This window comes from Hyperolius riggenbachi, chromosome 1, assembly GCF_040937935.1.
Source record: "Hyperolius riggenbachi isolate aHypRig1 chromosome 1, aHypRig1.pri, whole genome shotgun sequence".
Classification (NCBI taxonomy): domain Eukaryota; kingdom Metazoa; phylum Chordata; class Amphibia; order Anura; family Hyperoliidae; genus Hyperolius; species Hyperolius riggenbachi.
The window spans coordinates 443,547,345-443,619,433 of NC_090646.1; the positions used below are offsets into that span (position 1 = coordinate 443,547,345).

The 72,089-nt window shown below is 45.7% G+C and overlaps 1 protein-coding gene across 1 annotated transcript; it reads right to left on the reverse strand.

The window, feature by feature from the left end:
* Positions 1-426: 426 nt before the first annotated feature.
* Positions 427-38,962, reverse strand: UPB1 (beta-ureidopropionase 1). Its single transcript, XM_068238318.1, has 10 exons — positions 38,817-38,962; positions 26,680-26,851; positions 22,787-22,874; positions 11,476-11,570; positions 9,502-9,663; positions 6,972-7,141; positions 4,158-4,239; positions 4,008-4,050; positions 2,960-3,114; positions 427-658 (listed from the first exon to the last, which is right to left on the reverse strand). The coding sequence occupies exons 1-10, from the start codon at positions 38,915-38,917 to the stop codon at positions 575-577; spliced, it is 1,152 nt and encodes a 383-aa protein (XP_068094419.1). The 5' UTR covers positions 38,918-38,962; the 3' UTR covers positions 427-574.
* Positions 38,963-72,089: the final 33,127 nt, after the last annotated feature.

Below are 72,089 nucleotides of genomic sequence, written 5' to 3' on the forward strand. Positions count from 1 at the left end.
TCTTCCTGCCCCTGGAAGCCTATTTGTCCCTTTCCGCAGCTCTGCTCCAAGCCGGTCTCCCAGGGTCCCCTCCATAGCAGCCCTACAGCCAGCCAGGTCGCCGGGAGTGTTCTGTGCAGGCACAGTACTTCTGAGAGTTGTTGCTGAGAATTTGTTTTTATTGACAGAGCTGAATAGAATAAACCTTTTGATTTCTCATGTCTTTACTAGCATTTTGAAGACATTTGTTAGTGACAGCTGGAGATACACTAGAATCATTGCCTGTTCTTTCAGACACCCCCAAAGTAAACAGCTTTGCTTTTGAATAGCCGGTTTTCAACCCAGAAGTACCAACTGAGAATACTCTCTACTGATTGGACAGTATTTCTGCCCCATCACTAAAGGGGATTCCCATTAATTAATCCATATACAGTATAATTAACACGATTTACAAAATAAATGTTTAATTTATTCTTGTGAGATAATGAATAGAGAGCTGTGTAACTGACTACATGCATAGCACATTCCTGGTGACACACACGGTAGTATGCACAGGTCACTGTTTTAGCAGCAGCAGCAGCAGCATCTCGTACTTTTACTCTCTCACAATATCAGGTTTGAAATCTGGTCTCACAACTTGTTTTAGCTCCTCCGCATACATTTCATAGCGTCCAGTCATCTAGAAATGGAAAAAAATGCATTCATCTATAAATGGAAAAAAATATATGCTGAAATTCATTTTTAACTCTACATTCATATTTTCTTCAATACATTTGAATAAACAAAGTTCTAAACAGATCACTGCAGCACACACCAGAGAGTTATTACCCGAATGTGCACCTGGAAGTCCCCTTAAACAGAACATATAGGTATATGGTGGCTGCCATAATTATTTCCTTTTATATAAAAAATAAACTAAGGAAAAAAAAAATAGACCCTGGGGGGTACTTACCTCAGGAGGGAGAAACCTCTGGATCCTAATGAGGCTGCCTGTCCTCCTCAGTCCCTCCGTTCCAGTGCTGTCAGCTGCCAAAATCTGCAGACAAGCTGGGCTCCAGGATCGTAACAATCCTGTGAGAGCCTTATGCAGGTGCAGTAGTGGCTTTACAATAATAGAAGCATGCCTGACTCAACCAATTCTCATTATAGCCACTTCAACCTATATTCCAGGGAACGGCACCACAATATATAATTGCATCAGGATAATTAAATTAAGGAGCTTTGCCATTCAGGTATTGCAAAAGTATAAACGTCATTTATTTATTTTAGTAGTGGCTTTTGTTCGGCCCCGGTGGAAATAGCCGAGCCCGATCGGATCCGCTCTACTGAGCAGGCGCATGGTGTCGTGCTCGGCCATTTCCACCAGGGCCCGAACGAAGGTCACTACTGCGCCTGCACAAGGCTCTCACAGGATTGTTATGATCTTGGGGCCTGGCAGGATTTTGGCGGCTGATGGTGCTGGGACGGAGGAGAACAGGGGAAGCCACATTACGATCCAGAGGCTTCCCCCTCCTGAGGTAAGTACCCACCAGAGTCTCTTTTTTTTCTCTTATAGATTGACTTTAAACAATACCATTTGCCTGGCCATCCTACTGGTCTCTTTGGCTCCAGTAGCGTCTGAATCGATCTGTGTATGAGAGGACCTGGATGCTAAATGTAAATCACTGCATGCCATGACTCGGCTCAAGTAGAGCAAGAGCCGCTGTAGTGTCTGAATCAGACATGTGAATCAAGCATTTGGCTAATCCACTCAGATCTACATGCTTGTTCAGGGTCTTTGGCTAAATGTATAAAAGGCAGATGATCAATAGGACAGCCAGGCAATTTGCACTGTTTTAAAGAAAATAAATACTGTATTTGCCACCATATAAGACACACCTAGAGTGCAAAAACCAGGGGAAAAAAAATATACTAAACCTGGTGCGTCCATATTCCAAGAGCGTCTTGTACAGAGCGTCCTGTACATGTTATCCCCCAAATGGTGTCCTCCTGTGTCTTCCTATGTGTCCCATCTCCCCATGTCTCCTCCTGTGTCTCCCTACCCCCTGAATGCCTCTACTATCCCCCTTGTATCTCCTTGCCCCCCTCCGTGTGTGCAGCGGTTTACCCAATACATGTTGCCGCAAGGACTGCAGACACCAGTCTTCTTCATGCCGCTTCCTCTAGTGCATGGCTACTGATGACGCAATCAGTATGAGTCATATTGGGTAAGCTGCTGCACACACGGAGGGGAGCCAGGAGATACAAAGGGAATAGCAGGGGCAAATAGGGGGAGCGGAGGCACAGGCAGGGAATCCCCGACATGGCGGCGGTTCGTATCGGTGGCCGTTCATAAGTCGGTGATTCCCTGCCTTTGCTGTATAAGGTGCAGGGACTTTTTCTCCCCATTTTTTGGGGAGAAAAAGTGCGTCTTATATGGCGGGAAATATGTTATGTTAGTCTCCACATCCCGCCCACTTCAGGTGTAATTAATGACACTCCTGCCAGGTGTTTTTGTTTATATAATTCAACACTTAAGAAGCACATAGATTACTCAAATTGGTGTCCGATCGACCATCTGATTAGATAATTATAATCGAATGGGATGAAAGTCGGAACACCAAGTGCATGCCCAATCAAAGTTGCTCAATCGGGTGCATGCTGGTAACGGTGAGCAATAATCTCGGATGAACGCAATGGAAATCCCTGGCCATTGTCCCACCCTAATGTTTTATGTCCCCTTCGGCGGCACAATAGTTATATTTTACCTGTCAGGCCGCCCGCTAGTGTCCGCCGTACTTCCACATTCTGGCCCCGACTACCGGGCATATAGCACATTCACGTGTGCTCTGTGGGTCAATTCAGTAATGTGGACAAAGCAGTGAAACAACATTTCATTTCAACCAATGAAAATTTAAACATCTCTTTTCTTCCCTCCAATATAACATTCTTCAACAGAAAAGAAAGCCGGAGTACATTGTTCCCATTTGTTGCTACCCACCTTGAAATTCCACTTGTCATTGGTCTGGCGGCACAGATTAAGGTCCAGCTCTGTTATCATAAGTCCATCACCAACCCTGCTGAGGCCAGGAGTCCGGCTCCCATCTGGAGCAGCAACATAACTGGATCCATAGAAATGTCCAAAATCATTATGGGCTGCCAAAAGAAAACATGTCTGGATCAGACCCAATAGGGCAAATACTATGTACACAGTAGTAAGCATCTTGCCACACAGAATGCACTGCATTATACTGCAACAACATAATCATCATATTGCTTACACCAAGTTATAGAAAGCACAGTGGCAAAGCATAAATGAGTTTTGAATGGGTGATGCACAGAAAGAAAAGGTGTGTTAGGTAAAACACTGGCTGCTTGGTTATGGCAGAAAAAATAGCACCAAGTTAACCTGTGACAAGTCACTCTTTATTGACCAACTAGGAGGCTTCCAGCCATGAGTAATAAAGACTATTAACAAAAACATACGTTAAATAGCACAAGCAATCAGAGAAAGTATTTAAAGGGAACCTTAAATGAACGGGGGTAAAGAGTTTCACTTACCTGGGGCTATTACCAGCCCCCTGCAGCAGTCCTGTGCCCTCGGAGCCGCTCTGGAATCCTCCGGTCCCCCACTGTCACTTAGCTTCGTTTTTGACGACTCACCAGTCGGCCGGCCGCCATGTGTATTGTGGACATGTTGGAATAATCTTTATATTCGATCTAATCAGACTAATCGAACAAAATTATCTCATCGAAAAAAATGGTACCATGTATGGGCACCATAAGGGTGAGCTCTGCTATAATTCTCCAGCCAAGGAATATTCACCCACAAAATCACCAACAGACCTCGTATCTACCACTTTCCTTTCACCATGAAACTAGGGAACAGACCCCTCCATACATATGTGGTGCAACTGTTAGCTTTAAGAAATGCATACAAAATGTGCACAGTCATCTGCTGTATGAAGGAGCAAGACAAAGGGTGAACAATATGTGTTTAGCTTTACAATCACAGCATTGTTTTTTTTTCATGTTTCCATAAAAATTACCTTTCTTGCCATCTCCAGATGTAAACTCATGCTCAAAGTGCTCCTAAAATAAAAAGCAATCAAATAAATAAATACATAATGAAATATGGTCACTGTGATAACACAGAGCAGACATTTCATAGAAGGCAAGTATTGCCAGATCCAACTTACAGTTCCCACGCGGTTGATGGCACATGTGAAGCAATGATTTGCAATGGCTGCATTTCTTGCCTCTATTGGCCATAGAGACTCACTGAGAAGGAAATCAAAAAAATCAAGCGTTATGCAAGCGAACTGGGTTACATTGCAGAAACAATACATTTATTTTCCTACCTTATACCATATTCAGATTCAATTTGTGACCACAACACACAACTAATCGTGAGCAAAGACGAACATGCACATTTCCACAGACTGTTTTGATTCCCGTTTGGACCAGAAAAGCAGCAGCATTTGAGTGTGGGAATGAATGGATGGTTTTTAAAACATTAAAACAACTGTCTTAGATTGTTTTGAAACTGTTTAAAATTGATAATATAAAAAAAAAAAATGCAATGAAATCTATATATTTGACAAGCATAAATGGTTTCACTGGGTATCCTAACAAATATCCATAGGGCAAAATACAAGGTGTGGTCCAAAAGTCCATAGTCCAGCGCAGGAGTACACTAAGGGCCTGTACACACTGCTGCGCTTTTTGAATCGCATGCGCTTTTTAATCGCAAGGTGTTTTGAAAAATAATGAAAATCGTGGAGACCTGTACACACTGCTGCAATGCGCTTTTCCTATTCTCATGAAGGCTTGCGATTTAAAAATCGCATGCGATTTTAAAAGCGCAGCAGTGTGTACAGGCCCTTAGGTTGTTGGTTATAGATGGTTTAAAAGGTTTCTGCACAATTCAATTCCATTCAGTTTGGTCCTGAGCCTTCTGTGTGGTTCTATGAAATAAAAAATAATTATTTCCAATGAAAGAGCTTTACAGATTTAAAAGCGGTCAACAGAATAGATTTCGGAATGGGAGATCTACCTAAAAATTCCTGCTTTAGGGACAAATGCAAAAGTATAGAGTTCTGCCCCAGTCAGGAGCAGGACCATCCACCAGGAAAACTAGGCAGGTGCCTGGGGCCTAGTGGGTGTCCAGGGGCCCACCTTTCACCTTCTCTAACATCTCTCCACTTCAGCATACCAAAAAGACCACAAGGGGACCCAAAATCTACTACCTTGCCTAGGGTGCTATTACATCTTAATCAATTTCTGGTCCCAGTGTTATCAGTAAAACTGAGGGAACAGGTTCCAGGCTGGCCCAAGACTCTGTAGTACTCCAGCAACTGAGAAGGAAATACAAGGAAAGAAAAGTAGGAGCCTGTACAGTGTAGTATACTGCGAATAATAAAGCCTTTGTGTGTTGGGGGGGGGGGGGGGGGGGTATGTTAATCCATGGACCAAGACGACACAAAAAGGGAGACAAAATCCCAGGAGCCATTCGAGCAATATATTGGAATAACAGGAGAACAACTGCATCCACCAATAAGGCTTGCAGAGGAGTTCCCGCTCCTGTTCGGGCTTGCAAGGGTCCTCTGCGATTGTACTCCTGGTAGTTAGGTAGGTCCTGGGGACAAGAGCTACCTTAAAGATACAACCTCCCAACAGAGGTGTTATCAGTTACAACTGATAGATAGAGGCTCGCAAAAATATTTCAAATAATTAAAAATTGTTTAAAAAAAAAAAAAAGAGGTATAGTTGGCTCACCTCTACTGTGTTTTTCAAAACACCCAATATAACTCATTTGAGTGTATTGCACAAAGTAGGGTCAGGCAATGTATTTTGCGGGCATTTCCCACTTCATCGGGTCAATAATAACCACAAAAAGTGCCTTTGAAAAAAGAGAAAGTTAGACTTGAGCACAGTCGGTGAGTAATAAAGAATTTCTGTAAAAATAGGTAAAATACAAAACTGGGTTGCCACCAGAGCAAACCCCACCCCTTAAGGCTTCCAGGGAAATACCTGGGAGATAACCAGTCCAGGTCACTTGGAGACTGAGGGTGATTGTTGCTCTCCTAATAAAAAAAAGGTTATGTGAACATAAAAACACAACTTTCCTTTTAAAAGACACGGACACCCGATAGCCTTGGTCATCTGGCACTTTATAGATTTACCTGAAGAAGCAGGGCAATAGCACGAAACGCATTGTATAACCTTATGTGCTAATAAAATTGTTGCTCAACACAACACCTATTTTATACAACTGGAGAGATCAGCCAACCACTTTCCTCTCTTTTTCACCGAATTTTAAATTATTTTATACTTTTTTAGGCAACCACAACTCTTTCTTTTCTCATCTATAAAACTGTCCAATCACGTTGCTGTAATAAATCAGATGTCATTCAAGGACAATAATACCCTTACACTGAAATACCACCTGAAGAGACACAATCACTGCACTGCTTAACTACATCACCAAAGTTGTGTTGATTTTCCTGTGAAATCCACAGTTCACTGCAGCATATGCATCAGTTAGGGGGTTGGTCACAAGTTGCAGCAACCACTGTCAACCATGCCACTCCCTAACCACTATGTGTATGGCACATAGCCTTACGCAGTGCAAAAAAGTGCCACAGTTTACCACTCTCTAACCTCAAATTAAGACTCAGAATGGAAGAGAAGAAGGGGAAGGTGCATGAGAAAAACTTAAACTGGTCAATGATGATGGCTCTAAATGTGTCACATGCTCTGCTATGTCATGCGGATAAGTAATGCTGCACTTTATTCCACATTTTTTGTAATACTAGTTTAAACATTATTTCTTTGCACATAACTGGAAGCACAATACCTCTCAAATATTCTTGCTTAATTTCTGAGTGAAAAATATAAACAAGCATGTACAGAAACAGACACATGCCACTATATTACTTTATAGTAAACTATAGTTAACATTTTACAGATTCTGGTCATACTGTCTGCTCTCATACTGCTATACTACCTACCTAAGTTCACCAATGGTTGCTGAAGGATTGAAAATAATTTCAGCGCCATTTATGCTGTACATGAGCCAGTTTAGTGGGTGGTGTCTCCCATAGCAGATGTTCACCGCAATCCTCCCGAATGCAGTTTGGAAGACTTTGTGTCCTGTATTGCCTTCCATGTAATAGGTAGACTGAAACATACAATCAGATGATACTCAGGATGCCAGGAAAATCAGAAGCTAAAATCATGATTAGTATTATTTACAGTACTTGAGATAAAACAGGGCTATAGTTAATGAAAATACTCAGGCATTAACAAGAAGACAGCTGTAAACAGACTGATTGCTATGAGAAGATTCTCAAAGTATTAAAACATTGTAAAAACAAAAAGTTACAGCCAAAATGTCATCTGTCCCACAGCACAGCATACTTTTTCATGGTTTCCCTTCTAGCCTACCTAAAGTCATGAGTGAAAACCTATCAATCCAAGAATACCCAGAAGCAAGGTGGAATAGATAGATCCATCCAGGGGCATAACTAGGGGGGAGCAGCCCCTGTGACTGCAGTGGGCCCCAACTACTAGCCCACCTTTCTCTGATACTTCAGATCAGGTGGTTTTGTGGCTACACATGTTAGGAGTGTGACTATTCTGATAGCCACACTTGTTTTATGACCCTTGTATGATGAACCCCCCATGTTGTGAGGGTCACCAAGGATAGGCAAGGGAAGGGTTGTGAACATTAAGGGGTCCCATCAAAGGTTTGCTGGGGGCCCTATGCTTTGTAGTTACACCCCTGGATACATCCATAGTTCCATCCACCCATGATCTAGGGTTCACACAGTGAAAGGACTGAGCATGTCACACCAGGCTTCTATTGGCCCAGTCACAGACTCACACTCTTCAAGGGGGATTCCAAGTCTGACTGAAGTGCAGCATGTTCTGGATCTGTATCGGGGCCTCCAAAAGTTGGATGTGTTGTATAGTACAGCTGCTGTTCAATAAATTAGTTATACAATGCCCAGGCCACATTCAAATGCACTACACCTGGATTCATTACCCATACTGTAGAAGTAGATATGTGCTGACATGAAATATAGATATATTTTTTGGTATAGCCAAAATATAAACCCCCAAAACCTTAAAGGGACACAGTAGGGGGGTCAGGGGAAAATGAGTTGAAGTTACCTGGGGCTTCTAATGGTCCCCCACAGACATCATGTGCCTGCGCAGCCACTCCCCAATGCTCTGGCCCCGCCTCTGGTTCACTTCTGGAATTTCAGACTTTAAAGTCTGAAAACCACTGCGCCTGCGTTGCCGTGTCCTCGCTCCCGCTGATGGCACCAGGAGCGTACTGCGCAGGCGCAGTATGGTCTGTGCCTGCGCTGTGCGCTCCTGGTGACATCAGGGGAAGCGAGGACACGGCAATGCAGGCGCAGTGGTTTTCTGACTTTAAAGTCTGAAATTCCAGAAGTGAACCGGAGGCGGGGCCAGAGCATCGGTGAGTGACTGCGCTGGCACAGGATGTCTGCGGGGGACCATTAGAAGCCCCGGGTAACTTCAACTCATTTTCCCCTGACCCCCTACAGTATTCCTTTAAAGGGACACTGTAGGGGGGTCAGGGAAAAATGAGTTGAAGTTACCCGGGGCTTCTAATGGTCCCCCGCAGACATCCTGTGCCCACGCAGCCACTCCCCAATGCTCCGGCCCTGCCTCTGGTTCACTTCTGGAATTTCAGACTTTAAAGTCTGAAAACCACTGCGCTGCGTTGCCGTGTCCTCGCTTCCGCTGATGGCACCAGGAGCATACTGCACAGGCCCAGTATGGCCTGTGCCTGCACCATGCGCTCCTGGTGACATCAGGGGAAGCGAGGACACGGCAATGCAGGCGCAGTGGTTTTCTGACTTTAAAGTCTGAAATTCCAGAAGTGAACCGGAGGCGGGGCCAGAGCATCGGTGAGTGACTGCGCTGGCACAGGATGTCTGCGGGGGACCATTAGAAGCCCCGGGTAACTTCAACTCATTTTCCCCTGACCCCCTACAGTATTCCTTTAAAGGGACACTGTAGGGGGGTCAGGGAAAAATGAGTTGAAGTTACCCGGGGCTTCTAATGGTCCCCCGCAGACATCCTGTGCCCACGCAGCCACTCCCCAATGCTCCGGCCCTGCCTCTGGTTCACTTCTGGAATTTCAGACTTTAAAGTCTGAAAACCACTGCGCTGCGTTGCCGTGTCCTCGCTTCCGCTGATGGCACCAGGAGCATACTGCACAGGCCCAGTATGGCCTGTGCCTGCACCATGCGCTCCTGGTGACATCAGGGGAAGCGAGGACATGGCAACGCAGGCGCAGTGGTTTTCAGACTTTAAAGTCTGAAATTCCAGAAGTGAACCAGAGGCGGGGCCGGAGCATTGGGGAGTGGCTGAACGGGCACAGGATGCCTGCGGGGGACCATTAGAAGCCCCGGGTAACTTCAACTCATTTTCCCCCAACCCCCCTACAGTATCCCTTTAAGTACAATATAGAGAGAAAGTTGCAATTGAGTATGACAAGCTCACCTCATTGAAGTCGCCTACTCTTGGGATGTGATTTTTCCGGCTCTTTCCCAGGACTGTACCTGTATTGGATATGACAACGGCAGTGTTCCACAGCGTGTCTCCATGTGCTTCATCCCTCTCTAGGATGGGGGAAACAATCACCATGTTGTATTTCTTTGCAAGCTGAAAAGGAACAGAGGTTGGTATAGCAGACAATACCTTTAATTTATACTGTATATACAGATGCAAGTTTCCTCAGGGGAGATGTTATATGAAAAAGCATGATCTTACAGTATATACACACAAGCATAGCACAGGAATTGCCAGTAGCATCTACGTGCTGAATGGTCAAGTAATGAATGTGATGTATTTAAAAGGAGGCTGATAGCCTTGCTTGCTATTTGTTCAGCTACACAGCTTAAAGGAGGGCATTGCACTCAAAACAGCAGGCCGGCTGCTACTGCTTCCACATTACAACAGAGTCCCAGTTATCCAGAACTCAACTAACCAGAAGTCTCAACCAACCAGAACAAATCTTTAGTGGTACTCAGAGTGGTGAAGGCCAACTTCTTAGGCTTTTTGTAGGCTCTGCTGTGCTTAAAGATTGGATTCCATGGCAATCACAAGTTTAATATACTTTCAATTACTGTATTTCAACATTTAATACAGAGTTCATGATATGTATACAAAGTCGGGGATTGTTCTGTATTGACTAGGCCTATTTTTAAACATTCAGTCTTAAGCAACCAGAAAGCACACTTATCCGAGGGCAGTTCAGAGTTCAGGTCCACTTTAATAAGTGCATCAGCCAATTCCCGTGGGTGCTGGATAACAGGGACTTTGCTTATGTTTTTTTTTTAATGCATGGATAATAAAGCGCTTTTAATTACACGGTGGTGCCAATCTTGTTTATGGACTTTTGTCTTACAGTACTGGTGGTGCCCTGACTGTAGGCACACTGGTTCTCCTGTTCATGGGTGCTGTCCCATTCTTGATTATTTCTTGTTGTTATAGAAGAGACATCATGTCAGCTCTTATTATATGTAGGACATGGTGGAGTGGCTTGTTAAACAGAGAGAACGGGATGGCTGGACTTGTTATACAGGATAGATTATGGCAGGAAATGCACATCGCCAGGGCCCAGGAAAGGAGCATTACAACTGGAACTCAAAAGAATAGCAAGTAGTGCGACACTCCCTTAATATAACATCAATTGTAGCGAATAAAAGTAAATGAAAATAATATTCTCACTGCTGCTGCAACTCTGGTATCTGATAAGAGGACGTGTGCTCCGTAATCCAAATGTGTAGGTAGTGGAAGGAAGCTTGATCAAGCATTCGGTAGGACGTGAAACGTCCGTCGCTTGCCCACATACAGTGCCCGCCACCCACCTCCACTCCCGCAGCTGCCTGTGATGTTCACAGCCAAGGCTTAATTACACAGTGATCTGGATACATGTACAGTGTATGTGCGCTAACAACATGAACCACACTTTGCAACTGAGGGATGGTGCACATGCTTTTTCCCTTTATGGACAGAGAGCATTACAACACCCAAGACATCATAGGAAGGGGAAAATTACTACACCTGAGGAAGAGACAGTCAATGAGACAGTCAATGAGAAACAGATAATTTTGGCTTGCATGGAAATCTAACGCACATTGTTTGCAGATTGGAGCTTGGCAATTAAAATGAACTTCCTGCCAAATTTGGTCCGCTCAGTTCTAAGCTGCATACAATCTGCATGACATTTACATTAAAAATCTGATTTACATCTCATTGACCATATGAAAGATACTTTCATATGGGGACCAGGAATGGGCATGGGGGGGGTCTCACTTGGGGCACTAGAGTGGTCAGCATAACCCTAGTGTCCCAATAGTATACACATCATCTTCATTAAGACTTCAAAAATAGAACAAGAATAGAAATGTTACGAACATATCAAAAGAAATGTTACGAACATATCAAATCTGTGATCTGCACTGTATTTACCTCCTGGCAGAATTTGGTAGTTGCGCCATTCTCAGCTGATTCAGCAAACTCTGTCCAAGGCAGCCTCTCTCTTGTGCAGAAAGCAAATGGCATTGCTGTGAGAGAAATAGTGATGCTTAGGAGACTGGCAAGTTATATTATAAACAGTTAAAATGAGCTTGTTCAGATTGCAAAATAACTATTGCTTAACTTTGCTGACTAGTTGAAGATGCTCCAGTGGAGTTAAACATAAAAAGGCTAAAACTACAATGCTGTCATGGGTTCCCTTCCTAGTGAGTGAATCACTGGCAGGAGAAAATATGTTTAAGCATCTTGCATACGTGCTAACTTAAAGCAATCCCGAGCCCAAGTATAAAGGTAAAAAAAACATACAACCTGATCCAGGGGGCTAGCTGGATCAGGTAGAGCCTCTTATCACCGCTCCTTGCCACTCCTGTAGCCAGCAATCAGTCAGTTTCATTTTTAGTGATGTTGCAGATCGCCTCTCTGCTTCTCCTCACAGAGCAGAGAGGCTGGGGAGAGCTGCAGAGGGGTGGGAAAGAGGCTCTAGAAGGAGGGGAAGGGGTGTTTTGCAGAAGTGCCTCTCCTGCTAGGGACGCCTCTTCTCCTAGTGATCTAGCGACAATCCTGTTTGTCAGCATTTTCAGGAGTCCGCTGCGGAGAGAAGGGGGGACAGAGAGTGCCACACAGCGGCATGCCCTTAAAGAGTACCCAAGACGAAACTCTGGTAAAAAAATTTGATAACTTAAGAGAGGGAAGCCTCAGGATCTTATTGAGGCTTCCCTCGCTATTCTGTTGTCCCCCCCGTCGTTGATCATGGCCCCGGAAAGATTAGCGACAAGGCATTGTCGCTGAGCATTGGGGCCGCGCAGCTTGTCTTCCTGTATCATGACCATGCAATAGCCGACTGTGCGCATGCGCAGTAAGCCAGAGCCGTGGGCTTGCGCAGCCCTGATGTGGAGGGGGCTGCGCTCTGCAACAGGGGGCTTCAGACGAGTGAGGGAAGCCTCAAGAGGATCCTGAGGCTTCCCTCTCTTCAGGGTAAGTATCTGATTTTGACCTGGTTATACACTATTAGATATATGCCCAACAAAAAGCACGACCAGGAAATAGATAGATTTAACACTGTGCACCAGTAGTTATCAAACACATTTTAAATCTCATTGAATATCATTCAGAATCCTAGCATATCTGACATCCAGGAAGATGCAGCAAAGCTGAAGGCAATTTAATGCTTGCTTTGCTTCACATACAATGGAGGAAGCTACGTAGTTCTGCAAGATCTAGGAGCAAATGTAATGGCAACAGGCTGTCTCCATAACTGTAGCCCAAGTGCCAGATCCCGACGGAGTCACCTTCTTTGCTAGCAGGTAGATTTAGTCCTGAAGAGTCCGGGAGATGGTGTCCTGCCTGGATACTGGAAACATCAGCACTAAAGGTTGGAGTAAAGGTCTGTTCTTTTTACATTGGGAGTTACTGATGTTTTCTGCATTTGAGGAGAGGAAAAGCCAGTCTCCTAGTATTTGTCCTTGAAGATTACTGGGATAACAAGGCCTATTGCTGACATTCGTCAGTTGGCAGCGTGCCAGCATGGATTGCCATGGTTATGGGCTGCATGATCCTCTGCTGAAAAGAATCCATCTCAGCAGATTGGGTTTTAAAGCCATAAACAGTTGGTTATCTGGCAGTACAGGTGAACCAATTATCCCTAAGATGATCAGACAACCAAAGATCTGACAGGCCTAATCCCCAGTACACCTGCATAAACCTGGGTTATTATAAAGAGGTTGTGTAATGCTAAGAAAATGGCTACTCGCCTGTGTAAATTAAAACCATACAAAATGAGTCAGTCATGTCTCACTTTATCTCTCTATATATTTTTATTAAAGTGAACTGAGTAAATTGAGCCCCCCGTTTTTCTTGAGAAAAATGTTTGACTTTTATAGACCAAGAGTACCTAAATGATAGAGACCTGGCAACAGAGGAGCCCACAGGGGACAAAAACTGAATAAAGGCGATATGAAGTTAGAAGTATATGTAGCTATATGAAACTTTCCCTGATGCACTTTTTTATGGGCATTGTATGTAGCAAGCCAATAAGGCAATCTTACTGTATATACAATGTAATTTCTGCAAACGTAGACCCACACAGACACTGTGCACCCATTTCTGTACAACTGTTCTAGCGCCCTTTAATGTGTCTATACAATACTGTAACATGCAGTGGCGGCTCCATCTTCAATCTTGGGGGGGGGGGGGGGGGGGGGGCAAAGGGGCCACAATGGCTGGCGGGGCCTATTTGGGTGATCAAAATGGATGTTTGTATGGCGAGCTTTAGATATTTTTTGCCTAACTTAGGTGCCTAACTAGTTCAGCAATGATAACAACCAAATGTAAACATCACAAACAGAACTCAGAGGCTTTTGAGTAGAGTTGATTATCCAAGTGATGGTGCCATTATTGAAGGGACGTTACCTACAGATGTACTTGGCTAGTTTGCAGGCATGCTTTTTGAACCTAGGTTCCCCCTACACACTGATATGAGACCTGTATCGGAGTATATGCCCTCATAAACAAGTATGTCACACTGTTCAATGAATCTGTCATGAAAGAGATAGAAACCTGGCAAACACAAGATCTTATCCCAAATAATTTATCGCCTTGTGAACACAAATCCTTACAAAAACTAAAGAATTTGCAGAATATTGTCATCAAAAAAAGTGACAAAGGCGGAAATATAGTATTGATGCCAGAAGAAATGTATTTAAAAGAAATCAAATCGACAGTTGGCAGACACTGATTGTTATGAACGGGTCATGACCAATCCTTTTGAAAAGGTGAGAGATCAGTTAAATACTCGCTTGGAGTGGGGATATTTGGATAATGTCCTTACCGAAAAGGAGTTTAAGGCATTACAGGTCGACCAATATGTGGTCCCGACTATTTTCATTCAACAAAAAAATCCACAAAAATCCTCTATGCCAGGGGTCTCAAACTCAATTTATCTGGGGGGCCGCAGGAGGCAAAGTCAGAATGAGGCTGGGCCGCATAAGGAATTTCACAATCGCGGCGCATCGCCGCCTCTGCCCGCCCCTCTCACTCTTCCTTCACAGAGAGGGGCGGGGAGAGGCAGCGATCCGTGTGGCGATTGACGTCAGGAGGGGCAGAGCTGAAGCTGAAAGCTCTGCCCCTTCCAGGAAATGCCAGCGGATTGCCCCCCGGCGATTTGGGGGCTCTGCAGCCCTTGTTTAGCGGCGGGGATGCGGCGGATTAATTGGGAGCACTGAAGCGAACTATAAGGCCTCGTGCACACTGCATGCGATTTTGATTCAGATTCCGCTTTTTAATCGGTTTTTACATCCGATTCCGATTTGCAGTTTGCTCCCTGCACACTGCAAATCGGAATCTGAATCGGATGTAAAAAACGATTAAAAAGCGGAATCAGAATCGGAATCGCTTGCAGTGTGCATGAGGCCTAAGGAAGCTTTTGCCGGCGAGGGCCACAAAATATTGTGTCGAGGGCCGCAAATGGCCCGCGGGCCGCGAGTTTGAGACCCCTGCTCTATGCCCTCCAGGCTGTCCAATTATAGCTGCTATTAATTCTCCAACAGAAAAAAATAGGGCAGTATGTAGACAAGAAACTACAACCAATGGTTGAGATGCTACCGTCTTATGTTCTTGACACTATGCAACTGTTACAAAAGCTTAAAAATGTGACAATCCCCGAAAATGCGATTCTCGTGGGGCTGGATGTTGAATCTCTGTTCACATCCATCCCCAACAATGTGGGTAGACGTGCGGTAAACACATTTTTTAATCGTTTTTACCCTGATCAAGATTGCCATAACGATTTTGTGGCTATGCTTTTGCAGTTTATTCTTGCTAACAACTTTTTCACATTTAACAATCGATATTATCGGCAGCGGCGGGGTGTGGCCATGGGGCGGCCTGCTCTCCCTCATATGCCTGTCTCCACCTGGAAGCATGGAAGGAGGAGGCGGTATATGTGGACCAAGCATATTGGGAGCATGCCTCCCTTTGGCTGCACTATGTGGACAATGTCTTTTTACTTTGGACGGGGTCTACGGATGATTTACATAATTTTGTGTCCCGTTTAAATGCAAACAGTTATAATATTTTTGTGACTTACAAGCATAGTGAAAATGAGCTTGAATTTCTAGGCATTAAGATTAAACGAGATAGTTTTGGTATCTCAACTTCCACTTTTAGGAAACCTATGGCTGGAAATACTTTGTTACACTATCAAAGCGCTCACCTAGTCACACAGAAGACTGCTGTCCCTATAGGCCAATTTTTACGCCTTAGAAGGAATTGCAGTGACACTGATACCTTTAAAAAGGAAGCTCTTGACTTGAAATTGAGACTAAAAGCTCGAGGCTATCCAAATAAACTTTCAGGCCTGGAACCCACTGAAATCCGCAAACGCAAAACGCAACCGCTAGCGTTTTGCATGAGCGGTTTGCAAGGGGATTCATGCGAGTTTTCGGTCGCGTTTTGCAACAGTGTATTTTTTTCCTCAGCGGTTGTGTAGCGTTTTGCGTTTCGCGTTTTTATCCTGATTTGTCCTGTGAATTATTTTTCATTTTGTTACAGTGTGCTGAACCGCAAAACGCTAGCAAAACCGCTTAGTTTAGGTTTTGCTGAGCGTTTCCGCTAGCGTTTCAATACTTTACATTGAAGCGCTAACGCTCCCAAAATGCTGCAGGTCCTGCGTTTGCGTTTCTGGGAAACGCAAACGCTCCTGTGGAAGTTGCCCCATCCATTAACATTAGCCCAGCGTTTTGGCAAAGCGCTAGCGTATCGCAGCGCTGCCAAAACGCTGCCAAAAGCGCTCCTGTGGGTTCCAGCCCTCAAAGTCAGTGTATTATAGAGCCCTAAAGTCTAATCGAGATGACCTACTAACAAAAAAACAACGAACAAACTTACAGTTCTGTCCTAGACTTGTTTCCACATATGGACCTCATTGGAACCGACTAAGGAACACTTTACAGCGGTTTTGGCCTATTCGCTAGAATGACGGTAAAAAAGCTGAAATAATAGGCCCTAGACCCTTACAGCCAGACGGAACAAAAATATATTTTAACCAAATCAGAATATAAGAGCAGCAAACAGCCATATTTTAGAAAAAGGAATGGTATGACCCCGTGCAAAAAATGTTCAGTTTGCCAATATGTAGAAAAAACAGATACATTTACTAATTCAGCAGGGGATACAACATATAAATTAAGATGTCATTTGGATTGTCTAAGTACATATGTTGTGTACTAAATGACTTGCCCCTGTGGAAAATATTATGTCGGTAAAACAGAAAGAGAATTACGTACAAGAATTCAAGAACATGTAAGGGCCATTGTGGATTCTGCAAAGGAGGAAAAGAGAGACAAAACCCCTATTGCCTCCCACTTTGCAGAAAATAACAATTCCAATCCAGCTGGTTTGAAATTTAAAGCTATATATCGTTTAGATCCAGGGATTAGATATTGCAATATGCGATTAAATTGAACTGGTTGTGATGCTGCTTGCAAAGAGAGTCTTTGACCTTTAGGGCTGGTTCAGACGGATGTTTGGAGGCGTCGCGTTCATCGGCGTCGTGGCGGCAATGCGTTCGGGCTTTCAGCAGCGTTCGCGTTGCGTTCGGATGCGGTTGCGTTTTTTCTTCCCCTAGGGGGACATTACCCATCGCGGTTAACCGCCCCTGGAAGATACATGTAGCTTCCAGGGGCTCCTTGAACGCCAGGGAAAATCGGGACCCAAACGCCGTGTTCGTGCAAATGCGCGTGAAAGCTTGGTACAAACGCTCCCATTCACTTGAATGGGAGCGTTTAACGCCAAGCCCCGAACGCTGGCGGTAAACGCTCTGCAAGCGTCCGTCTGAACCAGCCCTTAGGCTGGATGCTGAGTACCTTATGGGTCCTATGTGATAATGAAAATGGTGCTGACAGTGTACAATATCCACAGTACTGACTACAATCATCTGATGCTTATTTGAAAATTTAGGTCTTTTCTGGGACTTTATTTATCCTAAGGACTTTGCCACGCCCCATTTGAGTCTATGGAGGCAACGTTCAACAACGTTGTGACAATGTACATACTACAGGATAACAGTATCACTGGATGCTGATAGACTCTATGCTGGAATACAGATTGCTATCTCTGTCTGTGATTAATTCTCAGCGGCTTTCAAAAACTGTACTATGAGTACAAGTTTCAATAATTGAGCAGGAATCAACGGCAGTTATCAATTGCAATAATTTATTTATGTTTAGCAGCAGTGGCAATACCAAATGGTTATATATCATATTTTGCGGCTCTAGCATACTATATACTTTATTGGTGGCTCCCTATGTATGTTATAATTAGTAGTAAATCGATCATATTGGTCACACCTATCTATCCTCTGTGAGTGATTATAACCCTATGCAAAATTGGTCAATACTGGTTTCTTCACAGTAACTGGATAAGGTGTCTCTGATATCTCTGATTATATTCAGACTGGTATGTGCATAAATAGTTAATAGGAATATGGATTCCAGTCTGAATACATACAGTGGGATGCAAAAGTTTAGGCAACCTTGTTAATAGTCGTGATTTTCCTGTATAAATCGTTGGTTATTACGATACAAAAAATGTCAGTTAACTATATCATATAGGAGACACACACAGTGATATTTGAGAAGTAAAATTAAGTTTATTGGATTTACAGAAAGTGCACAATAATTGTTTAAATAAAATTAGGCAGGTGCATAACTGTTGCCATCTTATTGATTCCAAAACCTTTAGAACTAATTATTGGAACTCAAATAGGCTTGGTAAGCTCAGTGACCCCTGACCTACATACACAGGTGAATCCATTTATGAGAAAGAGTATTTAAGGGGGGGGGGGGGGGGTCAATTGTAAGTTTCCCTCCTCTTAATTTTCTCTGAAGAGTAGCAACATAGTGGTCTCAAAACAACTCTCAAATGACCTGAAGACAAAGATTGTTCACCATCATGGTTTAGGGGAAGGTTACAGAAAGCTGTCTCAGAGACATCAGCTGTCTGTTACCACAGTTAGGAACATATTGAGGAAATGGAAGACCACAGGCTCAGTTCAAGTTAAAGCTTGAAGTGGCAGACCAAGAAAAATCTCGCATAGACAGAAGCGATGAATGGTGAGAATAGTCAGAGTCAACCCGGAGACCAGCACCAAAGACCTACAACATCATCTTTCTGCAGATGGAGTCACTGTGCATCGTTCAACCATTCGGCGCACTTTACACAAGGAGATGCTGTATGCGAGAGTGATGCAGAGGAAGCCCACAGCACAAACAGAGCCGCTTGAAGTATTCTAAAGCACATTTGGACAAGCCAGCTTCATTTTGCAATAAGGTGCTGTGGACTGATGAGTTATTTGGCCATAACAAGGGGTGTTATGCATGGAGGAAAAAACACAGCATTCCAAGAAAAACACCTGCTACCTACAGTAAAATATGGTGGTGGTTCCATCATTCTGTGGCGCTGTGTGGCCATTGCAGGGACTGGGAATCTTGTCAAAGTTGAGGGACGCATAGATTCCACTCAGTATCAGCAGATTCTGAAGACCAATATCCAAGAATCAGTGACAAAGCTAAAGCTGCACCAGGGCTGGATCTTTCAACAAGACAACAACCCTAAACACTGCTCAAAATCTACTAAGGCATTCATGCAGAGGAACAAGTACAATGTTCTGGAATGGCCATCTCAGTCCCCAGACCTGAATATAATTGAAAATCTGTGGTGTGAGTTAAAGAGAGCTGTCCATGCTCGGAAGCTATCAAACCTGAATGAACTAGAGATGTTTTGTAAAGAGGAATGGTCCAAAATACCTTCAACCAGAATCCAGACTCTCAATGGAACCTACAGAAAGCGTTTAGAGTCTGTAATTTCTACTAAAGTAGGATCTACTAAATATTGATTTCATTTCTTTTTTGTGGTGCCCAAATTTATGCACCTGCCTAATTTTGTTTAAACAATTATTGCACACTTTCTGTAAATCCAATAAACTTCATTTCACTTCTCAAATATCACTGAGTGTGTCTCCTATATGATATATTTAACTGACATATTTTATCAAAACAACCAATTATTTATACAGGAAAATCATGACGATTAACAAGGTTGCCCAAACTTTCGCATCCCACTGTATGTTGTTCCTTATGGTCAATCTTACGTTCTGTACCTAATTGATCATATTGTTCACACCTATTACCCTCTGTGAGTGGTTATAACCCAATAACTTCTATTATAATTTATCTTGGGCTTCCTCACAGGGATTTCTTATAGGCGTCTGCCAAGACACAGTTTCAATTGATCATATTGGTCACGCCTATTACCCTCTGTGAGTGGTTATAACCTATTACCAATTACCAATTTGGGTTTCCTCACGGGGATGTATTATAGGCGTTTGCCAAGATACAGATTCAACATAGGTTTACAGCAGTTAGAGAAGTGGTTTTGATTCCATTTTCCACTTAATTGATTTACACTATTCTTAGTGGTTCTTTCACCGTTCGAAGAAGCTACAGCACATTATATTGCATTTGCAATATTTTCAAGTGTCAGTAATTTCTGACACTTTCTCTTACAATAGTGGGTGTATGGTTTTAAATAATTTTCAATAAAACATGCAGTTTTGAGCAGCATATACTGGTTTTTGTCCTTTTTGTGTGTATGCTTTAATCCCTTCTAGTAAGCTGCTCCTGTGTAATCAGATCACAGACCAATCATTCCAGCCCCACCCTGTGTCTCTACAAGCAAAGGGAGGGGGAATTTCTGGAGACTATAGCTTGCTAGTTTATTGGCTAATTTAAAAGGAAAACCGTATGCTCCCAATGTCTAAGCCTTCTTCAGACTCTATTCCTATTGACTGACAATGTTAGTACATACAATCAAAAGGAGGTAGAGAGATTTGTTTTTTTGCAAATATAATAGTCATCCAAATACATTAACTACAAGGGATTTTGCAAGGACTGCAAAATAAGTAATAAACAGTATTGTATATATTGTACATGAAGCAAACTTTGTACCTTTGAAACATAACTATATATATATATCGTATTATTTTTTTTTCTCTTTTACCATACAACTTTTCTTTTAGCCATGGCAAGTTTGCTTTATATGGTGAGAAAACAGATGTCTCTGATTGTCCTTGAACCTCAGCTGTAATCGAGGGAAGGTCATTTTGTTACAACAGACCAGCATGTTACACATTGACTTGTCTAACACAAGGCTGCCTCTAAACAGGGGAATACAGACACTCTGCATTCCGAGTTCTTTTCATGGAGTGATTTTACAAGACAATAGTAATCTTTTCCCTAGTTTTATACACAATAGTGGTGCTAGGACAGGGTAAAGCAAAAGAAAGGCCACATCTTGCATGTCAAGGTTTTGTATCTAGTAATGTTTTTTTTTACAGATAGAGTATTCCTACAGCAAGAGATACACATAAGCATTACATAGTACTGTCTAAACGTTTTGGGATAATACATGCTCAGAAGCCTGCAGAAGTAAGTTTTTAGAAATGTGTTTATTTAACTGACATGTCAAACTACAATGCTAATCTTTGGCATGGAAAGCAACACATCACAGTTGCAAAATGGCCAAAGTCTCAAACAGGTGTCTGAGGAGATACTGCCAGGTTATAAGTGGCCCAGTGATCACAACCATGTCACAATCACAGTAACAGGACTGACAGTATGCCAGTAATTATAAGGCCTAGGTCAAATTGAGCAATTCTAAAAATAAGTTTCTTTCTGGCCTTCCTGTGATGGCACCATACCGGAGATTTGGGGTCACACACGTTGTATGTAGACAGCAACAGATGTCTGCCTTGCATGTACATATCTCCCCAACACAATCAATTTATTGATCGTGTATCAGAAATTCACTTACAATGCGACGAGTTGTCATTTGCTGATAGATAGCTAGTCACCTCTATCTATCTATCTATCTATCTATCTATCTATCTATCTATCTATCTATCTATCTATCCTTTCAGACAGTATCCCTAAGAAACTGAAAAGGTTATACATCCTGCCCAATATTACCATCCAAGTATAATATTCCACCTACCAAAAGAGCCTTCATGTTTTTACATAATAACAATTGTCCCAGGGGGTATTGATTACGCTTTACTGTGAAGAATCTGCTGAAGATCAATAAAATATAAATCATTTAGAAAGATGAAAATAAATAAGTAAAAGTCAGTGGCAAAAGAATACACTTTGCAGGGGCTCCTCTGGATCTACATCATATATGTACACTGCAGCTTGATTCTATAAGCATATGCAATTGCTTTTACAGTAGCCTTGTTTCGAGAACCCGGTGGGGACAGTCTACATCTCCAGTCCCCCTCCCCCAAAATGCATGAACTAACACTGGTGGACTTGGTCTAGTGAGGAGATTGTTATCGCTTGCTTCCACACTAGACTGGGATACTCATTTTTTTTCTTTGTTTCTTTGCGCAGATTCTGCCAAAGATTTGTGCCAAAGTTTGTGACATTGCAACCCAAGTATTTGCAAGCAACTGTGATGGTTCGGGGTACATTTGCAATTCACTAGTGCCATAAATGCTCATTAAAGCTAGAGCAAAAATAAAAAGTAATTACAATTTCATTTTAAAAAGATGTACGTGTGCAATGCTCATGTTAAAGGTGCCTTCTATTGCTGACAGTAAATAGTGTGTTAACAGGAGCACTATAGTGGCTGGATGGTGTAATGGTTAAGGGCTCTGCCTCTGACACAAGAGACCAGGGTTCGAATCTCGGCTCTGCCTGTTCAGTAAGCCAGCACCTATTCAGTAGGAGACCTTAGGCAAGTTTCCCTAACACTGCTACTGCCTATAGAGCGCGCCCTAGTGGCTGCAGCTCTGGCACTTTGAGTCCGCCAGGAGAAAAGCGCAATATAAATGTTATTTGTCTTGTCTTATACAAATCAGTTATTTAATATACTGAACCCATCAGTGCTGCTCCGATGTCCAACTCTGTGTCTTTTTATTTTTGGCACTGGCAGACAAAGAAGTGCAATCGATTGGTACCAGCAATGTCTGTAATGCTCTATTTGCAGTGCATTTGCAGATATGTATTTTTCCATGCGTAATGTCACCAATAGAACATTTTTTGTCTTTACACTTGAAAAAAAAATGCATTAGTGTCGAACCAGCCCACTAAATAACATGGTTTGTTAGATCTAATGCTTCTTTGAATGTGGAAGAAACATAAAAAAATGCATGTAGGGAAAATGAGGCCCAAGGGTGATGGACATAAATACTTACTCCATGCTTCCTGGAAGCAGACTATATTCACACCACACTTGGCTGCCACCTCCACAATCTCAGCAATGCGCCTGTGAAGGGCATGGACCTGTAGGAATAAATATTAGTACAGGTCATGTAATATATTGCTTTACCAGGGTTACATGTTTGTCATTGTAGAAAAGTGTGGAACGTTTTACCCATTAATAATTATTTATTTATATAGCATCAACATATTTCATAGCGCAATACATAGAGCTAGTTGAAAGGTTACACAAATCTAAAAAAACAAAACCAGTTTGACATACCTGTGCCTTCATCCTGTAGTCATCCTGTGCCCGCACTGTCCTTCTGCAACCTTCCACCAAGTAGGCAACCCCCTCAAAGCTGGCCAGTCACAGGCTACTGCACATGAACAGCTCCAAGTCGCGCGCACTCTGATCGCACTCCCATGGCCAAAATGTTCTGCACATGTGCAGTAGCGATTTTCCTGTACTGCGCATGCGCAGAATGCTGCGGTGCACGGGGACACAATGGTGAGGCGCATGGCCAGCCAGCTTTAAGGGGGTTGCTGCAGTTGGTTGGAGGGTCGTAAAAGGACAGCGCGGGAACAGGATGACTGCGGGGGGCCTGCAAGAAGCCACAGGCAAGTTAAACTGCTTTTATGCAGTATGGATGATGGGGTCATAATTATTTACACTTTCTGCAGAGTATTATAAATTAGATAGTTTATCTCACCTCAAGCTCATCTCCCATTCACAGTCCAAGCAAGTAATCATGGTGCTAATTAGTAAAACACAGGAAACCTAAGGAAAATATATATACCTGCTTTACTGAATAGATTTTCTGCTGTGGTTCCTCTCCCAAGTCCAGAATGCTGGTGCACCAAAAACTGCTGAGCTCAAGTGCCGCACTAACCACACCTTTTCCCCATGAAAGCACTTTCAGCCCACCCTTCATCCCCATATGAAGCCACTTTCATTTATTACAACTGTGATCTACTTTTCTGGGAGCATGTGGCACGCAACGACATGATCACACTTGTGCAGTGAAAAGTGACAGTAAGGCTGCTCTGACACAGACTGGCAATACAGGTACACTTTAACCTACTTGTATGTATTGGAATATGGGAGGAAATTAAAATAATAAAGAACCACAAGACTGAGAAGAATGTACAAATTCCATGCAGATAATGTGCTTTCAGGGATTCAATCCCACAACTATAGCCCTACAAAGTATGAATTTTAATGTTTTAAGTCAAGTATCCAGAGACCTGGGGCCATATGCAATTATTTTATTTCTTCTCATAGGAGATCATTTTTCATCTTCTCTTTAAAATTATTTGTCACCACTTTGTAATTAAAAAAGAACCTAAAAGTAGCTGAAAATATCTTACAGAAATTATTTTGAGTATTTTCTTGCTTGCTGATGGTAGAGTTATGAAAATATCCCCTAGGAGAAAAATCAGGAGAAAAAGTTAATTGCATACGGGCCTTAGGGTGCATACACACATCAGACCATAGTCTTTGGAAAATGAAAGATCACAGACCAATCTTACCACCCTTCATGTAGTATGAGAGCCATACCTTCACAGTCTATTCTATGGAGCTGAACTCCCCATCAGAAAAAATCTTTGCAAGATGCTGCACACACAGATGCTGTACAGACACAAAAGATCAGTATCTGCAAAAGATCTGTTCCTGCAAAAGATCCGTTCCTGCAAATTGCATTCATAGTCTATGATATCTGCAGATCATCATACACACATTGTTTAACTGACAATCATCTTCAGATCAGATCCACCAGGTTGGATTTTCAGATCTGCAGATGATTTTCTGATCTGCAGATGAATGTCAGTTAAACAATGTGTGTATGATGATCTGAAGATCTCATAGACTATGAATGCAATTTGCAGGAACAGATCTTTTGCAGGAACAGATCTTTTGCAGATACTGATCTTTTGTGTCTGTACAGCATCTGTGTGTGCAGCATCTTGCAAAGATTTTTTTCTGATGGGGAGTTCAGCTCCATAGAATAGACTGTGTAGGTATGGCTCTCATACTACATGGAATGGGATAAGATTGGTTTGTGATCTTTCACTTTCCAAAGACTATGGTGTGATGTGTGTATGCACCCTTAGTGCTTTGGTTGGCTGTGACAGCCAATACTGGCCATATCAGCCAACCATCTGTGTAACGAATGGTCATTCTTGCAAGCCATTCCCAGTTAAAAACGCATCTCTCTGGGATGGGTTCTTTCTGACCAAGAATTGGGCACCATTCCATAGATATAGCAGTCCACTGCCAGCAAAAGGAGAAAACTGTTCAACGGTTTATCAGCACATCACAGGCTGACGTTTTGTCAGCTGAAACAGGGCCAATATTCTCTACAGAGGACACGGCTTACCAAGACAGCACCAGAAGCCTGTGTGAACCAGCCCTTAACTGAAAAGGGTAGGCCAGCCTTAGGTACCGTACTTGCTAAACTACCATCTGCAGACTTAAAAGCCTATCTATGAGCAACATTAGCAACTGCTATAGTGCCTCTCCCCATAGACATGTGTTCTTACTTTCTAAATACAGTATATCTTATGAAACAGGCAAACATTAAGAAGTATGGTCCAATGGGCTTGATTTACTAAGGTTCTTGTAGGCTGGAGATCACTGGAGAGCATCGCTGATCCTTCAAACCTGACTTGATTTATTAAAATAATCTGTTAGGTGGTAAAAGTTTACAACCCTTGTTTGTGTCATATGCAGAAGTGAATCCAGGACATGACACATACCTGTAGCGTGGGCAAAGCTATTGTAAAGAGCCAGGGATAACCTAGGAAGAATGCATTTGCCCCAGGCAACACTTTTGGTGTATACATTTCGGCATCTTCTTCACAAAGATCCTTTAAGTTGGGGAAGCCTTTCCCAAACACCTTGCTTAACCCGCTACCACTAACTTATGCAGTCAGTGACACCCTTCCATGACCGCTACAAAACTGGCGATTGATACGGAGAGAGGATCAGAATGTGATTCAAGCAGCACTAGACTAAGACCTGCCCACCTATGGATGAAAGACACAGTGATTCCCAGGGGAAAGGGGAAGTGTAGCGCACGCCCATGGTAACGTGTAACAACAAAAATAAGTAATTAACAGTATTGTATATTTTGTACATGAAGTAAACTTTGTATATTTGAAACATACTGTAAATATATATGTTTCTCTGTTACCATACACCATTCACTAACTAGTATAACGAGCGCTGCTGAAGCAGCTCTCGTTAAAAAAAATGAGTGGTACGCTCGCTACCTGCAGCGTAGCGTGCGTTATACTTGGTAACGCTTGTTGCTTCCTTAGCAAAGCGCACTCGTTCTAATAGCAACCGCCTCTGTGAAGTATCGTGACCGTGATACTTCACTAGCGCGGCCGCTACTATGTTAATTAATTACATGTTAATTAACAAAGTAGCGGCCACGCTAGTGAAGTATCACGGTCGCTATACTTCACAGAGGCGGCCGCTATTAGAACAAGCGCGCTTTGCTAAGGAAGCAACGAGCGTTATAAGGCACGCTATGCGGCAGGGAGCGAGCGTAACCTCTATAGTGGCCACTAACTGAAGCAGCGCTCGTTATCCCGGTTAGTGAATCAACCCCAAAGGCTTCTAATCTGCACTGGCATTTTTATTTGCTAATGATTTATATCAGACTTTCCACTTTCATATAGTTCACATGGGATTCAGCATGTTTATTCCTAGGAAGGGCTGCCAATGAGCTGTTCTCACACTTATTCTTGGTTTTTACACTCCGCAGTGCAGTGAACATTGGACTCTTGCCAGACATCAACTCCACTCCCAACACATTGCTGAAATACTTTGCCGTGACATTAAATGCATACAAGCGGATATAAACATTATTAAACTTACCTGCTCAGCCACTGGACTTGTAGTTGGCAACTGGATTTTATTCTGGATCAGCCCAACACGAACTGTACGAGGCTTTCGCAGCTGTTCCTCAGCAGCATCAAATATGTATCCCTTCAACTCGAATGAACCCTGTGAAGCAGCCTCCAGAGCACTGCTTGGAAGATCCAGTCTCCTAGGACATCAACAGGAAAAATCACTTCTAACGGAGCTGCAATTTTCTCTATCAAAACCGGCCTACAGCTGAATCTTGCTTAGTAATTACGGATGGATATTGTATTGGGGGGGTGTTTCAAACTTTGCAGGGATTTCAGTGCTGTATGGATTCCAGCAGGAGACCACCCCTCAATTCAACCCCCCACCCCCAGCCAGCCACAATACTTTTTTTAGTTTACAGCTACAATTTAAAAAATAGCCAAATAAATACTGTCAAAGGTAGAGTAGCTTGACTAACCAACTGTGCGTCACAGAGGCATTGCACATTGCCGACCCTCACCTCAATGCTGCTGTGATCACCTAAGCACTATACAAGTGAAACTCCAAAAATTAGAATATTGAGCAAAAGCCCATTTATTTCAGTAATTCAACTTAAAGGAAACTTGAGCTGTGTTAAAAGAGAAAATGTATACATACCTGGGGCTTCCTCCTGCCCCCTTTAGATCCTCCACTATGGCTCCTGGTAATTCAGCCAGTCGAGGCACACTGGCATGCACCTCCCATTGTGTTCCCGTCACCGGTAGAATACTGTGCAGGCACAGAATGCTCTGAGCCATGGGGAAGCGTGCTGTGCCTGCCTCGACTGGCGCCGACTGACGGAATTACCGGGATCCACAGTGAAGGATCCAGGGGGCAGAGGAGGGCGGTGAGGGACCGATCAGCCTGAAGGGCTGTATAAATGTATACATTTGTATGTATAAAGTGTATATATTTTTTTTTACTCATCTCAGAAACACTTTAAAAGGTGAACCTGATATATGAAATAGACTCATTACATGCAAAGTGAGAGATTTCAAGCCTTTATTATAATTTTTATGATTATGGCTTACAGCTTATAAGAACCCCAAAATCAAAATCTCAGACCATTAGAATATTGTGAAAATGTTTAATATTCTTGACTCAAAGTGTCAGACTCTAATCAGCTAATTAATCCAAAACACCTGCAAAGGGTTCCTATTTCATATATTAGTTTCAACTTTTAAGGTGATATTTTAATTTTAGTTTCACCTGTAAAATGGCAGTGGATAACCGACTGTGCAAGTTATCACCTTTTTGGAGCTGTGACTACAGCTCATTTAGCAAGAAAACAGTGCATAATTCCCTATACCTCATCAGCCATTGCTTGGCCACATGGTTCGTAACTTTGCGGGGCAATCTGACAAAGTGCCTTGCCTCTTAGACTGGCCTTGTCCACTTTAAGGACCCTTTCAGATGGGCAGCTGACCTGCGCGTTTGCTGAGCAGTGCAGCTTCCAGTCTGCCACCCACCAGTGCAATTCGGGTGCAATTTAAATGCAGCAGAATTACATTGGTTGTAACACCACGAGTGTCAAGCAACGACACGCGGTGGCGTTACTAGGCGACGGAGGAAAAGCGGCATATCGAGTCAGAGCGCGGCTGCAGAAGCGTTCAGATCTCACTCGGTGGGGGGCCCGCCTGTACAGCGCCAGTACCGGGTGCTAACAAGTGCCCTGCTGGTGCAGGAGAGCAGCTGACTGGCGGTGACTTCACCGATTGTCAGTTGCCCGTGTGAAAGAACCCTCGGAGAAAAAACAACAAGCTATTTACTGAAGTAATCTATTTGGGCGCCTCCTACTACTCTGCTATACTGCAGTAAATAGCTTGGCATTTTTTCTCCAAGGAGAGAGGGCAAGCGGGGCCAGGCGCTGGAAATGGAGTGATGCAGGGGCTTCAGGACGGCTTCATGGGGCGAGACTCCACAGGTAAATATAACTTTTCTATACAGCTTTGCTGATGGGTTCTTCATTTTTGGATGGAGATCCACTTTAAAGGGAAGGTCCAAGCAAAATAAAAAAATGAGTTTCACTTACCTGGGGCTTCTACCAGGCCCATGCAGCCATCCTGTGCCCTCGTAGTCCCTCACTGCTGCTCTAGTCCCCCGCTGGCAGCTTGCCGACCTCGGACGTCGACGGGACGCATTGCGTACATTTTTACGCATTCCCGCTAGTGCAGGAACATTAACACATACATTTTTACGCATTACTGGTTCAATGCGCAAAAATTTACGCATCGAACCAGTAACGCGTAAAAATGTATGTGTTAATGTTCCTGCACTAGTGGGAATGCGTACAAATGTACACAATGCGGCCCACCGACCTCTAAGGTCGGCAAGCTGCCAGCGGGGGACTGGAGTAGCAGTAAGTGACTATGAGGGCACAGGATGGCTGCATGGGGCTGGTAGAAGCCCCAGGTAAGTGAAACTCATTTTTTTTATTTTGCTTGAACCTTGCTTGAACCTTCCCTTTAAGGACAATAAGCTCATGCCACCTTATGCTAGAGTAGCTGGAGTACCCCACACTTGTGGCAGAAGGCCCTGCAGGGGAACTCATAGTGGAATCCTGGAGTCCTCTTTAAGTATGTCGGACCTGCTAGAGGTCCACCCCCTCCCAGGTAAAGTGCTAGAGGGGGTCATTTTTGATCCCCTACCTATATGTAATAAAGTGTAAACTATTAATCCTCAATTGAAATAAAGATCCCACAAAAGGTTTTATTAAAAGTAATAAAGTTGGTAAGATCGTGTTTACTGAGACTATTCATTTAATTTTATTTCATGTGCTGGAAAGATGGTTTAAAATGCCACAGTTCTCTTTAGCTTAGAACTAATGGTGGATGTAGTCATCTCAGTCACGTTAGAGCTCTGGATTTATGATGTCTCCCTATCACCAGAGTCTGTTTTATGCTATGTTTTGAGATACTGTTGATCTATTGTAGTTCTGATCCAGTTTGTATAATGCCTGAAAAAGAAACTTAACGTTTGGAAAGCTTGCAATAAACTATGTACAGTTAGTCATTAAAGGTATCACCGAAATCAACATTTGTTGGTTTGATGTCCCACACTTCATTTATTACTGCCATCTTCTGTCATTTTTCCCTGTATACTTATTTCATCTTCTGTACTGGCGCTACTCTGTTCATGCTGTCTTCAGTCACACTGCCTGTCTATTCTCTATGACTCGATGCAGGTTACACATAACACACTAAAGAAGGAGAAGAAACATGCAGCATGGCTGGAGAAAGCATGGAAGGAGCAACACCAGGACAAGTGAGCGATTCATATGCAGCTATACGTGTGGGGGAGTCAGGACAGGTGGGTGATTCATCTGTAGCTACACGTGCGGGGGCGCCGGGACAGGTGGGTGATTCATCTGCAGCTACACGTGCGGGGGCGCCGGGACAGGTGAGTGATTCATCTGCAGCTACACGTGCGGGGGCGCTGGGACAGGTGAGTGATTCATCTGCAGCTACATGTGCGGGAGTGCCGGGACAGGTGAGTGATTCATCTGCAGCTATACGTGCGGGGGTGCCGGGACAGGCGAGTGATTCATCTGCAGCTATACGTGCGGGAGTGCCGGGACAGTTGAGTGATTCATCTGCAGCTATAAGTGCGGGGGCGCCGGGACAGTTGAGTGATTCATCTGCAGCTATAAGTGCGGGAGTGCCGGGACAGGTAAGTGATTCATTTGCAGCTATACAAGCGGGAGTGCCGGGAAAGGCGAGTGATTCATCTGAAGCTACACGTGCGGGGGCGCCAGGACAGGTGCGTGATTCATCTGCAGCTTTACGTGCGGGAGTGCCGGGACAGGTGAGTGATTCATCTGCAGCTATACGTGCGGGAGTGCCGGGACAGGTGGGTGACTCATCTGCAGCTACACGTGCAGGAGTGCCGGGACAGATGAGTGATTCATCTGAAGCTACACGTGCGGGGGCGCCGGGACAGGTGAGTGGTTCATCTGCAGCTACATGTGTGGGGGCGCCGGGACAGGTGAGTGATTCATCTGCAGCTACACGTGTGGGGGCGCCGGGACAGGTGAGTGATTCATCTGCAGCTATATGTGCGGGAGTGCCGGGACAGGTGAGTGATTCATCTGAAGCTACACGTGCGGGGGCACCGGGACAGGTGAGTGATTCATCTGCAGCTACACGTGCGGGGGTGCCGGGACAGGCAATTCATCTGCAGCTATACGTGCGGGAGTGCCGGGACAGTTGAGTGATTCATCTGCAGCTATAAGTGCAAGAGTGCCGGGACAGGTGAGTGATTCATCTGCAGCTATACATGCGGGAGTGCCGGGGCAGTTGAGTGATTCATCTGCAGCTACACGTGCGGGAGTGCCGGGACAGGTGAGTGATTCATCTGCAGCTACACGTGCGGGGGCACCGGGACAGGTGAGTGATTCATCAGCAGCTACACATGCGGGGGCGCCGGGACAGGTGAGTGATTAATCTGCAGCTATAAGTGCGGGAGTGCCGGGACAGGTGAGTGATTCATCTGCAGCTATACGTGCGGGAGTGCCGGGACAGGTGAGTGATTCATCTGAAGCTACACGTGCGGGGACGCCAGGACAGGTGCGTGATTTATCTGCAGCTATAGGTGCGGGGGAGCCGGGACAGGTGAGTGATTCATCTGCAGCTACACGTGCGGAGGCGCCAGACAGGTGAGTTATTCATCTGCAACTACACGTGCGGGAGTTCCGGGACAGGTGAGTGATTAATCTGCAGCTATACGTGCGGGAGTGCCGGGACAGGTGAGTGATTCATCTGAAGCTACACGTGCGGGGGCGCCAGGAAAGGTGCGTGATTTATCTGCAGCTATACGTGCGGGGGAGCCGGGACAGGTGAGTGATTCATCTGAAGCTTTACGCGCGGAAGTGCCGGGACAGGCGAGTGATTCATCAGCAGCTTTACGTGCAGGAGTGCCGGGACAGGTGAGCGATTCATCTGCTGCTACACGTCCGGGGGCGCCGGGACAAGAGAGTGATTCATCTACAGCTATACGTGCGGGATTGCCGGGACAGGTGAGTGATTCATCTGCAGCTATATGTGCAAGAGTGCCGGGACAGGTGAGTGATTCATCTGCAGCTACACGTGCAGGAGTGCCGGGACAGGTGAGCGAATCATCTGCAGCTACACGTGTGGGGGCGCCGGGAAAGGTGAGTGATTCATCTGCAGCTATACGTGCGGGGGTGCCGGGAAAGGCGATTCATCTGTAGCTATACGTGCGGGAGTGCCAGGACAGTTTAGTGATTCATCTGCAGCTATACGTGCGGGGGCGCCGGGACAGGTGAGTGATTCATCTGCAGCTACACGTGCGGGAGTGCCGGGACAGGTGAGTGATTCATCTGAAGCTACACGTGCGGGGGCGCCGGGACAGGTGAGTGATTCATCTGCAGCTATACGTGCGGGGGCTCGGGGACAGGTGAGTGATTCATCTGCAGCTATATGTGCGGGAGTGCCGGGACAGGTGAGTGATTCATCTAAAGCTACACGTGCGGGGGCGCCGGGACAGGTGAGTGATTCATCTGCAGCTACACGTGTGGGGGCGCCGGGACAGGTGAGTGATTCATCTGCAGCTATACGTGCGGGGGTGCCGGGAAAGGCGATTCATCTGTAGCTATACGTGCGGGAGTGCCGGGACAGTTTAGTGATTCATCTGCAGCTATACGTGCGGGGGAGCCGGGACAGGTGGGTGATTCATCTGAAGCTTTACGCGCGGAAGTGCCGGGACAGGCGAGTGATTCATCAGCAGCTTTACGTGCAGGAGTGCCGGGACAGGTGAGCGATTCATCTGCTGCTACACGTCCGGGGGCGCCGGGACAAGAGAGTGATTCATCTACAGCTATACGTGCGGGATTGCCGGGACAGGTGAGTGATTCATCTGCAGCTATATGTGCAAGAGTGCCGGGACAGGTGAGTGATTCATCTGCAGCTACACGTGCAGGAGTGCCGGGACAGGTGAGCGAATCATCTGCAGCTACACGTGTGGGGGCGCCGGGAAAGGTGAGTGATTCATCTGCAGCTACACGTGCGGTGGCGCCGGGACAGGTGAGTGATTGATCTGCAGCTATAAGTGCGGGAGTTCCGGGACAGGTGATTCATCTGCAGCTACACGTGCATGGCGCCGGGACAGGTGAGTGATTCATCTGCAGCTATACGTGCGGGAGTGCCGGGACAGGTGAGTGATTCATCTGCAGCTACACGTGCGGTGGCGCCGGGACAGGTGAGTGATTGATCTGCAGCTATAAGTGCGGGAGTGCAGGGACAGGTGATTCATCTGCAGCTACACGTGCGGGGCGCCGGGACAGGTGAGTGATTCATCTGCAGCTATACGTGCGGGAGTGCCGGGAAAGGTGAGTGATTCATCTGAAGCTACACGTGCGGGGGCGCCAGGACAGGCGAGTGATTCATCAGCAGCTTTACGTGCAGGAGTGCCAGGACAGGTGAGTGATTCATCTGCTGCTACACATGCGGGGGCGCCGGGACAAGCGAGTGATTCATCTGCAGCTATACGTGCGGGATTGCCGGGACAGGTGAGTGATTCATCTGCAGCTACACGTGTGGGGGCGCCGGGACAGGTGAGTGATTCATCTGCAGCTATATGTGCGGGAGTGCCGGGACAGGTGAGCGATTCATCTGCAGCTACACGTGCGGGGGCATCGGGACCGGTGAGTGATTCATCTACAGCTATATGTGCGGGAGTGCCGGGACAGGTGAGCGATTCATCTGCAGCTATAGGTGCGGGAGTTCCAGGACAGGTGAGTGATTCATCTGAAGCTAGACGTGCGTGGGTGCCGGGACAGGCGAGTGATTCATCTGCAGCTATACGTGCAGGAGTGCCGGGACAGTTGAGTGATTCATCTTACGTGCGGTGGCGCCGGGACAGGGGAGTGATTCATCTGCAGCTATACGTGCGGGAGTGCCGGGACAGGCAAGTGATTCATCTGCAGCTTTACGTGCAGGAGTGCCGGGACAGGTGAGTGAAACATCTGCAGCTACACGTGCGGGGGCACCTGGACAGGTGAGTGATTCATCTGCTGCTACACGTGCGTGGGCGCCGGGACAGGTGAGTGATTCATCTGCAGCTACATGTGCGGGGGCGTCGGGACAGATGAGTGATTCATCTGCAGCTACACGTGTGGAGGCGCCAGACAGGTGAGTTATTCATCTGCAGCTACACGTGCGGAGGCGCCAGACAGGTGAGTTATTCATCTGCAGCTTTATGTGCAGGGGTGCCGAGAGAGGTGAGTGATTCATCTGCAGCTTTATGTGCAGGGGTGCCGAGAGAGGTGAGTGATTCATCTGCAGCTACACATGCAAGGGCCCCAGGGAGCAATGGGGAAAACAATTTGTAGTATTGGGTAGTAGTATGGGGTATGGGGTCTGGGGGTATGGGGCCCCTGCAGGGGTCTGGGGGAGACAATCAGGGGACGGCCCCCTGCTTAAATTTGCCCTGGGGCCCCTTAAACAAGCCCTGTATCATCCGGTAACCCGTCACCAAGTGCAGACCCTTCAAAGAACAAAGATGAGGGATTGCCTGTAATCTGTTCAGAGCCAGGAGAATCTGGCGAGTGTTGAAGTATGCGGAGGGAAGCCTCATTAGGATCCAGAAGCATCCCTCTTTGCTTGGGTTCTCTTTAAGATCTAATGCCCCATCTACACGATACGATTCTTTATACGATTCAATTACTGGTAAATCGAATTGAATTGAATCCCGATCGGACATGTTGGATTTAATCGGATCGTAAATAGAATCGTAATTGAATCGTATAAAGAATCGTATCGTGTAGATGGGGCTTAACAGATGGGATCAATGGACAGCCTCGGCTCAGTGGACCTTGGTTGAAAAAGTCTGGAGTTAGTACCGGTGTTAAAGGACCACTATAGCGAAAATCTTAAAATGTAAAATACATGTAAACCTTCACAGATAAGAAGTATGTTTCTTCCAGAGTAGAATGAGCCACAAATTACTTTTCTCCTACATTGCTCACTTACAGTAGGTAGTAAAAATCTGACAGAACTGACAGGTTTTGGACTAGCCCATCTCCTCAGGGGGGTGGGGTTCTCAGGGTTTTCTTTATTTTCAAAAGCACTTAGTGAATGGCATTTGCACCATCCAACTGCCAAAAAAAAGTGTGCAGTGAGCAGGGAGGCTGGCCGGCATCTTTGTATAAATCTTTTTCAGGCAGTGTCTTTATACAGAATAAAGGCCATGCTGAGAATCCCCTATGGAGAGATGGACTAGCCCAAAACCTGTCATGTCAGATTTCTACTACTTACTGTATGTGACAGTGACATAGGAGAAAAGTAATTTATGGCTCATTTTACTCTGGGAGAAAATACTTCTTATTTATATGTGTTTACATAAATTGGAAATTTTAACCACTTTACCACTGAGGGGTTTTACCCCTTGAGCACCAGAGCAATTTTCACCTTTCAGCGCTCCTTCCATTTATTCGTCTATAACTTTATCATTACTTATCACAATGAAATGAACTATATCTTGTTTTTTCCGCCACCAATTAGGCTTTCTTTAGCTGGGACATTATGCCATTATAGTTTTTAAATAATGCATGCTACTGTAATTAAAACCCATGAAATTTATTTGCCCATTTGTCCCGGTTATAAAACCGTTAAAATTATGTCCCTGTCACAATGTTTGGAGCTAATATTTTATTTGGAAATAAAGGTGCATTTTTTTTTAGTTTTGCGTCCATCCCTAATTGCAAGCCCATAGTTTATATAGTAACAGTGTTGTACCCTCCTGACATAAATATTTAAAAAGTTCAGTCCCTAAGGTAACTATTTATGTATTTTTTTTAATTGTACATTTTTTAATTTTTTTTTAATTACAAAAAAAAAAAAATGGGGAGTGTGGGAGTTAATGAGTTAATTTTTTGTGTATAAGTAATGTATTTGTATGTGAAAAATGCTTTAGGGTGTAGTTTTACTATTTGGCCACAAGATGGCCACAGTAACATTTTGTTTATGCGAGTGGACGCTTGCAGGAAGTACAAAGAGGTTGGGAACTTTTTTTTTTCTTCACAATGATCGCTGCTTCTCGTAGAAGCAGCGGATCATTGCGGGGCTTAGATCAACGAAGAGGAATGGATTTTCCCATTCATTGATCTCCGGGCGAGCGGGCGGCGGCGTGAATGCGAACGGGAGTGCGCGCATAAGCGAGCGGGAGCGCGGGCAGCGGCGGGAGCGTGGGAAGTACGGATTTCTCCGTCCCTGGTGGTAAAAGGATGGAAAAAGGGACGGAGAAATCCGTATGGGTGGGGGTAAAGTGGTTAAGATTTTCACGACAGTGGTCCTTTAACTTAGCAGATCATATGGAGGAGAAATTATCTTTACAGCCAATAAGATTCTTCCTATAATTAGCCTTCACTAAACCACAAGAGGGAATAAGAGAGACTGCAATTAATTTCTATAGGCATTTAAATAAATTGAATTATGAAAAGTAAGAGGTTTCTTAGGCACTTCCCCACAGTCACGGTTTTGGCAGCGATTTTTGGCAATGCAACGCGATCCACGGGGACATCAGAAGTGCACAGACTGCGCTGTCTGATGTCCCCATTCATGCATTACTGGTGATACTATAATCATAATGCATGGTTGCAGACAAAAAAACGCAAACACATTGCGATATCCATTCATTGTAATGAATGGAGTAGCACTGCCGAGAATCACATCGGAATTGCGTTGCCACTTCCGTTTCCCGATACGCTCAAGTGGAGAAGGATCCTAAGACATTTAAAGGAGCTGCCATAGAAAAAGACCATTACCAAGCCTCCATGCACACTATACTTTTTTTGCATGTGTTTTGAAATACGTATTCACTGTACATAACACACGTGTAGATAAAATGCGGCGCTACTTTCCCGTTCCTCTGAGGTTCTGCTTTTTACAGGGAACGAGATACCCACCGTGAACCTAGGCTCAAACCTAGCCTAGTTCACAGTGGGGCATTGTGGTGCAACTTCATGGAGGCATCTTAATGCAGAAAGTTACACTGCAACAGTCTATGCAACGTTTACTGTGCATCTGATTCAATGCGATCCAGCGAATAGTATCCCAACTCAGAGCAAGTGTAACCACGTAACAGGTGTGTTAACAGTGTGTTAACAGCGTCAGTTAGGCTCTGTTCCCACTTGAGCTGAAAACTGATGTTTTTGTCCATTCTCCGCTCATCGCTAAAATGACAGTGAACGGCTCCTATATTATGTATAGGAGCTGTTCACACTTGTCAGTATGCAACGGATCCATTGGATTCCAAAACAATTGAAAAACCAGAAATCCTGAGTATTATATTGACTGAGGTCAGTGTTCTAATAAAAAAAGATATTGAATATACTATACTGGTGGTGAACAGGGCTGTGGAGTTGGAGCAATTTTGGGTACCCGGAGTCGGAGATTTCATAAACTGAGGAGTTGGATGATTTTGTACAAAATCTACAGCCCTGGTATGTATTAAACGTCATGGTCGAGGAGTCGGAGCCATTTTGGGTACCCGGGGTCGGTGGTTTCATAAACTGAGGAGTCGGAGCTGGAATCAGAAGATTTTTGTACTGACTCCACAGCCCTGGTGGTGCAGTCTACTTCTCTCAGGATTTCTGGTTCTTCAATTGTTTTGGCTTTCATATTATCCTGTGGTTTGCACGGAAACAGTAAATTCGGGCGCTTGAGGCTAGTGGACAAATCGGGCGCCGCCATTCACTCCTATAATAAATATCGTTTAATGGGCGCCCGCTAGGAAAAAAGGGCGCCGGAGAAAAATAACGTTTTAAAAGCGGCGCCCGGAGACTTAATGTTTTATTACTGCTTCTCATGATTACACATTATTTAATGATTTATACATTTTTAAATATTATTTTTAAACGAAAAACAGTACAATATTTTTTTCAAACATTATTTTTAAACGAAAAACAGTACATTTTTTTTTTTTTTTAACATTATTTTTAAACGAAAAAACAAACAGGGGGGTCTTAGGTTTAGGCACCAACAGGGGGGTCTTAGGTTTAGGCACCAACAGGGGGGTCTTAGGTTTAGGCACCAACAGGGGGTCTTAGGTTTAGGCACCAAAAGGGGGGTCTTAGGTTTAGGCACCAACAGGGGGGTCTTAGGTTTAGGCACCAACAGGGGGGTCTTAGGTTTAGGCACTAACAGGGGGGTCTAGGGGTTAGGGGTAGGTACAGGGAGGGTTACTTAGGCACCAACAGGGGGGGTCTTAGGTTTAGGCATCAACAGGGGGGTCTAGGGGTTAGGGGTAGGTACAGGGAGGGTTACTTAGTAAAAAAAAAATTTAAACATTATACGTTTCACTATTTAAACGAAAGATTAACGTTTTTACAATTGCCGATTTAATGCACAATATTTAATGATTTATAACTTTATAAAACATTAATTTTAAACGAAATACAGTACAATACATTTTTAAACGTTATCCATGCTTATCGTTAAAAACCCGGCTCCCTTTTTTCCCAGCGCCCCTTTTTAACGTACGCGGTTTGCACACCTTGCATATTTTTAGAGTGCGGATAAACATATATTTGGATTCATTGGATATATTGCGTTAAGCAGGCTGCAATTCTGTGCAGTCCGTGATAATCACAGAAGAACATATGCATTCCCCATATAGCCTGTGGTGGTAACGCATCTGTCCAGGGCTCCAGCCGGACCACAGCAGCCCATCAGAGCTGTCCACTCCCGCTACCCTCACATGATCACGCAAGTGGAAACCGAGCCTTACTGTATGGGACGCAAAGGTTGCATAATGTATGGAGCAACTTTTTCGTTCCATTATAATCCTGTTTTTACAGGGAACACAACACATCTCCCACTGCCTTAGCTAAAATTAACACACACAAAAAAAAAGTTGAACTTTAGATCATAACTGTAATCTACGCTCTACAGAAAACCAGCACTACTGGCACTCAGAAAACATGAAAGCCACCTCAAGCATATTATTGCCTATGCTTTATTAAATACTTTTTCTGAAATCTAGCTTCAATTTTGTTTGCCGAAGTTTTATTAAATGTGGATCAATAAGTCCCACTGGAGGATGTATAAAGTTTTTCTATTCCTACACATAACTGTTTGCGTAGTTGCAGGATTATATAACCCACTCACTTGAGCTCCTTCCCATAGAGAATCCTCCAGACCTCTCTAAGCTCCTCAGCCGGAAGGTGATCTTGCAGGAGCTGCTCTACAGACTGCAGCTGCCCGGACATGATGACTGCTGTGTGAGCCTGTGAGGGCTCTGACAGCACAGAGCTCTGGGGTGAAAGCAGTGGGTGTTACCAGACAGTCAAGCCCCCTCTGCCGCCCCCTCCCGCCCTACATGGTCACTGACATTGCTGTAAGCATACAAGGGGGCCTCTCCTGAGAGTTGCACATTGAACTGCTCACATTGCTGCTATTGGTGCATGTTTAATTAATTACCGGTAATTCTGTACCGACTGTAAGACAAAAAAAAAGTGATTTGTAACATAAGCAGCATTTGGCAATGGTAACATGATTTCATTTTTTTTATTTAGCAAGTAGTACATATTTTAATGGTTCTTTATGATTGTATAGGTGAGCGTAAAAAATGATTTCCCTAAATTTTCAGATAGTAAACAGCAATAACAAAGTTGACAGTGATTTAAACTTTTCCCTCTTACAATCCTTCCACAGCTGGTCAGATAAAATCTAAAGACTGCATACGTACAAAACCAAATTGAGGGCTGGAACCCACAAGGGCGATTTTCAGAGCGTTTTTGGAGCGTTTGAAAACGCCAGCGTTTTGTAAAAACGCTCAGCTACTGTTAATGGATGGGGCAACTTCAACTGGAGCGATTGCGATTCAGAAAATCGCAAGCGCAGGACATGCAGCATTTTGGGAGCGTTAGCGCTTCAATGTAAAGTATATCATCGCTGGCGTAATCGCTCAGCAAAACCTACACGGAGCGATTAGCTAGCATTTTCAAGTTACTGCACACTGTAACAAAATTAAAATTAATTGAAAGGACCAATCAGACTTTAAAACGCTAATCGCTACACAACCGCTGGCAAATTGATACACTTGTTAAAATCGCTCCCTAAAACGCTCATTAAACCGCTTACAAACTGCTCATACAAAATGCTAGCGCTTGCGATTAGCGATTGCGTTTTGCAGTGGGTTCCAGGCCTCAGGGTGTATCTGTGTCCCTGAGACTTGAATAAAGTCTTGGTGGATGTAGCCTTGTTGGTGGGAAGAAGATAGCACTAAAATCTTTCTATAAAGGTGCTTACTAATGTAATCTTGATCGTACAATCATATCAACTTATGTAGTAAAAGGGTAAACTGCATGATAAATATACTCAGCCACAATCAGCCCCGGTAACTGGTTTAGTCGTGTCAGTCAGGGTCTTCTGCGCATGCGCGGGAGGTCTGCGCATATGCAGAAGACCCCGACTGATGCGACTGAGCCAGTTACCGGGGCTGATTGTTGCTAAACGGAGGACCGCGGGTGGACGGCGAGGGACTCAGACGTGCTTATGGGGCTGAAGGAAGCCCCAGGTAAGTATCAAATTTTTCTTGTTTTCTGTCTCTGGTTTCCTTTAAAGAGAATCTGTATTGTTAAAATCGCACAAAAGTAAACATACCAGTGCGTTAGGGGACATCTCCTATTCCCCTCTGTCACAATTTTGCCGCTCCCCGCCGCATTAAAAGTGGTTAAAAACAGTTTTAAAAAAAAATGGCCACCAAAACAGGAAGTAGGTTGATGTACAGTATGTCCACACATAGAAAATACATCCATACACAAGCAGGCTGTATACAGCCTTCCTTTTGAATCTCAAGAGATCATTTGTGTGTTTCTTTCCCCCCTGAGGGGGGAGTGCATAGCAGAACCACAACACTGAAGAACTTGGCAGCCTTCCAGACACAGGCTGACAAGTCTGACAAGGGAAAGATACATTGATTTATTACAGAGACTGTGATAGTACAAAGTGCTGCAGTAAGCCAGAACACATTAGAATAGCTTTTGGAACTTGTAGGATGATAAAAAAACAGGATGCAATTTTTGTTACGGAGTCTCTTTAAGGTGAAAACAGCTGAATGTAGAGAAAAAAAATGCCTATTTGTACACATCAGATACAGTCTCCATCAGATATGTGCATCTTGTTTTAAAAATACGGTGACTGCTGAGCAGTAGCACAAATAACTTTATGTGCTTATTATTTTATTTTTGTTATGGTTATTTATGATGATGACTATTATCTGAGAAATAGAACATTTTATCATATTTTTTTCTTTTAATTACAGTTTAAGCTTATTAGGAGTCGGAGCATTTTTTTTTACTAACCCCGACTCCAAGTACCGGTTAACTTCTACAACTCCTCGACCACGACTCCAACTATACATCCTTGCCTACAATGCTCTATAATGTGACAAGTTGCTGCTAAGTATAGTTGAAATAAACCGCAATGCACATCCATAGGCTATAGGTCCCTTCTGTTTCCCAGCCATTTCCCATCCCTCTAAACAATTTCCCCTAGCCAGTGGCGTAGCTAAGGAGCTGTGGGCCCCGATGCAAGGTTTACAATGGGCCCCCCCTAGCACTTTATACATAACAATTGATACGGTGCACCAAAACCTGCCAATGGTAACTACAGTGTCAGAGGTGCAAGAAGGGGATGGAGAACAGTTAGTTAATGATTACCACTAATCAAAGTATCTATAGAAGTGATTATGTGCACTGGCCCAAGGGCCCCGATGCTGTCGCAATCTCTGCAACCCCTATTGCTACGCCCCTGCCCCTAGCGTCAACACATAATTCAGAACTGTAAAGGGGTGAGTTCTGAACCGTGAGCGCACAGCGATAGAATGTGCTCGTCCACTTTCTTTCACTGCGCATGTGCAGTTCGGATCTCATTCTTGCCCAGGTTAGAACCGCTAAGATGAGCTTCCAGGAGGCTGGGGGAAAAGAGGGGATCAGTTGAAAAGGGCGCCTGAGCTGCCTGTATGAAAAGGGTGCCTCCATAGACATCAATGTTATTTCTGCAAATATATCGGCTACAAGGTGGTGAAAAGGGCGCCCGAGTTTTGATATAGGCTACAAGCGGGCGCCCCTTTGTAGCCCATATTTTTTATTCAGCTACAAGGTTTTTGATTCTGCTACAAAAGGGCACCCTTTTATAGCTGAGATTTTTGATTTGGGGATATAGGAGGGGTTAGGATTTAGGCAACACAAGCGGAGAGGGGGTCTTAGTGTTAGGCACCACTAGGGTTAGGGTTAGGCACTATCTGGGGGGTTTTAGGGTTAGGCACCACCTGGGGGTCTTAAGGTTAGGCACCACCAGGGGAGTCTTAGGGTTAGGCACCACCCGAAAAGTCTTAGAGTTAGGCACCACCAGGGGAGTCTTAGGGTTAGGCACCACCTGGGAGGGTCTTAGGGTTAGACACAACCAAGGGGGGGTTAGGGTTAGGGGAGGGTTCTGTGTGAGAGTAGGGAGAAGTTAGGTCATAGTAATCACTTTTCTCTGCTCTATCTAGAGTCCTTTTATAGCCCAACAAATTTTGCCTATAACAGCATCCTTTTTATAAACTTAAACTAGCTTTTTGGCTACACCAGGCGCCCTTTGTAGCCAAATTTGGCATATATGGGCTATACCAGGCACCCTTTTTGTAGTCAAATTTGACATATATGGGCTACACCAGGCAAGCTTTGTAGCCGAATTTGGCATATATGGGCTACACCAGGCTCCCTTTTTGTAGTCGAATTTGACATATATTGGCTACACCAGGCACCCCTTTTGTAGCTGAATTTGGCATATATGGGCTACACCAGGCGTTCTTTTTGTAGCCGAATTTGACATAAATGGGCTACACCAGTTGCCCTTTGTAGCCGAAGTTGGCATATGGGCTACACCAGGTGCCCTTTTTGTAGCCGAATTTGGCATATATGGGCTACACCAGGCGCCCTTTTTTCCAGGTGCCCTTTTCAAATAGACGTGAAAAGAGGAATGGGAGGGACCCCAGAGACAAGTGGCATCTGGAGACTTAGGAGGAGGTAATTTAGCACACCAAGGTGCATCATTTCGTATTTTTTTTCCCAGAATCAGGGGTACGTTAAGATTGGACTCTAAACAGCAGCTGTGACAATCTGATGCAAAACTGCTTCATTTGCACTAAAAGTGCACAAATAGGACATTTATAAACGTCCATATTGCAGGAAGTGGATAAAGTAAATATTGGAACTTCATAGCTAGCTGCAAACTGAAATGGAAAGGTAGCCTGGCCCTTTAATAACATTACATTAAAAAAACAAACAGATATAAAGCATTTTTTTGTGTGAAAGTGAACTTAATGGTTATTTTTAGCATATTTATTTATTTGTGCCTTGACAAACAAATGAAATAGTTTTAATTAAAAACATGGAATATTGTAAATCTTTTTTCTTAAGGTGGCCATATATCAGGTGACATGGCGGCCGATCGACTATACAATTTGGTTATTATAATCGAATTGTATGAAAATCGGTGCCGCCAAGTGACAATGTGACCAATTTCAGGGCGAAAATTGGTTGCATTGTCGATCGCGCATGCTGCAAGATGTTGGGCCGACTTGCTCCATCGGGTGCGCGGCACGAACAGCGTGCAATTTTGTGGTGACCCCCGACGCTGTCCCCTCTAATGATAAATGTCCCTCCGGTGCCCCATGCACAGTATACATTACCTGTCCGCGGCCTGCGCTTGTCCCTCCACTGCTCCGGGTACACTCCGCTGTCCATACACGTGCACCCCACGTGGTTTCCTAGTAAGGGCGTGCGTGTGACGTCACACATGGGCGCGCGTGTATGCTGAGGAGGGATCTCGGAAGCCAGCGTGGGACAAGCGGAGGCCGCGGACAGGTAATGTATACCTTGCACGGGGCACTGGGGGGACACTTATCATTAGTGGACAGCATTGGGGCGGAGATGCGGACAGATGCTGCATCACAAGGCCGATTACTGATCACTTTCATGTTGATATTGATCGTGAATCGGCCTGTGGTGTATGGGCAGCTGACAGATCTCTCTCTTATCAGATTCAATTAGACAGAGATTTGTCTCTTGGTCGAATCTGTCCATACATCGCTAGATGTATGGCTACCTTTACAGTTTCAACCTCACCTTCATTTGTGTTAAGCATTGTGAGCAGAAAAGGGTATCAATCTACTGTTCAGTGGCGTAGCTAAGAAGCTGTGGGCCCTGATGCAAGTTTTACATGGGGCCCCTAAGTGCTATATACATAACAACTGATACGGTGCACCAAAACCTGAAACATCCATCAGATAAACATCTTTGCAAACTGAGGAATATATCTGTCGCATAGGTTTGTCAGGGAGGTTTGAAAGACTGATCTTTCAAAAGATGCAAAAGATCAGTTCCTGCAACATGTTTTCATTGTGTATGATATCTGGACATCTCATGCACACTTTGGGCTTGATTCACAAAGCCGTGCAAACTGTTTAGCACGGGTGTGCTAAACAGTTAGCATGTGAAGTGCCGTTCGCGGACTTCTGCATGCGCAAAGTGGCGCGATTTGCGGCAATTTGCGCGCGCAAAGTCCGCAATCGCGCGAACTGCGGCACTTTGTGCGCGCAAAAGTCCGCGAACGGCACTTCACGTGCTAACTGTTTAGCACACCCGTGCTAAACAGTTTGCACGGCTTTGTGAATCAAGCCCGTTGTTTAACCTCCCTGGCGGTCTATTAAAACCGCCAGGGGGCAGCGCAGCACTTAAAAAAAAATTATTTTTATTTTAAAATCATGTAGCTAGTCTAGCACTAGCTACATGAAAGCTGCTGTGCAGCGGCATCCCCCCACCCCCTCCGATCGCCTCTGGCGATCAGCGCAAACAGGAAATCCCGTTCAGAATGGTATTTCCTGTTTGGCTTCCCCCGTCGCCATGGCGACAATCGGGTTGACGTCACCGACGTCGTGACGTCAGAGGGAGTCCCGATCCACCCCACAGCGCTGCCTGGCACTGATTGGCCAGGCTGCGCACGGGGTCTGGGGGGGGGCCCTCTAACGTGGCGGGTAGCGGCGAATCGGCGGCGAGGGGCAGCGATCGAGTTATGCACACAGCTAGCAAAGTGCTAGCGGCATGCAACTAAAAAAAAAAGTGTACAAATCGGCCCAACAGGGCCTGAGCAATCCTCTGCGGCAGCTTACCGCCAGGGAGGTTAACGGACATTAAACTGCAAATCAGATGCACCAGGATGAATCTGAGTATCCAATCCTTGTGGATCTGATCTGCAGATGACTGTACGCTTTGATTTATTATTCCGAATTGATTTATTATTTTACAATTTTGGATGGGTATTGCTGCTCTACTCAAAGATTGTGTCCAGGGGCTCTGAGCCTCTATCTCTCTCTTCCCCTCACACTCACTTAGGGCTGGTGCACCAAGAGCGCTTCTGAGCAATTTTTAAAAATGCCAGCACTTTGAAAAGCGCTTGGCTAATGTATTTGAATGGGATGGATCACACCAGAGCGATGGTATTTTCTCGCAAACGCAAACACAGGTCCTGCAGCATTTCTGCTGATTTCTGAGGTGATTCAGCCTCAATGTTAAGTATAGGAAAGTGGAAAATCGCTCTGAAAAGCGCTAGAACAGTGTTTTTGGTACAGAAGCTTTTCAGTTCCAGCTCTTCTGTAACAAAAAATAAAAACCGCTATACCAAAACGCTTCAAAAATCGCTAGGCATGATTAGAAAATCGCTAGGCACATGTCTAGAATCCCTTAGAAAAATCACTTCAAAAAGCGCTGAAGGTTTGCAATTACGCTAGCACTTTTTTGCGTGCATTGGCCCTTAGTTCAGAGGGGTGTTGGTTGCACCCCCACCCTCCAGTTTTAATGGCAGTCAGTCTCCAGTTTTTTTTAATGTAGACAAAATTACATAAATCAATAGTCCATATCCCATAATGATTTGGGGAGCAATATTTTTCTTTTTTGCTTTAAAAAATCACATATTCTTTGCTTCCATATGTTATGTGTTGCAAAATATATCATTAATTCAGTATTAATCATTAATACCGTATATGTACGCTGCTTCACCTGCACTGTTTAAGCCACTGTGTTAAACTATTTAGCTACGTACCTGGCCGTCAGGCAATATACAGTATAAAAGAGGCTGAAGTATGCTTGGGGTTTATACCCAGACTGGCCTGATTGTTATGGTACCAAATGTGAAAGGTAATTTCAGTGTTTCATAGATTTATTGTTAAAAAGGCTATATTTGATGGAGGACCCCTGCGTGGGTATCATGTAACACGTTACCTGCCTTTCTTTAAATAAAGGATTATGTAAAAAAAAAAAAGATATGCATTTCTATGATGCTTCAGGGCTTTCTGTCTATAACCAACTGATGTTGTGTACAGTGATGCTGGGTATTGGCTTGCTTTAAAAAAATCAAGTCAGGCTTAAAGGCGGACACCCATTTGTAAAAAATAAAATTTCGACTGTAATAAAGACCTAAATAAACAGAATGGTAATAGTGATGAATTCCATAGGACAAGAGCATGGAATTCATCAATGAAAAAATTACGCAAATTTGTTTTATGTTGTGCACTGGACATGGGGTTTTTATGTTGGTGCTTACATGGGGTTTTGACTTGCTGTACATAGTGTGCATTTTACAAGAGAACATAAAAGTCCAGACTTTCACTTTATCATTCACACTACAACAGTGAGTTGCTGTGCAGTGCATTGCAACTCGTCGGGAGTTAAAACTCATGGAAATGCACAGCAGTTCACAAACCCATTCACACATGATTTTTATTCATGCATTTTCATGCATTTCAGCTCATTGACTAGTGTGAATGAACCCTTAACTCTTTAGGGACTCTCAATGCAGAGACTGTTGAAGTGACATTTGACTGTCAGTACATTACTAAAATCTAAAGGGTTCCATGTGTTTATCTTGCCATGGGTCCCACTTTACCTAAAAACAAAAAGCGCAGCCTCCGTAGAAGTGCAACCGTGCGCAAAATGGCTGTCAGGCTACGGCACCCACTGCCACGCATCTCCTATCCCACTGGTATGTTTATAAGCACAACAAGTGGACTTGTTTTTATGGTTTTTTTTGTATCTTTTGTACCAATTAAATCAGTATTTGCAGCAGTGCCGGCTTTTCCTGCTTTCTACTGTGATTCATTACCTAAAACCATCCCTGGTTGTGCCCCTTGTAACAAAGCCACTGACATGTGGTGCAATACATTTTCCAGCTAAAACAAATAAAACCTTTAAATCCAGTCTTCCTATAAAGATTACACCTTTAATTGTAAGGACCAAATGAATAGCTGAGTGGCCCCTCTGGCCCAAGGGCCCTGATGCGGTCGCAACCACTGTACCCCCTATTGCTACGCCCCTGTTTACATCACAAAATGAGAGTGATAGCAGAGACAAAATGTATATGTTGGTTCAAATCTGTCGATGAAATATTGAACAAGGATGCCAATTTCTTAATTTGGTATGAAGTTGATTATGGTATTTAATGTCATAATTCTTTTTCAGCCAAACTGCATCCATTCTGCTTCCTGCTAACTCTTGACCTAGGAACTTACAATGCCTGTGTGTCTTACCTCTGACCCTGTTTGGATGTTTTGTTTCAATGAAGGCATCATAATGACATGTATTTATGTTTCCTTAAAAAATCTCTGTATCCCCTTTGATGTTGCTTGTATATAGCTATTGTATGAGCATACAGGATTCAATCTGACAATCTCAAAAGCCAAAAGCTTAAAGGGACTCAGAGCTCACTGCAATAAAAAGATTTATACATACCTGGGGCTTCCTCCAGCCCCATCCGCTCGGCTCGCTCCCACGCCGCTGTCCTCTGATTCCCGCAGCACAGATACAGGGTCCCATCACTGCCATCAGTCGGAGCCAGTCTGACGTAAGAGAAGCGCACCCTCTACATATCTCTCCAGTGGCTGCTGGAGAGATACGCAAAGAGCGCACTTCTCCTGCGTAGACTGGTTCTGACTGACGGCAGTGATGGGACCCTGTATCTGTGCTGCGGGAATCAGAGGACAGCGGCGTGGGAGCGAGCCGAGCGGATGGGGCTGGAGGAAGCCCCAGGTATGTATAAATCTTTTTATTGCAATGAGCTCTGGTACACTTTAATCTTATTTATCTCTAAGTTAGCCAATAAATGGTATCATCCTGATGCAAAACTTCTTGCTTGGCTTGAAACACTGTTATAGGTTTTCGCCAGCAGATGGCAGCCAACTCCATATCATGAACATCAGTTTGCTTGTTGCTTCACATTTGTAAGACGCATTTCATTACCCTGCAGCAATAAATTATGTGGTGCTTCTGTTGATTCATGTGCTGCAAAATGCAAAGATGTAGAAGAGACAGGATCAAGGACCACTCTCCTAAAAAATGTAAATATATAAAATAAAAAATGTACACACAGGGCCGGATTTGTACTTCCCAGTGCCCTAGGCCTGCTGTCACCAAGCACCACCACCACCACCACCACCACCACCACAATTACCACCACCAAAAAACATTCTGTCCAACAATCTGACTAGCGATCATTGGTTTGAATGGGCTCATTTCAGTTGTGCTGCTCTGCCCCCCATTCAACAAATAATTCCTGTAATTTGCGCTCCTGCCCGAATGTGCACAGCAGCCGATAGTGTTCTGGGCATGCATACTTGAGAAATGACACTGATGTATGACGGGTACTTGTCAAGATTGCGTAACACTGTACCGGCCTCGGTTGCTGTGCACATCTGGGCAGGAGCGAGAAATTACAGGGAGCATGAGTGGCCAGAGCATGCGCTGCTTCTTTGTCCTCTGTGTGACTGGCTGCAGTCGAAGCCACAAACAGGTGGCAGGGCAGCTCAATGGAGAGAAGTCCATCCAAAACAGAGAACAGGTAAGTAGCAAACATCCTGTCAAGCCCCACTTTGGATGCTCTGTTGTAATTAGAGTGGATCTGAACTCAGAACTTCCTCTCTGCTCTAAAAGATATGCAACAACATAACCTTTAAATAAAAACATTTCTTTGTTACTGCTGATATAAATCCTGCAATAAATCTGCAGTGTGTCTACTTCCTGCTTTCATGGAAGCAGACATATCGTTAACATCATGTGCTTTCAAATGAGCTTAGATGTTGTGGCAGTCAGGTGACACGGTGTAGAGATCAAATTACAACTTGTGATTAGACACAGATGAGGGGGAATTATGGTGTGTACACACTTGAAAGATAAATGAAAAATATCGGACCAATTTTACCCCCTTCCATGTAGTATGAGAGCCATACTCTACACAGTCTATTCTATGGAGCTCCCCATCAGCTAAAAATCTTTGCAAGATGCTGCACACAAAGATGCTGTACACATTCAAAAGACCAGTATCTGCAAAAGATCTGTTCCTGCAAAAAATCCGTTCCTGCAAAATGCATTTATAGTCTATGATATCTGCAGATCCTCATACACACCTTGTTTAACAGACATTCATCTGCAGATCAGATCCACCAGGTTGGATCTTCAGATCTGCAGATGATTGTCAGATATGCAGATGAAGTCTGTTAAACAAGGTGTGTATGAAGATCTGCAGATCTCATAGACTATGAATGCATTTTGCAGGAACAGATCTTTTGCAGATACTGATCTTTTGAATGTGTACAGCATCTGTGTGTGCAGCATCTTGCAAAGATTTTTATCTGATGGGAAGTTCAGCTCAATAGAATAGACTGTGTAGGTGTGGCTCTCATACTACATGGAAGGGGTTAAAATTGGTCTGATATCTTTCATTTATCTTTCAAGTGTGTACACACCATTAGACAGGCTCTCTAAATACATACAGGGTATATTTCTCTGTTTTCCTTCTGTCCTGTGCAAGAGTTCAGCTCCACTTTAAAGCATCTGAATGACATTTATTTATATTTGCTGAAAAATCTATGTATCTCTTTTGAATGCTGCATGTACATATGGTGGAGTGCTCTAACATATTGACAGTATATAGGAACAAAGTCTGAAGAAGGCTTATTACCAGAAAGATTACTCTTTTTCTTTTAAGCCAATAAATGGTATCATCCTGATTCAAAACTTTCTGCTTTCGCTGATGGCTAAGATGGTACAATGCTCTACTGCTACAGGAAAGAAGAAGGATGCCAAACCATACACACCAGCATAGAGGTAGTAACAGCTCAGGTGACAGTGACAATGTAGCAATGAAAGGAAAGCAAATAACATTTTTATTCCTGCAGTTCTCATAGATGGTAGGAGCTAAAGGACAGAAAATGAGTCGGGAAACAGTTAACTGAGACCACTGCTGGCTAGAAAGAAAAAAACAAAAGAGAAACAGTCATAAATTAGGGTTAGATAAGAGTGTAATTAACTGCTTCAGGGGTCTGTGTCACAGCTATAAAAGAGAAAGTTAAGAAACTAGCAGAGCTCACCGATGTTTGTGAATTCCTGCATTAAAACTCAGCGGAACTTAGTTCTATCTGCTTTGTAATGTAAATCCCTTTTATTTCTCACATCCACTTGTATGTCCATCACCAGTAATGGATCATCAGGTGGCAGTTATAATTGATTCTGATTGTTATAACACATCAAGAAGTGTGAGAGAAAGGAGCAGGGATTGGGGAACTCTGGAATTCAGCTATTAGTGCAGGGTGCTGGCTGGCTGCGCTGTGGGACCAGAAGAGATGATTTACTTTGACATATAACCTCTTCTCTCTCCAAGTCCTGCTGCCCTTCTGATCTTATCTGATTTTATCACCCTAGGCCATGGTCTCTGTGGCCTTCCCAGAAATCCGGCCCTGTGTACATGTACTGTACATATAAGAAGTGCATTCCATCCAGAGTAAAACGCACTGTAAATTACTTTTCTCCTATTATTAATATTATTTATTGTATTTATAAAGCGGCAACATATTACGCAGCCCTGCGCAATAGATAAATGAGTTAACATACAAGGTAGAACATACAGGAAACTCACAACAAAACAAGATCATGCAGATGATTTGATAACAATACAGTGTCATAGGTCAAAATAGAGACTGTTCTAGTCCAGGAGAGGGGTGATTGTCAGTAAGATTGCATAATTAGGCTGGAAACACTAGGGAGGAGGGCCCTGCCAGAGGCAAACAATCTAAAGGGTGGGGGTGGAGACAATGGGTGCATCTTTTGAGAGGGTGTCTAACAGAACATATTATGGTGCTGGTGTAGGGTGGTATGCGAGCATGAAAAGGTGAGTCTTGAGAGCTTGTTTGAAGGTAATAAGGGTGGGGGCGAGTCTGATGGTGATGGCTTGTGGGAGCGAGTTCCAGAGAGTAGGGGTAGCGCTGGTGAAGTCCTGCATTCGTGCATGTGACTGAGATATGCGTGGTGCGACTAGGCGCAGGTCATTGGAGGATCAGAGGGGGCGGGCTGGTATGTGCCTGTGGACCAGATCAGAGATGTTGTTGTTGCATACTAGTGTTGACATGGTCAGGTTCTTGGAATTCGTAACCTTATTTCCCCAAATCTTTTGATCAGAACCTGTAGTAGCAGGGGGTGTTAACTCACTCTTGTCCCCAGTGTTTCATGTCGTGTTCCAGCTCTCTAATACTTCCCTCCTCAAAGCTGGAAAGGGAAAGTATTGAGTGAAACGTGACATGCAGTGCAGTGGCTAGAGGAGTAATAAAGGTAAGTTAACACCCCTGCCGCTGTCTGCGTGCTGGTTCTGTTCGGAAGAATTTGGATCAGGGTTTCAAATTTGAAAAAAAACCTAAACATGTCAACACTATTGCTTACAGTAGGCAGTGAAAATTGTACAAATCTGATAGATTTTGGACTAGTACATCTCATGGAGATTCTATTTATTTTCTTTATTCCTTGTAAAAGCATCACGTGGAAAGGATTATAGAAAGATGCCATCCAGCCTCTCTACTCATTTGCACACTATTTTGACACTATTTAGTGCTTTTGGAAATAAAGCAAACTCTGAAAACCATCCATGAGGACATGGACTAGTCTGAAATCAGATTTGTAGCGCCTACTGTAAGCGATAGTGTTGACTGAACCTGTGCAGCCAGCACTACTAACATCAGCAGAGTACTGTGGGTTGTGCAATTAGCGTAACCTGCAGTACATGGGTAAAACTAGCTTTGCTAAGGTAATGTGCATTAAACAAGTATTATAACACCTGCTATCGTAGCAATGCTCACATTACCCATGTACCACAGGTCATGCTTATTGCGGTGCTAACATTAGTACCGGTAGTCTTGCCGTGAGTTGACTGCACATGGTAATATTACTGGCGGTTCGTGCATCAGGCCAAGCAGTTCACTGTAAGGGGTGTACCAGTATGACTGAGGCAAGGTTTATAATCATTTAACTAATAGCACTGGAGAGATCTACGTTAGTTACACCACCAGTCTCACCCTAAGCAACTCCTTCAGAGCAGGGGCGTAACTAGGCCCCACCGGGCCCCCCTGCAGAATTTCAGAGCGGGGCCCCCCCTGGGGCCCGCACGGGGCCGTTTTGTGGGGGCTGGAGAGGTGGCAGCATGAGGGGAAAGCCTTGGCCACAGTCGGCGGGGAGAGGGGAAGTTCCCCCCCTCTCCCTCACCTCGGGGCTCTCCCCTCTGCGCTCCCGTCCAGCTAGTTACAGTGTGTGGGCAGCGGGCAGTGGTGGGCAGATACATAGGCCGGGCTCCCCCGCAGGAGCAGGGGCTGCAGGGCCTATTGTTACGCCACTGCTTCAGAGCTGTCATAGATCTCTTGGTGGCTTTCCTCATTAGACTCTTTGCATGTTCACTCACATTTCTTGAAAGGCCTGTTCTTGGCTCATACTCTCGCCATTGCTTAGTCATTAACTGTAAACCAAGAGATAATCAGTGACTTGGAAATTTTCTTGTGTCTGGCTGGTGCGCTTCAGTCACTTTTTCATAGAGTGGCTTGGAATTTTGCTTTTGTGGCGTCAAACCACAATACTGTTTAATAATGACAAATAAAAAATGGATATTGTAACGATTGGTGTCAGCACGCAGAGAGATTCTGATTATTGGCGATCTGCAGTACCACCAAGAATGCAGATATACGCCTGATTATCGATGATCTGCAGAATCAGCAATAATACAGATGTATTACTAACCTCTGGACACCAGAATAGCGAGAGTGTTTGGTGTAACAGTAACAACTCTGAGTGGAGACCACCAGAGGAGCTGGCGGCCTAAGACTCCTGAGGAATTCACCCCTGACTGTGGGTGATATTCCTGTAGCCTGTGGACCCCTGGGCGAGGGACCGAGGCTGGGTTGCAGGAAGCCCTGCAGCTAATATGAAAGGTTTTGCCCTGAACTGGGCTAACGTAATACAGTAATAGCACAATCCTAGTCTGGGGTGTGAGGTCCGTAGTCACAACACCCTGGAACTAGTCTGGAGCATAACATAAATGATAACACAATTCCCTAGTCTTGGGTGTGAGGTCCGTGATCATCAACACCCTGGAACTAGTCTGGAGTATAACATAAATGATAATACAATTCCCTAGTCTTGGGTGTGAGGTCCGTGATCATCAACACCCTGGAACTAGTCTGGAATATAGCACAAAGACAATACAGTTCCCTAGTCTTGGGTGTGAGGGCCTTGATCTCAACACCCTGGAACTATGCTAGAGAACACACAGAAAATACACAGTATTCCTAGTCTGGGGTGTGAGGGCCTTGATCTCAACACCCTGGAACTGGTCTAACAAATAATAACAGTACAAGGTAATCTGGCTCAGTGTGACTTCCCAGGTCCACCTGGTTCAAACACACTGTAAGGATCTGACTATGGTCTGAATGCTTCCACAAAGTGTTTGCAATGGCAGACAACCAGCAACTGACAAGCAAGCAGAATATATAGTAGCTGAACTCTGCTGCCCCGCCCGAGCCACTCAGCCAATCATGAGTCCAGCAGGAATCAGCTGATCGTCCTGATCAGCTGACACTTCCCCTGCTGGTATAAAGGTCCTGACTTCTGGCCTGCGCGCACGTAGCTCTTCATCTATCTATGTGGACTAACAGACCCAGCCACTCCAAAGGCACGCTGCTGCGTACAAACTGCCACCTTGGACGCGGAAACAGCCGCTTTGCTGTTAGAACATGCAGCGGCTTTTCCGCATTCTGCCACACTACCAGACGCGTGCCTACGCATGCAAACCGCCGCGTTGGACGCGGAATCAGCCGCCTTGCTTTTAGCACACGCGGCGGATTTTCCGCGTTTTCTCACAGTACACCCCCCCCCCCCCTGAGGAGTGGACTCCGGACATCTCCTTCCTGACTTTACAGGATGTAGGTTAGAGAATTCCTTTTTTTATCTCATACTCAGGCCGGTCATCAATCAACACAGGGTGGGAGGGAGTGGAATCCACCTGCACTGCTGGCTTGAGCAGGGGCACCTGAAATGATTTTTTGTCAGCTTGTTCTTTCGGTGATAGAAAGATTTTGGGCCCAAAACCCCTGTCTAAAGCGTCTGCTTTGGCGCTTTTGCTATCTGATTCATGCATGAGAGGTAACCGTGAGGAACAGGATCCGTTAGAAATATCTGTACACTGTCCTGTCTTTCCTGCGACCTGTATCTTGGTATTATCCGCCTCACCCCTCTTTAAACAGTGCTCCTGACAATGGGCTGACCAGTTCAGTAGCTGTCCTGAAGCCCAGTCAATCAGCGGCGAGTGAAGCCGCAACCAGGGCATACCGAGAACAACAGCAGAGCCCTTCATCGGCAGGACCAGGAACTGTAAACTCTCTTCATGCACTGCCCCTAAACAACATGACAGTAGGGGGGTTTGGGAAAGAAACTGGGCACTGCGCAATGGAGAGTCATCCACCGCGGTGACCGAAATCTGCCGATCGGGTGCGGATAAAGGTATCCCCAAGCTTTATAGTACATAAGCAATCTTAGTAAGGAATAGGTTGATCAGAAATAATTTTGGACTTAATAGTCAAAAATCTGATTGAGGAATTGAAACCTACCTCAATTAGTAGATAAATACATATGGATTTTTAATTGTAATAATAAAAGTTATATTTTATATATATATGAATTACTCTGAACAGGAACCAATCTTTGCTTTGTTAGTTACAGTAAAGTCACTTTACACCCAGTGGTGGCGCTAAACTGGGGCTTGCCGGGGCTTAAGCCCCAACTGACAAATTGTAAGCCTCCCTGAAAGCTCCCCCAGTCGCCACAGAGGGCCCGGAGCTGAGGACATTTTTTTTTAAAACCCCTTTCTCCCGTGCTGCGGCTGCTGTTATGTACATATTTACAGCCCCCCCCCCTTCATTCTCCCCTGTACCGCTGCCGCCAAACCACTAACACACCTCAGTTTGGCAGCAAGCAGGAGATAGGAGACAGCCAGACCAGCGCATAGCGGCGGTGTGGTGGACTTTAAAGCGGACCCAAACCAAAACATTTTTTTATTCTAAATATTTAGTTGCACCACTCTGACACATACAAAGATAAATAAACACTCCTTCAAGCCTATGAGCATTTCAGTGCATGCTTTTCACCCTTCTCTTTTCATAACTAGGGTTATACAGGTGGCAGCCATTAGCAATTCCTCCTTTGCTGGACACATCTACTCCAACAATTTGCCGGGTTCTGTCCCGGCAATATGAAAGTAAGGGAGGAGTTCCTCCAATAAATGTAAAATATTGTATATTTGTCATCATGCAGCTGAAAAAAGGCTGCTCTTTATTATTATAATTTAGAAAATAGATTTTTATTTCTGAAATCTTGTAGTTTTAATTTGGGTCCACTTTAAATGCTGGACGTGACCGATGATGTCACTTCCTGCATTTAAATTCACCGCGCGGCTGCTATGCGCCGGGCTGGCTGTCTCCTATCTCCTGCTCGCTGCCAATCTGAGGTGTGTTAGTGGTTTAGCGGCGGAGGACTAGCTAGCATTAGAGGCATGGGGGAGAAGGAGACATTAGTCTCATGGGGAGAAGGAGGGGGGACATTAGCGGCATGGGGGAGAAGGAGGAGGACATTAGAGACATGGGGGAGAAGGAGGGGGGACATTAGTGACATGCGGGAGAAGGAGGGGGGACATTAGTGACATGGGGGAGAAGGAGGGGTGTCATTATTGACATGGGGGAGGAGAAGGAGGCGGGACATTAGTGACATTGGGGAGAAGAAGGGGGGACATTATTAGTGGCATGGGGAGAAGGAGGGGAACATTAGTGGCATGGGGAGGAGAGGGGCATTAGTTTCATGGGGGAGAAAAAAAATTACTACAGTGGCATGGGGAGAAGGAGGGGGTCATTTTAGTGGCATGGGGAGAAGGGGTAGATACCTGTATGGAGGGGGGCATTTACTGGCAAGGGGGAGAAGGAGGGGTCATTTTAGTGGCTTGGGGAGAAGTATGTACCGTACAAGCTTTGACTCTGTGCCTGTACTAATAGAAACCAGCTGCAGTGTGTGCTGATATCTGCTACCTCCAATATGTACAGTATAAGCTTTGACTCTGTGCCTCTACTGATAGTAAACCAGCTGCAGTGTGTGCTGATCTCTGCTACCTCCAATATGTACAGTATAAGCTTTGACTATGTGTCTCTACTGATAGTAAACCAGCTGCAGTGTGTGCTGATATCTGCTACCTCCAATATGTACAGTATAGGCTGTGACGCTGTGCCTGTACTGATAGTAAACCAGCTGCAGTGTGTGCTGATATCTGCTGCCTCCAATATGTACAGTATAAGCTGTTACTCTGTGCCTGTACTAATAGTAAACCAGCTGCAGGGTGTGCTGATCTCTGCTGCTTCCAGTATGTACATTATAAGCTGTTACTCTGTGCCTGTACTGATAGTAAACCAGCTGCAGTGTGTGCTGATATCTGCTACCTCCAATATGTATAGTAATAAGCTGTGACTCTGTGCCTGTACTGATAGTATACCAGCTGCACTGTGTGCTGATCTATGCTGCTTACAGTATGTACAGTATAAGCTGTTACTCTGTGCCTGTTCTGATAGTAAACCAGCTGCAGTGTGTGCCGATCTTTGCTACCTCCAGTATGTACATTTTAAGCGGTTTGCCATATTATCTGTATTTTGGAGGAACCTCTGCCAAATTACGTTTGCTTTTGGTGAAATGCTGTCAAATTACATATAATTTGGGGGTAAACACTATGGCAGAGCTCAAACTTCCCTGGCAGACCTTTTACACCACTGCTAAGGTCGTGTACATTTAGCCCCATCCATGACCACGCCCACATTCTGTTGTGTGGCCACGCCCAATTTTGGGCGTGAGCCCCGCCTGCCAGCCATTTAGCCCCTTTTGAGCCCCCCCAAAAATCTGAAGCTGGAGCCGCCACTGTTTACACCCCCTACCTATACGCATGCAGTTTCCATTAAAAGTATAATATTATCTGACTGGAAAATACCTGGATGCACTGGCTATTATTTACAGTATATATACTATTAAATAGCCTTTATTAAACTGAGTAGCAGTGGCGGCGGTGGCGGTGAACATAATGTAAGTTAATGGGTGACGCATACAGTTTAAAAATGTTGGCGGTGGTGTGACACGCATGCGCAGAATGGTGGGACTACGATAAGGAAGTCAGGGAATCCCAGTGACATACTTCCTGTATGTCACTGGGTGAGGGACATGGGGGGGTTTTGGTCAAGGGGCGCTATGCATATGACACTGTCGGCACACTCTGCTGGAGGGTCATATGTTTGTGGTTTGTTGCGGTGTGATGGGGCAGGAGTGGGGCATTGCACTACAAATGAACAGCTCAGGTGTAAAACTGTTCTGAAAAGTGGATGATCGCTTTCTTTTTCCATTGTGAGTTGTGTTATTGGCTGCATAGTCACTGTAGATGGATCTTGTAGGCAGACTGGTAGTTGTTAAGTTGCTGTATGGGACACTGAGACTACAGAATACTCAGATTGCTTATGGTGAGTGGTGACCCAAGTTAATGGTGTGTACTACAAGTGTCATGTTCCCTGCCCTGGAAATGGATATTATAAATGCTACTTCAGTAGGTGCAGTAAAGATTGCACTCCATCACCCTGGCATTAGACAGGTGTAGTGCTGCGTTAGCAACGCTCTGATAGCGTAACCGTGCACAGCTTCCACCTAAAAATGTACATCCTGTGAAAATGATAAAGTACCGGAGCAGAATTATTAATGGGTGTTTACAGTGCTCTAATTTTTATGTTTGCTGAGACTATGTAAACACTTATGTTGAAAATAGCTTGTAAGCTAAAATAGCATCCTGTTTATTTTTAAGGTATGTTTATATTTTACACAAGTGCTCAGTCACACAAGAACAAGAGGTATTCTATAAGGGGGACCGGCAGAGTGGGCGGTAGAGAGAGGAAGTAGAGTGGGAATTAGGAAGTAGGAGTAAAGTTTCAAGGCTTAACCGTGCATTTTGCTCTTACAGATCTAAAGCAAATCATTTTTATTTAAGGGTTTGGTATTGCCTGGAAAGTAGACTTACTGTCCACAAAACCTCAACAGGGATATATAATTCATAATAATATACTGTACATATATACAAAAAATCTATAGTTCTCTGTGATATGTTCTGCTAGGTACCCTTGAGACTAGATACTTATCTCTTTAGAACTGATTCCTGTGAGGTGTAGAGTTGGGCCGAACCTCCGATTTTAGGTTCGCGAACCTGGTTCGCGAACTTCCGCGGAAGGTTCGGTTCGCGTTAAAGTTCGAGAACCGCAATAGACTTCAATGGGGATGCGAACTTTGAAAAAAAAAATAATTATGCTGGCCACAAAAGTGATGGAAAAGATGTTTCAAGGGGTCTAACACCTGGAGGGGGGCATGGCGGAGTGGGATACATGCAAAAAGTCCCGGGGAAAAATCTGGATTTGACGCAAAGCAGCGTTTTAAGGGCAGAAATCACATTGAATGCTAAATGACAGGCCTAAAGTGCTTTCAAACATCTTGCATGTGTATACATCAATCAGGTAGTGTAATTAAGGTACTGCTTCACACTGACACACCAAACTCACCGTGTAACGCACCGCAAACAGCTGTTTGTGTAGTGACGGCCGTGCTGGACTGGTGCGCACCATGGCGAGAGTGCAGGTTTTGGTGGCTTTACAGCCCATATGGTCGCATGGCTGATGTAGCTGAATGACAGAACAGTGACTGTCCAGCTGATCAAATTTGGTCTGACCACAATGAGGCAACGACCTTATTATCGTGGGTGTGCCCCCCGAGGCACTCATCTAGGTGCCGGTCATTGCTTCATTGTGATACGCAAGCCCCTTCACCACGGCAAGGTAATGATCACGAAGGGGAATGGGCGCATGTACATGCCTTTTCTTTTGTTGTTGCAGCTGCCCGAAGTGCAGCCAGAAAAATTAGGCAGTCATGTACACGCACCAGAAAAATTATTACAGCGGCCGCTGCTAGCAGCGGCCTAAAAAATTCAGCAATCCGCCTGGAGTCCTGGACCCTGTTGGTGGTGGCGGAGAAGGTAGTCAAGCGGCCTGCAGGCAGACATGCTGTGTGGAGGGACTGGGAGCGACTTAGTCTTCTTGGGGCGGGGCAGGCAGCCAGTCACACGGCGTGCAGGCAGAGATGCTGTGTGTGCGGGGACTGACTTAGTCTTGGGGCGGGCAGCAGCCCTCCGGGATCCATGCCTCATTCATTTTGATAAAGGTGAGGTACTTAACACTTTTGTGACTTAGGCGACTTCTCTTCTCTGTGACAATGCCTCCAGCTGCGCTGAAGGTCCTTTCTGACAGGACGCTTGCGGCAGGGCAGGAGAGAAGTTGGATGGCAAATTGGGACAGCTCTGGCCACAGGTCAAGCCTGCGCACCCAGTAGTTCAAGGGTTCCTCATCGCTGTTCACAGCAGTGTCTACATCCACACTTAAGGCCAGGTAGTCGGCTACCTGCCGTTCCAGGCGTTGGTGGAGGGTGGATCCGGAAGGGCTACGGCGAGGCGTTGGACTAAAGAACGTCCTCATGTCCGACATCACCATGAGATCGCTGGAGCGTCCTGTCTTTGACTGCGTGGACACGGGAGGAGGATTAGTGGCAGTGGTACCTTGCTGGTGTTGTGCCGTCACATCACCCTTAAAGGCATTGTAAAGCATAGTTGACAGCTGGTTCTGCATGTGCTGCATCCTTTCCACCTTCCGGTGAGTTGGTAACAGGTCCGCCACTTTGTGCCTGTACCGAGGGTCTAGTAGTGTGGCCACCCAGTACAGGTCATTCCCCTTGAGGTTTTTTATACGGGGGTCCCTCAACAGGCAGGACAGCATAAAAGACGACATCTGCACAAAGTCGGATCCAGTACCCTCCATCTCCTCTTGCTCTTCCTCAGTGACGTCAGGTAAGTCAACCTCCTCCCCCCAGCCGCGAACAATACCACGGGAAGGTTGAGCAGCACAAGCCCCTTGCGATGCCTGCTGAGGTTGTTCTCCTGCCGCTGTCCCCTCCTCCTCCTCCTCCCCCAAAGAAACACCTTGCTCATCATCCTCTGAGTCTGACTCGTCTTCTGCACACGACTTCTCTTCTTCCTCCTCCTCCCCCCTCTGTGCTGCCGCAGGTGTTGAGGAAACAGCTGGGTCTGATGAAAATTGGTCCCATGCCTGTTCCTGCCGTAACGGTTCCTGGTCACGCTCATTCACAGCTTCATCCGCCACTCTACGCACAGCACGCTCCAAGAAGTAAGCATAGGGAATTAAGTCGCTGATGGTGCCCTCACTGCGGCTCACCAGGTTGGTCACCTCCTCAAACGGCCGCATGAGCCTGCATGCATTTTTCATCAGTGTCCAGCTGTCGGGCCAGAACATCCCCATCTTCCCAGACTGTTTCATTCTACTGTAGTTGTAGAGGTAGTGGGTCACGGCTTTCTTCTGTTCTAGCAGGCAGGAGAACATGAGCAGGGTCGAGTTCCAGCGAGTCGGGCTATCGCAAATGAGGCGTCTCACCGGCATGTTGTTTTTGCGCTGAATTTCCGCAAAGCGTGCCATGGCTGTGTAAGACCGCCTCAAATGCCCACAGAACTTCCTGGCCTGCTTCAGGGCATTCGCTAAGCCAGGGTACTTTGCCACAAATCTTTGAACCACTAGATTCATGACATGTGCCATGCAGGGTATGTGTGTCAGCTTCCCCATATGCAAAGCGGCAAGCAGATTGCTGCCGTTGTCGCACACCACGTTGCCTATCTCCAGGTGGTGCGGGGTCAGCCACTCATCCACCTGTTTCTTAAGAGCAGCCAGGAGAGCTGCTCCAGTGTGACTCTCCGCTTTGAGACAAGACATGTCTAAGATGGCGTGACACCGTCTTACCTGGCATGCAGCATAGGCCCTGCGGAGCTGGGGCTGTGTAGCTGGAGAGGAGAACTGCCACTCAGCCAAGGAGGAGGAGGACAGCGAAGAGCATGTAGCAGGAGGAGAGGAGGTGGCAGGAGGCCTGCCTGCAAGCCGTGGAGGTGTCACAATTTGGTCCGCTGCGCCCTGCTTGCCATCGTTCACCACCAGGTTCACCCAATGGGCTGTGTAGGTAATGTAGCGGCCCTGCCCGTGCTTGGCAGACCAGGCATCCGTGGTCAGGTGTACCCTTGACCCAACGCTCTTCGCAAGAGATGACACCACTTGCCTCTCAACTTCACGGTGCAGTTGGGGTATGGCCTTTCTCGAAAAATAAGTGCGGCCTGGCATCTTCCACTGCGGTGTTCCGATGGCCACAAATTTACGGAAGGCCTCAGAGTCCACCAGCCGGTATGGTAACAGCTGCCGAGCTAACAGTTCCGCCACGCCAGCTGTCAGACGCCGGGCAAGGGGGTGACTGGCCGAAATTGGCTTCTTCCGCTCAAACATTTCCTTCACGGACACCTGACTGCTGCTGTGGGCAGAGGAGCAGGAACCGCTCAAGGGCAGAGGCGGAGTGGAGGAGGGTGCCTGTGAAGGTGGAAGGGAGAAAGCGGCAGAAGCAGATAATGCACCTGATGGAGGAGGAAGAGGAGAAGGAGGGTGGCTTTGCTTTTGTGTGCTGCTGCTGCTTTTGCTCAGGTGGCCATCCCATTGCTGTTTGTGCCTTTTCTCCAGGTGCCTTGTAAGGCACTTGTCCCTACGTGAGTGTTGGCCTTTCCACAGCTCAATTTTTGTTGGCAGAGCGAACAGATGGCTTTGGTCCGATCTGAGGCACACACATTAAAAAATTTCCACACCGCTGAGCCACCCTGGGATGTGGGCACTATGGGGACCTCAGCAGCTGATGCTGAAGGGCAAGTTGGCTGGCTGTACATAGGTGGCGATACATGGTGCCGGACTCTGCCACCAGCTGTTTCTGACGAAGAGCTGCCCCAGCTTCTTTCAGCAACTCCTCTCCTCCTACTACTCTCTGACTCCCCCTCTGAACTGTTCCCCTCTTCATCTCCTCTATTGGAAACATACAGAGGATCCCTATTACCGTCATCATCGTAGTCATCCTGCCCAGCTTCGCTTGCCTCAGACAAATCCAAACTTGCACCATCAGTAGGACCTTCATCCTCCTGACACATTACATCCATAGTGTTGCCGCGTAACTCAGACATATGAGCTGGTGAAAATTCATCTGGCTGTAACAACAATGGCTGTGCATCAGTGATTTCACCACTAAATAATTCTTGCGAAGTGTCAAATGCAGCGGAAGTGGTGCTAGTAGTAGCGCTGGTGGCTGAGCAAGATGAGGTGTTCTGTGTCGCTAAATACTCAACCACGTCCTGACAATCTTGGGAGGTGATGGGACGTGCCTTCTTCTGAGCACTGTACTGTGGGCCAGGTCCTCACGAAATTACATTTACACGACCTCGCGCAGACCTGCCGGGTGGCCTTCCTCTGGCTCTGGCACTACCTCTTCCTCTACCTGTTTTGTCCATATCGGGTATGCACGGAGTGGTATATCACACTGCGTGCACTCACGTAGGTAGGTGGGTTCACTTAACTGCACAGGTATGCGCACTGATGCGGTGGGTTCACTGAACAGAACAGGTATACAGTGGCGGGTTCACAGAACAGGTATGCAGTGGCAGGTTCACTGAACACAACAGGTATGCAGTGGCAGGTTCACTGAACACAACAGGTATGCAGTGGCGGGTTCACTGAACAGGTATACAGTGGCGGGTCCACTGAACAGAACAGGTATGCAGTGGCGGGTTCACTAAACAGAACAGGTATACAGTGGCGGGTTCACAGAACAGGTATGCAGTGGCAGGTTCACTGAACACAACAGGTATGCAGTGGCGGGTTCACTGAACAGGTATACAGTGGCGGGTCCACTGAACAGAACAAGTATGCAGTGGCGGGTTCACTAAACAGAACAGGTATACAGTGGCGGGTTCACAGAACAGGTATGCAGTGGCAGGTTCACTGAACACAACAGGTATGCAGTGGCGGGTTCACTGAACAGGTATACAGTGGCGGGTCCACTGAACAGAACAGGTATGCAGTGGCGGGTTCACTGAACAGGTATACAGTGGCGGGTCCACTGAACAGAACAGGTATGCAGTGGCGGGTTCACTGAACAGGTATACAGTGGCGGGTCCACTGAACAGAACAGGTATGCAGTGGCGGGTCCACTGAACAGAACAGGTATGCAGTGGCGGGTTCACTAAACAGAACAGGTATACAGTGGCGGGTTCACAGAACAGGTATGCAGTGGCAGGTTCACTGAACACAACAGGTATGCAGTGGCGGGGTCACTAAACAGGTATACAGTGGCGGGTCCACTGAACAGAACAGGTATGCAGTGGCGGGTTCACTGAACACAACAGGTATGCAGTGGTGGGTTCACTGAACAGGTATGCAGTGGTGGGTTCACAGAACAGGTATGCAGTGGTGGGTTCACAGCACAGGTATGCAGTGGTGGGTTCACAGAACAGGTATGCAGTGGTGGGTTCACAGCACAGGTATGCAGTGGTGGGTTCAATGAACAGGTATACAGTGGCGGGTCCACTGAACAGAACAGGTATGCAGTGGCAGGTTCACTGAACAGGTATGCAGTGGTGGGTTCACAGCACAGGTATGCAGTGGTGGGTTCACAGAACAGGTATGCAGTGGTGGGTTCACAGCACAGGTATGCAGTGGTGGGTTCAATGAACAGGTATACAGTGGCGGGTCCACTGAACAGAACAGGTATACAGTGGCGGGTCCACTGAACAGAACAGGTATGCAGTGGCGGGTTCACTGAACAGGTATGCAGTGGTGGGTTCACAGAACAGGTATGCAGTGGTGGGTTCACAGCACAGGTATGCAGTGGTGGGTTCAATGAACAGGTATACAGTGGCGGGTCCACTGAACAGAACAGGTATGCAGTGGCAGGTTCACTGAACAGGTATGCAGTGGTGGGTTCACAGCACAGGTATGCAGTGGTGGGTTCACAGAACAGGTATGCAGTGGTGGGTTCACAGCACAGGTATGCAGTGGTGGGTTCAATGAACAGGTATACAGTGGCGGGTCCACTGAACAGAACAGGTATGCAGTGGCAGGTTCACTGAACAGGTATGCAGTGGTGGGTTCACAGCACAGGTATGCAGTGGTGGGTTCACAGAACAGGTATGCAGTGGTGGGTTCACAGCACAGGTATGCAGTGGTGGGTTCAATGAACAGGTATACAGTGGCGGGTCCACTGAACAGAACAGGTATGCAGTGGCAGGTTCACTGAACAGGTATGCAGTGGTGGGTTCACAGAACAGGTATGCAGTGGTGGGTTCACAGCACAGGTATGCAGTGGCGGGTTCACTGAACAGGTATACAGTGGTGGGTCCACTGAACAGAACAGGTATGCAGTGGCAGGTTCACTGAACAGGTATGCAGTGGTGGGTTCACAGCACAGGTATGCAGTGGTGGGTTCACAGAACAGGTATGCAGTGGTGGGTTCACAGCACAGGTATGCAGTGGTGGGTTCAATGAACAGGTATACAGTGGCGGGTCCACTGAACAGAACAGGTATGCAGTGGCAGGTTCACTGAACAGGTATGCAGTGGTGGGTTCACAGCACAGGTATGCAGTGGTGGGTTCACAGAACAGGTATGCAGTGGTGGGTTCACAGCACAGGTATGCAGTGGTGGGTTCAATGAACAGGTATACAGTGGCGGGTCCACTGAACAGAACAGGTATGCAGTGGCAGGTTCACTGAACAGGTATGCAGTGGTGGGTTCACAGCACAGGTATGCAGTGGTGGGTTCACAGAACAGGTATGCAGTGGTGGGTTCACAGCACAGGTATGCAGTGGTGGGTTCAATGAACAGGTATACAGTGGCGGGTCCACTGAACAGAACAGGTATGCAGTGGCAGGTTCACTGAACAGGTATGCAGTGGTGGGTTCACAGCACAGGTATGCAGTGGTGGGTTCACTGAACAGGTATGCAGTGGTGGGTTCACAGCACAGGTATGCAGTGGTGGGTTCACAGCACAGGTATGCAGTGGTGGGTTCACAGCACAGGTATGCAGTGGTGGGTTCACAGCACAGGTATGCACTGGTGGGTTCACAGAACAGGTATGCAGCCAGACAGGAACAAGTTAAGCCTAACTAATCTTTCCCTGAGAGACAGTCTGCAGCAGCTCGCCCTACTCTCACTAACGCAGGCAGCACACGAGTGACCGTAATGGCCGCCGCTGCCTGCCTTATATAAGGGGGGGTGGGGCTCCAGGGGCTAGTGTAGCCTAATTGGCTACACTGGGCCTGCTGACTGTGATGTAGAGGGTCAAAGTTGACCCTCCATGTGCATTATGGGGCGAACCGAACTTCCGCAAAGGTTCGCCTGCGGGACGCGAACGCGAACCATTGAAGTTCGCATGGAACCGTTCGCAGGCGAACCGTTCGGCCCAACTCTAGTAAGGTGATCTGTATATATGCAGATAATGAACATGAGGGATGATAAATATCATTTACTGCTCTTGCCTTGCAGTATAGTAGTCATAGCTTTAAAGAGAACCTGTACTGAGTAAAAATATTTAAAATAAACACATGAGGTAACTTCAAATGAACATTACATAGTTACCTTGCCATCAGTTCCTCTCAGAAGCTCACCATTTTCTTCTGACAATAACCCCTTCCAGTTCTGACAATATTTTGTCAGATCTGAAACATATCAGTTGCTGTCAGTAAAATATCAGTTGCTGTCAGTTATAACTGAGAGGAAAACTGATGTACCAGGTAATGTCCATATTTCCCTATGGCTCAAGTGGGCGATGTTACAGTTTAACTGTGTGCTGACCAGGAAGCTGTTATGGGGTAATGGTCATTTTCAAAGTGGAGGACAGAAAATTCCCTTGATCACAGTGAACAAATAGGACGTGGGACTCAGGGGCGTAACTAGGCCCCACCGGGCCCCCCTGCAGATTTTCTGAGCGGGCCCCCCCCCCCCCGGGGCCCGCTCGCGGCCGTTTTGTGGGTGCTGGAGGGGTGGCAGCATGAGGGGAAAGCCTTGCCCACAGTCGGCGGGGAGAGGGGTAGTTCCCCCCTCTCCCTCACCTCGGGGCTCTCCCCTCTGCGCTCCCCTCCAGCTCGTAAGTGTCTGTGGGGCTGTGGTGGGCAGCGAGCGGCGGGAAGTGACGTCAGCCGCTAGAGGGAGAAGTCTCCGATGGAACGCACGGAAGCAGGTATGTATCTGCCCGCCGCTCGCTGCCCACCACAGCCCCACAGACACTTACGAGCTGGAGGGGAGCGCAGAGGGGAGAGCCCCGAGGTGAGGGAGAGGGAGGAACTACCCCTCTCCCCGCCGACTGTGGGCAAGGCTTTCCCCTCATGCTGCCACCCCTCCAGCACCCACAAAACGGCCCCGAGCGGGCCCCAGGGGGGGGGCCGGGCCCCCCCGCGGGCGCAGGGGCTGCAGGGCCTATTCCTACGCCCCTGGCGGGACAGGAGAAAGACACTGAGGAGTAGACTACATGGAAGGTAAGTATGACTTGTGTATGCTTATTTTGACTTTTAATTTTAAGTTCAGGTTTTCTTTAAGGCCCACCATGGATACTGCCTGCATGGACTTCGAATGTCCTGGATGCCATTATTATGTATGGGTTTAATAAATGGTATATTAATGACATAGCACCAATTGCATTTAGCGTGGACAGATGCTCTGCCATGGCTGCTTTGTTGCAGGACAGTGATTTCAGTAACATTGAAGCCATATGATTAGCTAAAAGAAATTCAGCTATGACCACACCCATATTTCATAATATGGCAAAAGCTGCTTAGTGATATCCTTTTTTTTCGAATAGTGAATAAATGATATTATAGACATTGCTACGCTCTCGTTTACTTAATAACAAGATCAGAACAGCATTTACAACTAGAGATGGCCCGAACGGTTCGCCCGCGAATGGTTCCAGGCGAACTTTAGGTGGTTCGCGTTTGCCGGCGAAGGCTAACTTTTGCGGAAGTTCGATTCGCCCCCATAATGCTCCATTAAGAACAACTTTGACCCTCTACATCACAGTCAGCAGGCACATTGTCGCCAATCAGACTACACTCACTCCTGGAACCCCCCCCCCCCTTATAAAAGGCAAGGTTCTCCTGCCATTTTACTCACTCGTTTGCCGACAGTAATTAGTTAAGGGACAGCTGCTGACAGACTCTGCTAGGGAAAACTTAGTTAGGCTCTTGTAGGCTTGTTAGCTTGCTCCTGGCTGATTGTTATTCCTTATATTGCACCCCACCACAGCTCCCTCCTCCTCCAGAGGAGGGTCTTGTCTTCCAGGGAATTGTAGGATTTCAAAAGCCAGCTTACATACCTTGGCCGGGAATCGAACCCAGGTCTAGTGCTTGGTAGGCAGCTCTCTTCACCACTATACCACCACCAACACTACATGCTGAAGCCAGCCTAGCATGTACCATTATGATATATCCAAGAGATAAAAGAGCTTGCTTAGGGATCTGTAGGATTTCAAAAGCCAACTCACATATATTGGCCAGGAAGCGAACCCAGGCCTACCGCGTGGTAGGCTGCTATCCTAACCATTATACCACCAACACAACAAACTACAATGCTACATGCTGAAGCCAGCCTAGCATGTACCATTATGATATATACAAGAGAAAAATGAGCCTGCTTAGGGATTTGTAGGTGTCATGATCGCTTTTGCAGCCTGTACTGCTGGCTGCAGTTGTACTGCAGCCGAGCAGTTCTGATTTCTTTACATGCATTTGCTTGCTTAGCTTTGCATGCACTCATTTTAAGTGTTGATTCCATCTGCAATAGCTCTGCAGTTTATGGCAGCTTGAGATGCTCTTGTGAGTTCAAACATTGCCTGTTGCAGCTGAGCTGCAATTCCTTTCATGCAGGTTACATAGTTTTGTCTGCCTTTTCCTGCTGTCAGCTTGTGACTGATTACCATTCATCTGTGTGGGAATTTGCATGTCCACTCCCATTTGATAACCTCAGTATAAAGAGTTTGCTTCCTGCTGTGTTCCCTGTCTGTCATAGTTTCAGTCTCAGTGTGTCTAAGCTGTTACTCCTGGACCTCTGTTCCTGGTCCTCGTGTTATCCCGTGTGGACTGCACTGATTCCTGCGTAGGAGTCAGTGAGTCCTTCTAGTCAAGTTCCTTGTGGATCGCATTCGCCCTAGCGTTAGAGTCGCTGGATCCTTGTAGCCTGTGTTCCTGTAGTGTAAGCCATAGCAGCGGTTGCTACTGGTTACCTCACCTGTATGTCTTGTCTTGTATGGACGCTAGCTGTCGCTTTGGTATTGCGACCGATTAGCAAGCGTTCCATCTGTCAGTCTGTTTATCTTAGTTAATTTTCCTTGTAAGCTCGAACTGGCAGGACCCCAGGGACTCGTACACAATAGTTAGGACTTACAGCACACGTTTGTTATTTTGCTAGTACTTGCGTCATATATTGGTTCATTGCCAATATATACGCATACTAGCGCGTTTGTTATTTTCCATATTGCAACGTGGATTATTGTGTATATTTGTGTCTGTCCTGTGCCTGTTTCTTGCTCTGCCTTTGTCTTGCCTTGTGGAATGCGCCATCTCTTGTGGAGGAGTGGCGAATCCTTTCAGTCCTGTTCTTGCGAGGTAAGTCATCGCTGCGGTCACGAGTGGCTGCCTCGTTCCAGTCTGTCCTGTTTGTGAATGCTTGCTGTCACTGAGGAGTGACTAGATTAGCAAGCGTTCATTCTGTCTGCCTGTCCTTTTCTCTCTGAGTTCTGGTTAAGAAAGCTGAGCGCTGCTTTTGCGCTGAACAAACTTTGTTAAGTGTCAGTGTGGTTGCTCGGAGCTATGCCTGCTCTGTGCACCACATCTCCTGCTGGAGTCCGTCCTCTCCTCCACCAGTGCGTGCGCACTATACCCTGAGATTCATAGTTTTATGCCTTGCTTGCGTCTTGTGCGTGTGTTTCCTTTATGTCAGAGTGTGCATTGCGCGCTGACCGTAGAGGATACACCGCCAAGCGTTACAGTAGGATTTCAAAAGCCAACTCACATACATTGGCCAGGAATCGAACCCAGGCCTACCGTGTGGTAGGCTGCTATCCTAACCATTTTACCACCAACACAACACACTACAATGCTACATACTTAAGCCAGCCTAGCATGTACCATTGTGATATACCCAAGAGAAAAATGATCTCTCTCTCTCTCTCTCTCTCTCGCCCCCCCCTCCCCCCCCCGGGTGGAGTACCCGGCTAACAGAGCCTGGAGAGAACACTGCGCTAACCAATTGTGCCACAGAGACTGTGTACCGCAAAGACTGTGCACGCAGTTGCTGTTGAATGATTTTATGGGGATGTATGTGTGTCTTTTGGAGGGAGGAAGTAAGTCGGCTCCAAGAAGTTTCACCATGTAGTGTTGGTGGTATAATAGTGTGGATAGCAGCCTACAGAGCGGTAGGCTTGGGTTCGATTCCTTTTAAATCTTTCAACACTACTGGTAAATGGACATATTAATCATTTCTCCTTTCTTTCACAGGAATCCAGTCGGACCACTCTTCCCATAGGTAAGTATTTCTTCCAATATAACTTCGCACTATCTTGTGCACCACACATAAAATAACCAAAACAAAATGGTTTCTTGCATTTATTACTTCGGTAAAGTCAGTAAGCTATAAGAGGTTAAGATAGGCTTCTAGCGGACAGGACAGTAGCTCATTTCCTTATGCAGATTCACTTTCCTCTCAATCTCACTATCTCTTAGTCTCAGGCCTAGTATATGGGTAATATGCAGTTTCTGCCTTCCATAACACAACTGTTTTCCCATTACAGCAACCATTCAGGCCACTTATAAAAATCAAAATAAAATACAAGTGAGATTATATTCATCACAGTAGGGAGGATAATTCTGAATTCTCAGCCTCCTAACACTACACTTCAGAAGTGGGGGATATTACCAGAGTCAAATTTACTGTAATTAAAAATGTTTAAACATCTTTCTTGTGACATGCTGATTTATCAACACATTGATCACATTTCATACGTGTCATCTTAAACGATTTCTTTTCCAGCACTTCAGTGTCAAAAATCACTGGCTACCATCTGTCTGGCTCTCTTTCCTCTGCCTGAAATCTCTCTCCTGGCTTTCCCACTACTTGTCAGCTTTACAGGACTGATGGCTGTCTGTGGAGGATGGAAGAATCATCTAAGCGCATTATTTTCTTCCCAAAATGTCGTCTGATGCAGTGTCTGGCCTGCTTCTCCTCAGCTGTGCCTGCTGCATCTTTCCCCTTCCCCTGTCCGCTCCAACTGCCAACTCAACCCCTCAGAGAGCCGTTATATCTTCCCTAACGGCTCCCCTGCTTGTGTGTCTGGTTGCTTAGCAACCTTCCCTCAGCCATCAGCTCTGCCTACCCACACATTACACATTACAACTAAGGGCAAAATGCCCTTACTTAACAAACCTGTGTCAGCAGCGCCTCTATTTAAAGCTGCTGTCCAGGTAATAATATAAAAATAAAAATAAATAGATCCCCCCTCTTTCTACCTGCTACAATGGTACATGCTAGGCTGGCTTCAGCATGTAGTGTTGGTGGTGGTATAGTGGTGAAGAGAGCTGCCTACCAAGCGACTAGACCTGGGTTTGATTTTCGGCCAAGGTATGTAAGCTGGCTTTTGAAATCCTACAATTCCCTGGAAGACAAGACCTTCTTTCACCGGAGAGGGGGGAGGGGAGGATTACACTTCCTGATGTTGTAAAGCAGTGTAGGCCTGCAATTGAACATTTAATGAGATTTATGACCTTAAAAAACTGCTTTGTGTGAAATCCAGATTTTTTTCTGGTACTTTTGATGTCTACTCCACTCAACCATGTCTCCCTCCAGGTATTAGACCCCTTGAAACATCTTTTCCATCATTTTTCTAGCCAGCATCATTTTTTCTAAATTTTGAAGTTCACCTCTCCATTGACGTCTATTGCGGTTCGCGAAAGTTCGGGCGAATCGAACGTTCGCGGTAGGTTTGCAAACCGGGTTCGTGAACCTAAAATCGGAGGTTCGGGCCATCTCTATTTACAATGTATCTGAAGGGCCTGCAAGCTGAGAGCACAATGCTGGAGTAAGAAGCACGTTCTAGAGCCTCACTTTAGTGTTCCTGGCCCCACCTTCCTCATATAGCTTTAAGTGGATCTGAGCTCAGAACTTCCTCTCTGCTCTAAAAGATTCGGGACAGTATGAAAACAAATTTACTGGATTACCTTTCAGGGAGCAAGGGAAGTGTTAAATCATCTGTCTTCCCTGTACAGCCAACAGTGGCATAGCTAAGGAGCTGTGGGCCCCAATGCAAGTTTTACATTGCCCCCCCCAAGCACTCTATACATAACATTTGATATGGCGCACCACAACCTGCTAATGGCAACTACAGTGTCAGAGGTGCAAGAAGGGGATGGGGAACATTGATTACTGCTATTACTGCTACTACTATTCAAATTATCTATAGAAGTGATTATTATGAGCACAGGACCAATAGAGGGCCCAGGGGCCCTGATGCGGTCGCAACCTCTGCAACCCCTATTGCTATGCCCCTGACAGCCAATGCCTAGGCTTGTGAGTCATCTCTACTGATTACACACTTGTTACACTCAACTCTAACTAAATAAACAAACACAGCTCAATGCAGCTGATTTCTACAGCATTTCTATGTTGAATGAACACTTTTCAGTCTGTTGTTTGCAAGAGCCCAAGTCCACTTTAACCCCGACCTCTTCTATCCCACCTTCTGCTTAACTTTACACCTCCTACATTAACTGTGCCTAATATTAATCGTAATTCTTTTTAGCTGACTTCAGAAACTAAAATCTTGGTGACCCTCTACATCACAGTCAGCAGACACTGGGCAGCTATCAGGCTACACTCCCTCCTGGAGCCCCCCCCCCCCCCCCTTAAATAAGGCAGCTGCATCGGCCATTTCACTCGGTGTGGCTGCAGTAGTCAGAGAAGGGAGAGGAACCTGCTGTAGACATAGGGAAAGCTTAGTTAGGCTGTTGTTAGGCTTGTTAG

Coding starts and splice junctions, on each gene's coding strand:
- UPB1 (XM_068238318.1), bottom strand. CDS start 38,917: ATGTCCGGGCAGCTGCAGTCTGTAGAGCAGCTCCTGCAAGATCACCTT. Junction 26,852..38,816: donor CTCTATGGGAAGGAGCTCAA/GTGAGTGGGTTA, acceptor TTGATGTCCTAG/GAGACTGGATCTTCCAAGCA. Junction 3,115..4,007: donor ATCTGGAGATGGCAAGAAAG/GTAATTTTTATG, acceptor TTCTTTTGGCAG/CCCATAATGATTTTGGACAT.